At 39.6% G+C, this 72089-nt stretch overlaps 1 protein-coding gene across 1 annotated transcript; it reads right to left on the bottom strand.

Moving 5' to 3' along the window:
• Window positions 1–20424: 20424 nt before the first annotated feature.
• On the bottom strand, window positions 20425–65969 carry LOC124721515 (V-type proton ATPase 21 kDa proteolipid subunit c''-like). The gene is made up of 7 exons (XM_047246531.1): window positions 65820–65969; window positions 65041–65089; window positions 60671–60754; window positions 56527–56674; window positions 44721–44856; window positions 31651–31766; window positions 20425–21369 (listed from the first exon to the last, which is right to left on the bottom strand). Exons 1-7 carry the CDS (start codon window positions 65878–65880, stop codon window positions 21337–21339), a joined length of 627 nt encoding a protein of 208 aa, XP_047102487.1. The 5' UTR covers window positions 65881–65969; the 3' UTR covers window positions 20425–21336.
• Window positions 65970–72089: the final 6120 nt, after the last annotated feature.

Genomic DNA, 72089 nt, shown 5'->3' with positions numbered 1-72089 from the left:
ATAAGTCAGTTGGCAGTTATAAGTCTTTTCATTAATGTCTTTGAATCATGATCAGTCAGTCAGTGGTTCATTGCTGAAATGTAAACTTTATTGTGAATCCATCACTGCCAACATGTATGTACAAGGTCTGTTCAAAAAATTCTGGAAAATTCGTAATTTCATACCAACTGCATGTTGGAAGTTTCATTGTTGTATGTCTGTTAGTTATTGTTCAGTGTTGTATTGAGTAGAACGTTGTGCTGCACAGTTTGCGATTTTCGGGATGCCAGAATTAGAAGAGCAATGTTACTGTGTTAAATGTTCTGTGAAACTCAAGAAAACCTCTACACAAAAACGCTGAATAATGCAAGAAGCCTACAGTTATAGATGACCCTTGTTCAGGACGCCTTGCGACATCTACCGACAGTGCTCGTGTCTGGAACATCAGCAAAATTGGGTGTGCCAATTGAAGACTGACTGTCCAGGAGATTGCAGAAGAATTTAACATTTCAGTTGGATGACATGAAATCCTGACACAGCATTGTGTTTCCGCCAAGTTTGTCCCTGAGCTAAAGAGTCAAGACCAGAAAGACCATTTCACAATCTACGAGGAGCTTTTGGATCATGAAAATAAGAATCTGCCCCCTGAAGGCTTTTTTCTATTTCCAAAGTTGGAAACCCTGTTGAAAATGCAGTTGTAGACAAGATAAAGGAAAAGTCACAGACAGTGCTTTGCATGATCCACCAAGAGGCAGCACAATAAGTAAAAGGTAGGTGTAGAAAAATTTTGTGGACAAAGTTCTGGAATTTTTTGAACAGACCTCGTATCACAGTGTGCCAGTTAGTTTGCATCTAACTATTAAAATGTTAAATGTTTTGTGACCTAGCAATCAAAAATGTACAGACTGCAGCCAGATATATCATTTAAGTATGCTGTCATATAACTGTGTGAAATAGTTTTTGTAAATGTGACCATTTGCATGGTTGATGTGATGAATCTATTACTTTTGACAAAACTGAACATCAGACAATGAATATCAATAATAAATAAACATGAATAAATTGAAAATTTGTTACTTCAGTGAGGTGCACATTATTTGACATGTGTCCACTAGGTCCTTTCATAATGGCAAGATTATCAACATTGATTGCTACTGCAGCTATCAGGTGCAGAATACCAGGTGAACAACAGTTACCTTTAATTGAAAGAACTGGAGGTTCAATTTTATGTCTGAATGGGTTGGTATAGGTTTACCATGATTTCCACAAATCTTTCCTGTTGAAGGTAAGCACCATTTCCTCTAAGGCCTAACCAGTGTTTTGTTTCTCCCATCTTTCTCTCACACATCATCATTGCCTTAACATTATCTTATAACCTATTCCCCTCATTTGACAACTGAACTCGGGTGGAATTATGTCACACAGACACCGTTAAGTGTTTATCAACAGTCAGTCAGCACTAGTAAACTCTGTTTGAAGCATAGTAACACAACAGGAAATATCTCAAACCTGTCTTGGCTTGCCACCACAACAAAGATAACCTCACACTAACTCATGTGCTTATTAAAAATCATACTTTGGAAGTACAGCAAAATAATTGGGCCACTGTAGATAAAACATCAGAAAATTTGGATCATTTGGCAACAGCAGCAGAAAACCAGTCCAGCACATGATGTCAGACAGAGGAAGAGAGTCACTGATACAAGATATGTGACACTCGCCCTTTAACTGCCTATGCCCTGTGTGTAAGAATTGATTACTTGACCTCCTGGAAGAGGGTGTTCCAGAATGCATTCTGGCTACACAACAGATCAGGACCCAACTGAACATTCAAAAAGTGCAGCAACTGGATATCAACATATGTGAGACACAGAGTCTATTGCACTTTTAAGAATGCTGTCTTAAGGGCTCACTTCTACTGCTTAGGCTTAACTGTTTTAAGTTGAAATAACTGAAAATGAAAATCCTATAACACCTACGTGTTTCTTTCTGAGATCACCTGTATTCATCTTTTGCAAACTGAAATTATAGTTTTGCATGTTTTGGAATGCTAATTACTGCCAAAGAATTTCCTTCCATGAGTGTATAGACTCATGTGATCATGTTAATGTCCTCATATGGTCTGGGTAGTGGAGTGGTAATATGAAAATGCATAGTTTTTTCATCATTTCATCAAATACATTCACTAGAAATAAAATGATCATGAAATTTAGAACAAAGCAATGGAATGGCAGGCCTTAATGCAAACAAGCTGCACTGTAGCTGAACCATATTTCTTCTTCAGAAAGTATTGAAAGATGTGATGTCTTATTGGAGAGTGATTTTTAAAAGTAATAACTAATCTTTGATCTCTCTCTCTCTCTCTCTCTCTCTCTCTCCCTCCCTCCCTCCATAGGACACAGTGAATTTTAGCAGCATATCTTCCTCTCGAGACATATTTGTGATCCAATGCTATGGGTGTTGGACAAATTATGTTTTCGGTAGTCAGACTAACGAAAAGTTCTGTTCCTGTGTGCGAGCATGGAGATTCTATAGTAGTTTCCAACTTTTGAAAATTATTGTTGCTATTTAGTATAGAGATATGAGACTAATGGTATGTAATCATATTGCTACAAAGCTGACAGTATATGGGTTGTATTGATTTTTTATCCCATTCTCGAGAGTCAGTGGTGACTGGTGACTGTTGTCTAAATTATTTCATTAATACTCAATTGTTGGAATTTAATCCAGGTCTGCAATAAATTTTTTCAGTAATTGTATAATTGTCTCATGTAGTGATAGTGCACACCTGATTGCAGTGGGATTGTGTTGACACCATTGTGACCACAAGATACAAAAGTAAGAATACATCTACAACACAAATTATGGGTTTCTTCACCATTTAGGAACAATTAAACACAGGAAAGATAACACTAAATGTTTTGTCTGTTCTACTGCCATAATCTCTAAATCACTGATTTAGCATTTTTGACTCTTTAATGTGTTCCAACTACAGCGTCACTAGTCTCAATACCTACTTGTTTGACTTGGAAGTGAGGAGTGTAGCTTGCATCTCAATGATGTGGCTGCTGAGTTGATCCAGGCCTGAAAGACCAAAAGTAGAAGCCAATGACTTTTACTCTTGTATATTATAGTTAGACTTAGGGGTTATATCAAAGATACCAATAATACTGAGATGCAATGAAACTCAATGTAGGTTGGTACCAAAAGAGAGTAGGAAGAAAAGAGTCTTGCTGCTAGGTAGCAGACATGGGAGGGGTGTAGGCCAGATGCTACAGGAGAAATTAGGGACAGGGTACCAGGTCACAAGTAAACCAAGTGCTAGCCTTAGCCACATGACATAAGACATAGGTAATTTGTGCAAAGGTTTAGGCAGGAAGGATCAGTTCTTGCAGTTGGTGGAGCAGTGAACAGCCTGGCTAAGAATAGTAATTACTGCATTAGAGGTGACCTGGATAAAATAGGACTAGCAACAACAGACACAAATGTGAGTTTTGTGGTGGTCCTGCATTGCTATGACCAGCCCTGGTTAACTACTACTGTGAGCCATGTGAACAGTGGGCTGAGCAGGCTGCTGTTGACTTAAATGAAATCTCATATGAGTGCAGTGCCTGTGGGTACATTTGGGAGATGGAGGTATGCCACCATCACACATAGCAAGATCCGTGTGGTTACTCATGTCAGAGGGCCACCATATTTAGGTCAGAATCAGTATTCAGGCACCCTGTTTTGAAAGCAGAGAAATAAGGTAGGTGAGATTTTTGTCTGTTTGGAAAAATTAGAGAACTCTGAAAAGATAGGCGTCCTGTGCCTGCCTGAGTACCAAATACACTATGTGATCAAAAGTATGCGGACACCTGCCTGAAAATGACTTAAAAGTTCGTGGCGCCCTCCATCAGTAATGCTGGAATTCAGCATGGTGTTGGCCCACCCTTAGTCTTGATGACAGCTTCCACTCTCACAGGCATATGTTCAGTCAGGAGCTGGAAGGTTTCTTGGGGGAATGGCAGCCCATTCTTCACGGAGTGCTGCACTGAGGAGAGGTATCAATGTCGGTTGATGACACTTGGCATGAAGTCAGCATTCCAAAACATCCCAAAGGTGTTCTATAGGATTCAGGTCAATCAATTACAGGGATGTTATTGTCATGCACTCACTCCACTACAGGCCGTGCATTATGAACAGGTGTTCGATTGTGTTGAAAGATGCAATCGCCATCCCCGAATTGCTCATCAACAGTGGGAAGTAATAAAGTGCTTAAAACATCCATGTAGGCCTGTGTTGTGATAGTGTCAAAACAACAAGGGGTGCAAGCCCCCTATATGAAAAACACAACCACACCATAACATCACCACCTCCAAATTTTACACACTGGCAGATGACGTTCACAGGGCATTCACCATACCGACACACTGCTATCGGATCACAACATTGTGTACTGTGATTCATCACTCCACACAACGTTTTTCCACTGTTCAATCATCCACTGTTTACACTCCTTACAACAAGCAAGGCATCATTTGGCATTTACCGGCATGATGTGTGGCTTATGAGCAGCCGCTCAACCATGAAATCCATGTTTTCTCACCTCCTGCCTAACTGCCATAGCACTTGCAGTGGATCCTGATGCAGTTTGGAATTCCTGTGTGATGGTCTGGATAGATGTCTGCCTATTACACATTATGACCTCCTTCAACTGTCGGCGGTCTCTGTCAGTCAACAGACGAGGTCAGTATGTACGCTTTTGTGCTGTATGTGTCCCTTCACATTTCCACTTCAACATCACATTAGAAACAGTGGACCTTGGGATGTTTAGGAGTGTGGAAATCTTGTGTACAGATGTATGACCTAAGTGACTCCCAGTCACCTGACCACATTCAAAGTGCGTGAGTTCTGTGGAGCACCCCATTCTGCTCTCTCACGATGTCTAATGACTACTGAGGTCACCTATGTGGAGTACCTGGCAGTAGGTGGCAGCACGACGTAGGGGTGTCCGGACACTTATGATCACATAGTGTAACTACAGGGTTATATAAGTTACATATAAAAGATTACACTATTGTAGGTTACTCATGCGGAAATAACATTGGAAAAGGAGGTGTTCTTACATACATTAAGACAACACAAGTTTGAAAACATTGAGACAAGTAGATTTTGTAGTGATCAGTACATAGAAGTGTGTGCTCGTGAATGAATGCTGAAAAATAGTTCTTTTAATTGTCTCTGTATATAGATACCCTCTGGGAAATTTTGACTTTTTACAGAAGAATCTGGATTCCCTTCTGTGCTATCTGTCAGACAGCAGCAAGCTGTTAATAGTATGTGCTGACTTCAGTGTAGATTTTCTAAAGGATTCTGATAGGAAAAATGATATGGAAACCTTATTTGGATCGTACAATTTGTTCTCAGTAATTAATTTTACAACACAGGTGAATAAAGACAGTAGGGCCCTAATTGATAATGTTTTCTATGGTGTAGCTCAAAGTAAGAAAAAAAAAAGTTTTACCCAGTAACATATGCTCTCTCTAATCATGATGCACAGTTAGGATAAAAAACATTGCACTTGACAGTATGGATACTCCTCAGTGGAAATCAGTTAGAATTATTAATGACTACAGGACAAATGTTTTTAAGCATAGTTTACACAAAGTGACATGGGATGGAATTTATAATGAACCAAATGCTAACATAAAAATTTGATCTTTTCCATGATAAACTCATATCATTATTTGAAAATAGCTTTCTGCATAAGCTAATCAGGAAGGACACTAAACAGCCATGTAAAAAACTGTGAATGTCCTGCAGTAGTGACACACACACACACACACACACACACACACACACACACACACACACACACACACACACACACACACAACTTAAAATTACTAAGAGAGGGTATTACAAATTACGGAACATGCACATAATACCAGAAATCAGCACTTCCAACAACGGAGTTCAAGCAATATGATATGGAATGTAGCAATTGGAGAGACAGGCCAACCAGGCACAGAATAACACAAAAGCACTATCTAACTGAATAGAAGGGCTATAAATGTTGAGTTACAGGTAGCAAATGCATTTAATAATCATTTCTTAAATATAGTAGAAAGCATAGGGTCTAAAGGGTCTAACAGTATGTTAAAAATGTAACTTTCATAAAATTTGATCATATAAATGTATCACCAACTTCTCCATCTGAAATTAAGAAAATTATACTTTTTCTCAAAAATTATAGCTCATCTGGTTTTGATGGTGTTTCCAATAGGGTACTAAAAATTGGTTACCAAGTGATAAGCCCAGTCTTGTCCAAAATATGTAATGCATCACTAACTCAAGATGTATTTCCAGAGAGAAAGGTGATAAGAGAGATGTCAATAATTACTGACCTGTTTTACTACTGACATCATTCTCCAAAATTTTTGAGAAGGTGATGTATTCTAGAAGAATATTTTGCCCTAGTAATAATGGTATCCTTAGCAAATCACAGTTAGGGTTTCAGAAGGGTTGCTCTACTGAGAATGTCATTTACATGTTCACTCAGCAGATTTTACAAGCATTAAATAATAAAATAGCACCGGTTTGTATTTTCTTGACCTCTCTAAGACCTTTGACTGTGTGAATCACAGTATTCTCCTAAATAAACTAAAATTTTATGGGACTGATGGTAGAGCCTACCAATGGATAATGTCATATCTAACCAAAAGAATGCAGACAGTTGTACTTAGTAATTAAAGCAATATAGTCCAGCACACATACACAAACAGAGGAAATGTTAAACAAAGCTGTTAAAAGTATCATTTACTGCTTTTCTGTGAATGGTCTCACCCTCAATTTTAAAAAGACCCAACATATTCACTTCTGGACATCTAGAGGTAGTACACCTACGATAGTGCAATACCTGGAGAGGAAAAAATAAATAGGGTGGAAGCTTCAAAATTCTTAGGGGTCCATGTTGGTGATAATTTAAATTGGAAAAAAAAACATTTTGGATCTCCTGAAACAACTTAGTTCAGCCACATTTGTACTTAAAATCATTGAAAATCTTGAGACAAATCAATACATTCACATATTTTGCATATTTTCATTCAATAATGTCATATGGAATAATGTTCTGGGGTAACTCATCTTTAAGAAAGACAGTCTTCATTGTGCAAAAATGTGCTGTGGGAATAATATGTGGTGCTCACCCACAATCATTTTGTAGACACCTGTTTATGGAGTCGGGCATTCTGACTACTGCTTCACAGTATATTTATTCCCTCATGTAGTTTGTTGCAAATAATCCACTGCAGTTCAAGAGGAACAATGAGGTACATAATTACAATACCAGAAGGAAAAATGACATTCATTACTCCACATTAAGGTTGTCTTTAGCACAAAAAAGGGTGCACAATGCTCCAACAAAAATTTTTTGGTCATTTACCCAGTGATATAAGATGTCTCGCAGAAAGAAAAGTAAAATTTGATAACAAGCTGAGAATGTTTCTCCTTGAGAACTACTACTATTCCATAGAAGAATTTTAGTTATTGTAATGTGTAAAGGGTGGTGGGTAGGAATTACTAACTCAGACCTGCATTTATTTTTCTTTCGAAAAAATAAATAAAATAAAATTAGGAATGTTCAGAATGTAACCGTACGTGCAAAATTAATTTGTGATGTGAATGACTAATGACTTGTTCCACATCATTATGATCTATAGTGCAAAATGATCCATGGAACACGTTACTAACTACTACTGCTACTACTAATACCACTGCTACTACCACTACTACAGAAAGCTGAACATCATAAATCAATAGCTGTTACAATTATTATTGTTTTTCTTTCTTAAGCAAACATCCACAGAGAAATTTCATAAGCCATGGGTAGTATAAAGCCTCAAAAATGTGGGAAGATACAGTGCAGGATAACTGAAAAAATGCTGCAAAGGCATAAAGAAAAGAAAGCAGGCAGTCTAAAAAGGAACACAATACACTAACAATAAAGTCTTTAATACATCATTTGTAAGAAAAACTGGCATTCAGTTCATATTAATCACAGAAAAGACTGCTACATTATGTGTCAATTTGCAAAATTAGCTCATTATTTGATCTCAACCACTGGAGCATTCAGCATATCCCAAAACAGTTATAAAGCCTGCAGATTACTTTATGGGTTTAATAACTCCTTCAAGGTAGCTCTTTTAATGAAAAAAATCAGTTAGACAGCTAGTGCAAAACCAGAAAGACAAGTAGGCATGGAGTCTAGCAATCACTCAGGTGATTTCACCAAGGAAAAATGTGAAAAATTTATTTAGAAATCAAAAATGAAATAGAAACAAACATGCATTGTTTAGTCCCCAGCTACCATCACGCACTGCCATAAGAAATTTCAGCAGAACAGAAAAACAGGTCTAACAAAATAATATGGTTTATTCCAGTTTGATGAGCCTCTTAATGACCATCACTACCATCACTAGTCGTTTACTCTATAAGGCTGCCTTCAATTAATAACACCGTCTTCTTCTGTCCCCATGCACTATGCTTTGAAGAACAAAGCTACCAATCGTGTCAATACCGGAAGTTGCCAGGGTCAAGTCAAGTGCCTCTGGGCTAAATCACGACAGTTGCCATCAGATACTGGTGATGAAATTCAACACCCACACATAGAAACATAACTTACTCCTGTAGTCTTTCTATGCCCAAAATGAGCTTGACCAATACCTGTGGATCCGAAAAGCCAGCTCTGAGAAATTGATATACTATGAGAAATCAAGATGTTCTACTTCCATTTGACCACTAAGACCTCTCTTCTGTCCTTGATGAGGGGCATCAATCAGCTTGTCAATTCTACAAGGTTCTAGCAGTCCCTTGAATATTTTAACATCTATGCATTTTCACTAATCAGCATTGTAGCTACAGTTAGTTTGGCATTTTGCCACACCTGCAGAATTTTGTGATAGTCTAGCCTCTTGTGCCTCTAAAAGCATTATTCTAGTACAGGCTGTGATCTGATCAAATCTCAAGTACCTATATCACAATAAGCATCAGAAAAGTTTTTGTGACATCACAAGACACCCTCACATAAAGTTCAGGACAGCTGATGAAAGTGGGATCCCATCAGTAATGGCTGTATACAAATGGAAGCATACGGCCACTAGCTCTTTAAATTCTCTAAATTTCCCACAGCTCATCCCACTGTTATGAGAAACCATATTCCAACTATGAATCAGAAACTGATTGGAATAAATTACTTTTCTACCAGTTTGTTCCTAAGGCCAATAAATAACTTTTTGCCAATGCCTATTCCCAAAGATAACAAATTGAGGTAGCGAAGGGTTTATGAATAGTTTCCAGTATCACAAGAGAAATTCACAGTCTTGACTATGGGGGTTTGACCCAAAAGCAAGAAAGTGCCCTGTAGTTTCACTTAGGCACCAGATTGCCAATGTGATAAACATTGTCTACTTTTTTCGCTTAGTTCAATGGAGCCAGCAGTTGAAACAACAGTAAACCATTCTAGACTACACAGTTGTCATTTTCTGGTCGCATGTATTAATTAATAGTTTGGTAACATGCCCCAGAGCGAATGCTTTCTCATTGTGGTGATAAATCATATGAAGTGGTTGTAGATTTGTACCTGTATTGCTTCCCATATCAGCTACTCTGGGTGTTTTCCTTTTGCTCTGACAATGAAATAAACATACTGGCTTCCATTCTTCCAACCCCATCATTCTAAAAATATTGAAAATAAGTGGTAGAAAAGCTGTTATGGACAAATAATAGAACTGCATAATTTTAAGTGTTTACTTATTTCAAGTGAAACTGCAGCTAATATCTACACTGAGGTGACTAATGTCACAGGGAACCTCCTAATATTGTGTCGGATCTCCTTTTGCCTGGCATAGTGCAGCAACTCAATGTGGCATGGACTTAACAAGTCACTAGTAGTTTGTTGCAGAGATATTGAGCCATGCTGCCTCTACAGACAATCTATCACTGCAAAAGTGTTGCTAGTGCAGGATTTTATGCACAAACTAACCTCTCAGTTACGTTGCATAATTGTTCAATGGCATTTGTGTCAAGCAATCTGAGTTGCCAAATCATCTGCTCAAATTACCCAGTATGTTTTTCAAACCAGTCGCGAGCAATTGTGGCCTGGTGACATTGTACATTGTCATCCATAAAAATTCCATCATTGTTTCAGACTCAATGGTTGCAAATGATCTCCAAGTAGCTGAACATAACCATGTCCAGTCAATGATTGGTTCAGCTGGACCAGAAGACCCAGTCCATTCTGTGTAAACACAGCCAACACCATTATGGAGCCACCACCAACTTCAGTGCCTTGTCCATAGGTCTGTGGGGTCTGCACCACACTCAAACCCTACCATCAGCTCTTACCAACTGAAATTGGGACTCTGGTTTTCCAGTCGTCTGGGGTCCAACTGATATGATCACAAGCACCGGAGAGTCGCTGCAGGCAATGTCATGCTGTTAGCAAAGACACTGCTGCCACAGCTCATTAATGCCAAATTTTGCTGCACCACGCTGATCTGATGGATACGTTCTTTGTACATCCCACATTGATTTCTGTGGTTATTTCATGCATTGTTGCTTGTATGCTAGCACTGACAACTCTATGCAAATGCCACTATTCTGTCATCAAGTGAAGGCTCTGTGCACTCTTGACACTGGGGATCTCTGAATATTGAATTCCCTGAAGATTTCTGGAACAGAATGTCCCATGAGTCTAGCTTCAACTATTATTCTTCGTTCAAAGTATGTTAACCCTTTCACGCCAGCACCGTGATTGTTGCATCATGCGCTGTGGATGAGCGCCAGTCCCATCCAGCTGTGACCGCTGTATGGTGCATTTTTCACGCTGCCCGTGGTGCTACTCTGCCCTGCTTTCGCACTCTTACGAGTATCGCAATTATTGGACTTTATATTATATATTTATTCAGGAAAATATTTGTACAAATCAAACATGTTTTTGATATTGTGTCATGTCTGTGCACAAATCCATCTGGAGATGTCAATGGAACAGCTGGAGTAGCATGTATACCTGATGCAGAAGCAGCTACAATAGGTGTTTCAAGTTCATCATCAGATTCAGATGATGATTCGCTTTCATCTTCAAAGTCATTATCCAGTATGAGAGAAAGACCTTTCTTCACAATATATTGCTTATCTGCCATATCACTTCTAGTACAAACTAATTGAGGTTAACAACACGTCACTTCAGATTCAATACGAGGCGGGAAATGAGCAGCCAACTCAAGCCAATGCTTTGAAATTGAATGCAACTGCCATCTGGTGACTCCGTTGCTAACTACAGATGTTAAACAAAGTCGCTAGATGATGCATAGGTCAAACTTCCACACAAGTCGAGTGTAGTGAAGCAGATAAATATGATGTGAGGCGGAGCTGCTACAGCAGTTCACTAGTTGGGCGGCACGAGCCACACTCGACTGCTGCAGCAGTCCACCGGCTGAGCAGCACATATGCTCCAGACTTCTACAGAAGTTCACAATAGTGAAAGGGTTAATTCAGGTCATGCAGCCTTAATCATGTGATAAACCTTGTCACGTGAACCCCCTGAGCACAAATGACAGCCCCACAAATGCACTGCCTTTTTATACCTTGTGTAGTCAATACTGCTGCCATCTGTATATTTGCATATCACTATCCTTGGCTTGTGTCACCTCACTGTATATGTACCATTGTTCAGAATTGTAGTAGTTTAGATCACAATTGAGCAGCATCTGGCTGTTGTCCCCATACTTCAGCACCAACTGCCCATTTGCACGATTGTCACATAGTGATACCTCATGCCGTTCTGCACCAGGGCTATGTTGTTGGTCATGACCATGATGTTGAGCTATTACAATAAATCTCAAAGAGGACACCAGTGTCATGTCTTAGAGGTAATCTCATAATGTAGGGGCAAATCAACACAGAAAAACATACAGAAGTACTGCATTTTATTTTGGTACTGAAATATTTAATTAGTGCATCTCCAGTATCATCTAAACCCACTGCTTTACCATTCATTTCAACTTCTTAATGACTTTTCAGGGTTTTCTAGTAATATCAGTTGCAAGATCACTAGTTTCTGTGCTTGTTTGTCATTCTGGTTTTGCTGTATTTGTACAGACCCAAAAACTTTCATCTGAACAAGAGCTACTGTGCAATGGTATCTGGAGAAAAGTGAACATCTCCATGAGCTGCTTAGAGGCTTTTTGACTAGTTTGAGACATGTGCAACACTTCAAGGGTTGGGATTCAACAATTTTGTTTATCTAGCACTGGTGATCCTATTTGCAACATGCCTTCATCAAAGGGATCAGTGGTAATCCTGTCTGCAACATCCCTTTACCAAAGGAATTTAGATATAATGGAGAATTATATTCAAATAACAGAATCTTTTACTGCAACCAGGTTCATAATTGATGAGAAATGACAAGTTGAGGGGGTTGAGATGGGGCATTTGGTGGTGTGATAGTCTGTTACTCTTGTTTATCACCTCCACACTGAGGTGACCATCTGCTTCAGAAGGAATTAAGTCATCTGCAGAAAGATGCATCATAAGGCAATTTCCACAAATAACTAACACATGATTCTGGGTGTAGAAGTTAAATGTTCTTCACACATTTTTCAGCCATCCTTTCACTGGCAGAAATTAAGTGTGGGCTATAATCCACCTTACAACAACTGCTGTTATGGAATGATGATAATTTAGCATAACGAATTAATATCATGTCCATAGTTTCCACACATTCCAACTCGACTCCAATCTGAATCATCCTATTCGTATTTCCTAATGCTGTTGTGAGGCACTGGGTGTAAATACCACTCCAAATTAAAACCTTCCTTTTTTTCATTTAAGGACTTGGTGTCATTGAGCTCTTCGGCAGAGTATGTTTCAAAATATTTTACTAATTACCATTTAATGCAGCAGTCTGTACTAGTAATTACTTCTCAATGACTCTCATATAAATATAATGGCTTTGATGTGTTGTTAACATGAAACCATCAGTCAATAAATTAAGAAAAAACTGGACTGGCTGTAATATTTTGCATTCTAAATACACCCCACATTCAGCTAAAAGAACCTCTTACTGCTATTGCTGGGTCTCTCTGTGACAAACTTAATGCAAGTTGAACTATTTATTCATCAGAATATTTTTGTTTTTATAGGCAAAGCATCAAGCAAGGATTGTTTTGCAATAATTATGGATAGGAGCTACTTTTAGTTCTTGTGATTAATATAGACTACTGTTAGTGTATTGTGTTCCTGTTTAGATTCCCTACTTTGAGTTTTTTTATGACTGTGGTACTCTTTCTTGGTCACCGTGCACTGTTTTATCCCACAGTCCACTTGAATGATTTGAGACTTTAAATTACATGTTACTCATGAGACCTTCCTGTGGGCGTTCACATTTTACACTCAGTACTCTGCTATTGTCTTCTCATTTGTACTCTTCTGTTTTCGGAGGGTAGTACAAATAGCAGCACTTTCAAGAAAACTGTTTTTAAGTCTATAAAGATGTGTTACTCATAGGTAATGCTTACACTGTATTACCCTATAAACAGCACAGGTGCTACAAAAGAGTGGATTGTCTCTGCTGAATGAGTTTTCCAGTTTACAGTATGCTTAAGAAAGTAAAGCAATAATAATTGTGACAGCTATTGATTCATTCTGTTCAGCTTGCATTCGGTGGGTATGCATTACATTCACTCGTGACTCAGAAGTGATGTCAGAATAGAACAATGAACTATGACGAAATCGATATGGCATCTGCAAAGTTGTCAACTGCACACTCAGCTTACTGTACACATTTTGATGTCATTTGACAGCAAGCCATGACTATGTAGTGCATCCCACAGTTGGTGTAACTGAGTATTATTAGTATCTGTGCTGTATCCCATAAGTCTAGTTTCAGAACTAAGGGTTAAAGTAACTGGCTTCTCTTTTGGTATTTTGGTCCTCGGTCAACTTGGCAGCCCCATCTTTGAGATACAAGCTGCACCCCTCACTTCAAACCCTATTCAGGAAACTATTCAGTGTGGCTAATATAATTGACATCACTGCAAAATGTATTTAGCAACCACATGATCAAATTACTTCATTAATATGCTAAATTTACACAATATTTTCTTGTCATTTACATTGAATAATCTGAGTGATTTTTATGTAGAATGTGACAATGGGGTATCAAAAAAGATCGTCCCATGCAGAACATAATACTAATCTCGTCTCGTTAGGGCAGTGATAGACTGTAGATCACAGTAATGGCTCGCTAGTTGAATGGTTAAATAACTGTCTTCTGAAACGATGAGTGTATTAGCTGTAGGTTCCAATTTGGCTCGAGGACAGGTACACTGTGTCAGCATTTTCTTCTTCTTTAAACTGCCAGACCAATATCAGCAAGGAAATCTTAAGAAACCCTTTACATTGTACATCTTATCATAAAACTGATTCAGTACCTCACAGATCTGAAGGTGAAAAAACATATTAAATTCTTGAATTACACACTTAATGCCAGCATTCTTCTGCTTCAGATAAGAAAATAAAAAAAAATTGTGAATACATAATTTAATTAATTATTCAATGACATTGAACAGTTTGTTAAATAGGTACCGTTAGATAACTATCATCTGTTGCAGAGTGAGACCTTGCTGTGGAGGTGACAAACAATAGTTACAGACAAATACCGCACTTCCAGCCTCCCAGCATTGTGTAGTGGGACATAAGCTAATGTTGTGCTCCATGAGTATTGCTCTCTGTTTCAGCTAAACCCTCCGATAACGAAAGGTAGTTGAATGCTTAATGGGAGATAAGCAAAATCATTTGATTTTGACTTATAAGTGTTCAGTATGTCCAAAACCAGTCAAAAAGCTTGGAGGCTATTGTAAAGAGGAATAATGCCTTTGAGGTAAGTCCTGGGAACATCAACCTGTCTCCTGTTGCGACTGCCCATCCATCAGCTCATGCTTTACTGAAAATTTGGGGGTTGCATAAATATAACATGAGGGAACAAAAAATAGATTCTGAGACTAGCAAACCCGTAGCGGGAAGTCAAAATTGCTCAAGCAAAATGCAAATGGCTCCAAGCACTATGGGACTTAACATCTGAGGTTATCAGTCCCCTAGATTTAGAACTACTTAAAGCTAATTAACCTAAGGACATCACACACATCCATGCCTGAGACAGGATTCACACATGTGACCGTAGCAGGTGCGCAGTTCCGGACTGAAGTGCCTAGAACTGCTGGGCCACAGCAGCCAGCTGCTCAAGCAAAGGTCAACAAAATATGACAGTGGAACAGACCAAACATTTAGGCACCAGAATACGTTCATTGTTTGTGTTTTCCTATGTTTAATTGCCTCTAAATGACAAATTTGTAACGTGTGTCACAGATATATTCTTACTTTGGTAGCTCATGGTCGCAATAGCGTCAACGCAGTTGCAGTGCGATAAGGTGTGCAGTTTTGTAAAAGGCAACACTTGTCTATTAACAAAACAGTTTAGACAAGGGTCACCAGCCCCCAGTGACCCTCGAAACAATAACAAAAAATCACTACCACCTATATATTATCAGCTCTGTAGCAATCTGATTACATTCCGTTAACTTAATATTTTCTATCACTGAACCAGAAAGATTCCTCACTACCATGTTCGATTTAACCACCAAATGGAACACTGCAGCACACTATATTGAATTACAAAATTAGCAATTAGTCATCACTACTGCCAGCAGGAAAGCTTGTACCTCTGTACTAAATAACACTTACTTTTGAGAATCTGAAATTGCTATTGAACCCCTATGACAGCACACGAAAATAATTTTTATTTTCTGGAATCTGATTGTAAGATATGCTGCCAAAATTAATCACTGTGAAGTAAAGTTCAGTCCTTTCAAAAATCACTCTCCAAAAATTTATTTCAATGTTTGAATACTTTTCTGAAGTAGGACTCCACATCTTTAATTACTTTCTGATGAACTGTATAGTTTGGAGGGGGGGGGGGGGGGGGGAGGGGAAACTGCATTTTCAGATCACCCCTCTACTACCCAAACCATTACACTATGAGATAATTGACAAGAGTACGACCACACGAGTGTATTTACTCACAGCACGCAAACTTTTAGCATTGATCTGCATTCCAAGATGTGCAAAGTTCTAACTTCAATTTCCAAAAGATGAAGATAGGCAATTTTAGACTGAAGCATGTTGGTATAGTAGGACATTTTATTTATTTCCAATATGGCAGTTAACTCTGAATGAATGGTAGATAGTGACCCTACAAAAAAATTCTTGAAAGTTTTGTAGCCTTCATTTCATATAAGTTGGTATTCCATTGCTATCCCAGTTTTTGAATGTTCAGTCACATCCATAATCTGTCTTGTACGCAGCAGGCATTCTAAAGCATGCTCTTATAGTCAGTCAAGTAAGCAATACTTTCACATGTGACATGCACAGTTAAGAAGTGAGTGTCAGATACCTCTTGTTTCCTGAACCACTGATTCATTTTCTGATGGTATTGCCAAATGGAGGGAATCTTCTTCCGTTTTGTCTACAGTGGCTGAATTTTCTTCCTGTCGGGTGTACTCTAACAGGAGTAGCTTTTATTGCTGTTAATCAAATTGGTACAGATCTTGTGATTTTTTAGAATAATTTGGTGCTGCAAGTTATTCGGACATGACATGTTATCACAGTTTATGATTACCTTTTGCATACTGCCTCTTTCAAGTGTGTGTGTGTGTGTGTGTGTGTGTGTGTGTAACACAACAATCAAACATTACTGTATTTCTTTTGAATCATAGCTGTACTATCAAACAGTCTCCAATTCCTTCAGATGCATGACATATGAACTTTAAGTAATTTCTAGTTACTTTTTTTATTCCTGGAAATCCATATTCACATCTTGCCCTCAATGGAAAACAATCACTTGCTCACTATTTGAATGGCATATTTTTTTCTCCATGCTTCACTAGTCTTAAAGGACTTTTTCTCATTTACATTAATTTCTTAAAAGACTCACATGCCATTTTCCTTTTCAGCCTGGAAATATTCTGAGAATAAAAAATGTGTTTAACTGGAGTGTCTAACTTTGTGACTTTTTAAGTCAAGAATGTGCAGGATCTTGTAAAGAGTTGTTCTTCCTGAAGTACCTTACATCTCAATGCTGCAAGATAGAGAGTATCTTAATTTCAAATACATACAAAAACCAGACAGCTGTTCAGGCAAGCACAGAGCTGAACTATTACAAAGTTTATTATTTTATTCATACATACAGCTTTATGTCGACAATTAAAATCCCTGTACCAACATTTAATATTCACACATACAATGTAAAGTTTTGCAAGGTTTAACAAAATTTGCACATACACAAAAATCAACCATATACACAAACCAACAATAGCATATTGTGGCATAGACTGCACCCTTAAGGTTAGTTATCAGTTCACATGGTACAGAGTTTATTTTTACACAGTTGGAAGACCAATACTGTGAAAACAGCTTTAACATGTATTTGCATGAATGACTAATGCCATAATAAAAAGAAAAGAAAATTTTAAATTCAGGTACATGAGAATGGAATGTTTGAAACGATTTTTCTGGCCACTGTATCTTACATCAGTAGTTTGCTCACCCCTGTAAATATCAGGAATCTGGGAAGGGAGCACCCATAGCATGTATGAACTTCAGAAGCCTATTAAAACAGCTGCCACATCATAAATATTCATTATATTCCACACACACTAATTTTATTTGGGCAGCTTGATTTCAAGTTCCATAGAAACATCTACCACAGAAACAATCATGCTGACTATCACAATGCACAAGTAACAAATACCATGAGAACAATTACAAGCATGGTACAAGTGGTAGGAATGGATTACTCATCTGATCTGTATGTCTACAGATTTCCATAACAGTCAGCTGTGCACTGACAATTTATACTTCATATTATTCAATAGTTTGTGTGTTACTATACGGTCTGCAAGTTGCAACTGTGCGTAAAAGCTGAGAACATTATTACAACAATTATGTACAGCTACCAGGCTACATAAATTCAACCCAGTTTCACTTTGTTGCCAAAATCTTTCATTACTGACCCTGCTGACTTGCATTTATCTACAAGATATGTTTTCTAAACATCAACTACCATTAAATATGTCGGAAAGAAATGACCCTACATACATGTGTACTGAAGTCTATTAATAAACAGAACTATAATTAATTGTTGATGTAATTAATAAACTGCAATTTTTACTGAACAAGTATTTTAAAAACCCACTTTTCTCCCACAGAATGCATAATTTTAATATCTGTTCTGCCAAGACACAGGAAAGTCTACTTATGCCCCACACTATCTACTCAATATCACTAAAATATTGAGTTTCTAATTTGATCCTGGGTGGAATATGAACAAACACTCACAGTACAGTGGAGGAACTGAGCAGTTGATAGGAAACAAGAAGTTTTTAACCTTACTTCAGATTATAAACTTCATAGTTTCAATGTTTAAAATGATGTTTGGATGCACTATCTTGTACAAGTTTTTCATAATATACATTACATACTTTAACAATGAATAGTACTCTCACCTTCGTTATGCTCATACGAAATGCTTGCAGGGTGTATCATGCGAACAGGTCATTAATCTAAAATCATGAATAGGCATCTCATCTGATTATGGGAACAAAATTACGGCTCAAGTCTTCGTCTGATGCCTTTCACAAAGGGCTGTAAGTACATAACCCAGGTGACAATCTCTCTCACCTCTTTTTAGCCAGTTGTACAATCAATGAAATTTAAAACAAAGTAAATGCATTCTTAGAAACTTACTCATGAGGAAAAAAAAGAGGACCATGAATGTGGAAATCGAAACATTCATAAAGTTTAAAGACAATACAGTTTGTACAAATTATTTTCAAACAAAGATTAACTGTGTCCACAGAATCTGTAAGAGATCAGACTACATTTGTATCTTCATTTTCAATTGTAGTGTGATCTGACACGATTTAACTAGGAACAAACGAATAAAAACTTCAAAAAACTAACAGCACAAAAAAACAGTACCCCGTACATTTTCTGATAAAAATCAACTGAAAATTGTGGGGTACTTCATCTTCTCTTGTAATTCGTGATGACTACTGTATATCACCATTCTTCTCTCAAACTATTATTCCATTGTTCTTTTCTCATCTGCAGTAATATGGTTTTTACTTAAAGGATTGTCCACATCTAAAACTGACTGCTGACAAATTATTGTACATCCAGCCAGCTATATTTTACTGGTAATACACTTACAATCTCATGTGACAAATTGTACAAAAATTAATTGGTAGTCATACTAAACATGCTCCCTTTCAAAATTGCAAAACATCATTCCAACAACTTAAATCTGCAGTTCATATATTGAGAGAGGAAGGGGGGGGGGGGGGGGGGGGGAAAGTTAAGATCAAAGAGGGGGGGGGGGTGGAAGGGGGGGTTACAATATATGAAATCCAAAATGTGCACAATTAACACCCGTTTTACCTTTAAATGCCTCTTTTTAATACTGTTATAAGGCAAATATGCACTAAAACAGTACTTCAGACTACTCCACACCCTACATTTTATTTACAGTGTGTGTGCTTTAATTTGCATAAAAAATGTTAGCGTTGTGTCATATGCTACAGTGCAGTCAACACACCGCTAGAATTTTCAGCATCTCCTCCCAAATTACTTCTACATAAAATTCATTCAACAGGTAGTTATCCAACTGCAGCAGAAGGCCTCTGCTCGAAATCTCAATTTTCAAATGACATTTCCTTTGTATCTGGACAGTTCAGTATATGTGGAAAATGTCAAGTTGTACTACTAAAAGTTGCTTTGTGGGTAAGATATGCCATTTATATATCTTTCAATTGTGTCTGTAACACTTGAATGCACTGCTTGATGATGATGATGATGATGATAATAATAAAAGTAACTTGTCACATGAAGCACTTATATCAAATTAGAAACTCATTTACCACATCTTTTCAGATATAATTATTATATTGTTTGTTCAGTGTGGCAGTGCTTTTTTAAATACATCCTTATGGTTTCAGCATTCATGTTTTCAAAAGTGAACTGTCACTAGGTCCTATACTTAAAATTGCACTTCAATTTTTTTCCCCCAAAGCAATTTTCAATTTCAGCATAACTTTTTGGAACACAAGCTGAAGGCAAGAATTTCATTTGCTTCCTGATTATCTTCATCTGAAGCAGCAATCAAGTTACTTAGAAGCCTAAGATTAAACACAAAATTACTAATAGAGGCAAAGCTGTGAGTTAAGCTTGGCAAAAATGGTTATTCTTACAATGTAAGAGACAACATGCAACATCAAATAACAAATTTCATTGATGACAATATTCTGTGGATGGCACCTACATGGTAGTACAGGAAAAAAAGACACACACAATCTTGACACCAAATACTGATATTGTAGTTTGAGAAATACATAATGGACAGTGAATCAGTACAACAAATAGTTCATGTATATGAGCACTATAAATAATATGCAGGCGAAAAAACTTACAAAATAATGAATTCTGTGCAAGATAATATTTAACATCTGAATATGCAAGCAGGATAGAGGAGTGATTTGATAAAATTAATACAGGCGGACATTTGTAATGCCCTCTCATTCTCAACCATGATGGAAATGAACTATATTAATTGTCCATTCCTCTATATCCCTACCACATCATCTTATCAGCACAACGTGTAAAAAAACAATTTCATGTATGTCTTGTTTCCATTTACTTGTTTGCTCTACCAACCAAGAAAGTTACAGTTTGAAGAGCCTGGACAACAGTTTCTGCCTTAATTGTGATCACACTGCAAAATATTTAATACTGAATGATGCTCTAATTACAATGTGTATACTTCAACAATTATTCACACATTAACTATATTTCATTACCAAATCACCCCACATACTTCACAAGTATAAATTACACACACTATTCAGAGCTAGATTCATTAAATTAACATAAATTTATGAAATATTTCTGGTATAAACACTAGGTTCTTCTAAGCATAATTATGTATACAAAGTGAGACAGAGAGACTTCAAATTTGAAAACTATGTACATATGATACAGTTCATATCAGGAGTAACAATCACGCATCTATGTAATTGATTAAAATAATGTAATAACAAATACATTTTCATTACATAATACTTATCTTCTCTACACCCACTTTCTTTTTACAAATATACAAAGCACATTCACACTTCTGTACACCAGCACCACTAATTTATACATGAAGTCTCTGTACAATCCAAAAACAGCCATATTTCTTGTCTGCTGAAATGGATCACTTGTTTACTGCTTGTCCCCCATCTTTACTTTGGCAGTCTGAAATTAAAAATATACATAAATATATATTTTGAAATTCAAATTAGCTTTGAAGTGAGACAGATATACAGGGAGTAGAGCTTCAAAAAGGAATGCATTAAGTGAGACACTCTTCTGCATCTATATTCCAACTTATCTCACAGACTGTGACAACACCTGGCACCAGTATTATCATCATCTTTTCTAGAAACATGTAATTTTTACCCCTCTATTATTGGTGAAGTTGTGCACATGTGAAAATGCTTAAATGAAACACAGATTGGAGCAATATGTTCCTTTCTAATGAAAGTATGCATCAGATTTAGAGTAATCTGCTTCCATGGTTTCACAAGTATTCCTGACATCTGAGCTACCTTAATGTATCAGGAAACTTTTAAGAGAAGATACAGCCACAGCTCAAAGACCATATCCAAAATAAACTACACATTGTGCAATTCTCGCATCACATAGGGAACCAGCCACAACCTCAAACAATACTGATCAGCTAAGCTACCCAGTTTAAATTTTTAATCAATCCCAGGTCTGTGTAACTATTCCTAACAATATTTTTATTCAAAATTAGCAGAAGAGCATCTTTGGAGTAGTAGTAGTATTTGTTGACAAACTGACACCTTTCAGTCAAATGAGATGTGACAAGTATCATGAAAGTACTACAACAATTTTATTCTTATAATCTTGTATGCACCACAAACACTAAGTCCACACAGAAGTTCTGAACAAAGAGAGTGTGGAAAATGAAGACATTCAAGATTTACTTCAAACCTACACTATCATGTATAAGCAAGCAAAAATTTTCTATTATTGCTGGCAGTGTGTGTGTGTGGTGAGCACCTAAATGTTAATGCAACATGATCCTATGGAGTTAATCTTGTTTATACCACTATACAGTGGATTTTAACAGGAGTTGTTTATATTTGAGATCAATGCAACACTTACAGTATCATACTTTTAATGCCCGATTGTTGCAAAAAACTTAAGTCACTGTCCACATCAACTTCCTGAAGAAAATCATTTTCAGCAGTGGTATTCCCCTTCAAATGAATGGCTTCATCAGTTATGAGAAGAAACTCCCAACTGCTACAAAAAAATATTTGCACCTACAGAGGATGGCAATATACTGTAGACTATGGATCAAAAGAGTTACTAAACTCCTATTTAATACAGATAAGTAGTGTGGTCACAAAAGGATGCTGCATCATGTTATGTAAAACTACTGAGGCATTACATGGGAGTTTCCTCAAACTTCCCACAAATCCTTACACCTAACAGTGAGAGCTTTATGGCCTCCTCCTACTTTCATAGGATTACCTGAAAGGGTAATACCGAAACTAAGAAAATTACACGATATTTCCATTGTCAAGTTACCATGAGTTTGTAGTTTCGCACTGGTGGATCTGAAAGAAAAGGGTGCCAGTATGAAGTTTGTTCTAAACTTAGGAAAACCACTACAGAAATGAAGGAAATGTTGACGCAAGATTTTGGAAGACACTTGCCTGGTAAAACCATTTCAGAAACGTGTAAATATCAGCTTCTGATGACAATGCCTCTTGTCTACTTCATCAGGAGAATTGAACATGAGAAGGATTATGGCTCAAGTTTGTGCCACAACTACTTCAAGACAATCTGACGCAGCATTGTATGGAACTCTGCAGGGAACAAACAAGTACAAGACAATCCAAATTTACTTTGAAAGGTTCTAGAGGTGACAAAAGTTTGGTTTATGGCTATAGCCCTGAAACCAAGCAGCAGTCATCGCGAAGGAAGAGTCCTTCGCCATGACCAAAAAAGCTCAACATGTCAAGAGTAACAGAAAGTCCTTGTTGATACACTGATGGGATTGTTCAGACACAGATTGACACTAAAGCTCAAGAGAGTTCAATCATCATATTCTTCCACAAATGGCTTGAAACATGAGAAGTAAAGTCCACAGACATGGAGGACAAATGACTGGTAGGCTTGTATGACAATATAGGACCACAAAGTCTAGCTTACTCAGGAATATTTGACAAAGAAAATCACCAGACTTAGCTCTGTGCGACTTTTTCCACTTCCACAAGATGAAAATTATGTTGAAGGGCTGAAGATTTAATACATTTTAGGAATGTCAAGCAGAGTCACACAGGGCACTAATCATAACAACATAAGCCTTTCAAAAGTGCCAGACTGTGACAAGTAGAACAGGCTATGGACTGCATTAATGTTGTTCATGTTTAGTGTTGCTGCAAGCCCTGGTAACCTATATAAGGAGTGTGAACAGATCAGATGTTGATTGATTACTGTGAAGGACGCAGATGCCATGTATTGTGAGGTACAGTCTTATCAGCACCCATCAGTGTTGGAAAAGGGGGGGGGGGGGGGGCAGCAGCACATCACTGTGAATTTACATTTGCACAGCTGGTCAAATCGTGCAATATCCATGTTTGCAGGCCATTTGGATTTGACAGTGACTCAGTGTTGGACTCCATGTGAATGTGAGGGCATGCATACTCATCTAGGTTCCAGTCAACCACAACCACTGGAAGAGAGGTCACCATATTGTGCACCAAGCACATTGTAACCCCTTCATATTGGCAGCTGCCATCCGAGAACAAGTAATTGACTCCCTGCACCATCCCACACCATTGGTCAGAGACTAGCAGTTGCCAGACTAGGGAATTACCATCTTATGTGTAAGCTGTCATTAACCAACCACAACACAAACAGCCAACACAAACAGCCAACACAAACAGCCAACACAAACAGCCAACACAAACAGCCAACACAAACAGCCAACACAAACAGCCAACACAAACAGCCAACACAAACAGCCAACACAAACAGCCAACACAAACAGCCAACACAAACAGCCAACACAAACAGCCAACACAAACAGCCAACACAAACAGCCAACACAAACAGCCAACACAAACAGCCAACACAAACAGCCAACACAAACAGCCAACACAAACAGCCAACACAAACAGCCAACACAAACAGCCAACACAAACAGCCAACACAAACAGCCAACACAAACAGCCAACACAAACAGCCAGGTTAGGAGTGATGCTGTGACCAGGGAGCATGGAATGCCAACGAGTGGCATTGCACTGTGTTCAGTGATTAATCACAGTTCTGCACTACCCCACATTACCATCATCTGGGAGTATGGCGACAAGCTGGGGAGAGGTCCCAATCTTCCTATGATTTGAAACAGCACAGCATCATTACTCCTGGTGTTGTGTGAGGAGCCATCAGGTATGGCTTTATGTCATGGCAGATACTGTCTGAGTGAACTCTGATGGCACAACAGTACATCACAGACATTTGGCTTCCTCGTGTGTTGCATCTCGTGACAGGGTACAAAGTTTTAAGAGCAGCCTAGAAGAGGTAGAATGGGATGAAGTATACACAGAAAATGATGCTGATGACAAATTCAATTTATTCCACCATAAATTTGTCTCAATATTTGAGGGTCGCTTTCCTGAAATTTTATCCAAAAAAGTCATTACAAAGTCAAGTAAGCCATGGATTACTGAGGGAATTAAGATATCGTGTAAGAGGAAGACAGAAATATATGGACAGACCAGAATAAGTCAGGATCTGACATTACTTGCTTACTACAAAAGATACTGTAATGTTTTAAAGAAAGTCATTAAGAAGTCGAGAAGCTTGTGTGTTCCCACAGAAATTAATAATGCAGGTAAAAGATTAAATCTATATGGAATATTATCAAACGGGAGATGGGGCAGCCTGACAGTACACAGAATACCACAGCAATAAAGCTAAATGACAATGATGTTAGTGATAATTCACAAGTGGCAAGTATTTTTAACAATTACTTTCTGAATGTAGTAGCAAAAATAGGGTTAAAGGGTTCAGTTGAAGAAGCAAAAAATGTTAATGTCATTCCCCAGGATTTTAGGCTTTTAGAAATAGCACCAACATACCCCATTGAAATTAAGAGAATTATAAATATACTGAAAAACAAGAGCTCATGTGGTGGTAATGGAGCCCAACAGAATTTTGAAGTGTTTTTCTAATTCAATAAGGAGTCCTTAGTGATATATGTAATGCTTTGCTGGCAGAGGGAATTTTTCAAGACAGATTGAAATATGCAATTGTCAAACCTTCATAAGAAGGGGGAAAAGAGAGACTTAAATAATTATAGACCAGTCTCATTGCCGACTTCATTTTCTAAAATATTCGAAAAAGTCATGTATTCAAGAGTAGTCTCACATTAAACTGAAAATAGTTTACTCAGCCTGTCAGTTCGGATTCGGGAAGAGTTACTCGACTGAGAATGCTATCTACACATTTAACCATCAAACAGCACAAGCCCTAAATAACAAATTGTCACCGGCTGGTATTTTTTGTGATCTTCCCAAGGCATTTGACTGTGTGGATCATGTCAATCTTAGAAAAACTCAGGTTTAATGGAATTGAAGGCTATACACACAGCTGGTTTGAATCATACTTAACAAACAGAAAGCAAGAAGTTGTGCTGAACAACACAATATTAGAAGGGTGGTAAATTCTAGTGAATGGGGAGTTATCACAAAGGGAGTCCCACAGGGTTCAATTTTGGGTCCTCTGCTGTTCCTTATTCGTGTGAATGACCTCTCACTTAACATTCAGCAAGCAGAACTAATACTTTTTGCAGGTGACACGAGTGTTGTAATAAATCCCATTCCAGAAAAAGCAGCTGAAGATATTGTTAAGGATATCTTTCAAAGAATTATTAAGTGGTTCTCAGAAAATAGACTCTCCTTTAATTTTGAAAAAAACTCACTATATCCAGTTCTGTACACCAAATAGTCATACTGACAATTGATGCAGCATATGAACAGGGCTCAGTTAACAGGGTAGATTTCTCCAAATTTTTGGGTGTTCACATTGACAACTTTAACTGGAAGAAGCATATTACAGAGCTTCTCACACAATTAAGTTCAGCTTCTTTCGCTCTTTGTATAATCGCTAGTCTTTGTAATAAACAGATCAGCCTCCTAACGTACTTTGCATATTTCCACTCAATAATGTCTTATAAGTGGTGAGTTAGCCCAGAAAACTATTCCATAAGGGGAAGGCCTCAGACACGGCCAACCGATTCGGCTCAAATATGGCAGATCGCTTATGTACAACCTAAAACGAAGGAATCTAAGATATTTTGGGTCAATACCCCCGCATTTTTGAGAAAATCACCACTAAAGGTTATGACTAGCAATCGACTCAAAATTGGCGGGATTGATAGATAATTGTAAATAGAGCATTTTCATCATCAGGTATGGGGTCCGCAAATGCAAACTTTTCCAGAAATCGAGGAAAGAAACTTTTACAACTGCCGCTTCTGTACCCCCATGGTAAACGCTTTTCGCAGACAGCAGCGATAGTCACCGGCACAGTAGCTCGGCGTGTTCGGTCAGAGGGTTAGCTGCCCTCTCTAAAAAAAAACTGAGTTAACAGCTCAACACTGAACTTGAACGGGTGTCATGCGACATCCACACCTGCAAAAGTGAATCGAACAAAACAAGAACAATAAACAAAAAAATAGTGCAATGGCCAAGGTAACTGTCTGGGATTCAGAGAACCCGGGTTTGAATCTCTAAGAAACCTAGCGGATGTTGTTCTTTTCATTTGTATTTTTCCATATCTCAGTTGATAGGGACAGGAGGGTCAATAAGATAAGTAAATCAATAAGGAATGATAATATTAAGGTAGGCAAATAAATTTCTCAAACTCCAAGAAACAGAGCTGCCTGCTTCCGGTAGTGCACTGATAATGCATCTGTCTTGCAACACTTTTATAAACCAAAACACAGCGTCGGTAACTTCCCGCTTGCCATCGTCTTTGACAGACTCCCAACTACACATTACAGTGCTAGTCAAAGGGTGTACATCCTCCATTATTCAGATTATGCACCTGAAAGATATGACAACAAACAATAACTGGTTACTACGGCATAAACAGACGAGCTAATTACTACAAACTACATACAGTATTCGTCATATGTTACTTACGGAAGAACACTGTATTCATTCACAAAACTTATTTCATTTGGCGCATTAACGATGGAAAAATCACTACATGTATCCGCAAGGTTCGCGGCAGCCTAATGACGGAAAACAATTCTTTCCGATTGACCTCTATTATGCTCGTGCTGGACACCTTCACTCTTCCAGGTGCCCAACTATGATATGACGAAGAGGCAACCGGGACAACGTAACTCTCCCCGCGTGCATTCTGTCCCGTGCCTAGCTGTAAACAAGCGTCGCGCAGTTGGCTATCTGTCATCCCTCGTGAAGAATTTGCAGCACTCTTACTTGGAGTTGTTTTCATGTGGCGAGGCTTAAAACTTTAATACTTTACTAACTCGTGGCGTTTGGTAAATTAATTTGTCTACCTTATTATCATCATTCCTTATTGATTTACTTACCTTATTAAGCCTCCTATCCCTATCAACTGAGATATGGAAAAAATACAAACGAAAAGAATAACATCCGCTAGGTTTCTTCGAGATTCCAACCCAGGTTTTCCGATTCCCAGCCAGTTACCTCGGCCGCTGCGCTATCGGCACTGTTGGCGAAAAACGTTTACCATGTGGCTACAGAAGCGGCAGTTGTAAAAGTTTCTTTCCTCGATTTCTGGAAAAGTTTGCGTTTGCGGGCCCCATACCTGATGATGAAAAATGCTCTATTTACAATTATCTATCGATCCCTTCAATTTTGAGTCGATTGCTCGTCATAACTTTTAGGGGTGATTTTCTCAAAAACGCGGGGGTATTGACCCAAAATATCTTCGTTTTAGGCTGTACACAAGCGACCTGCCAAATTTGAGCCGAATCGGTTGGCCGTGTCTGAGGCCTCCCCCTTGTTAGACACAAAGTATTGATTGCACAAAAGAGAGCAGGGAGAATAATTAGTGGTGTTCACCCAAGGACATCTTGTAGGCACCTATTCAAGGATTTAGGTATTTTAACTGCACCATCAAAGAACATATATTCACTAATTAATATTATAAATATAAATCTGACTTATTCCACATTATATCGATAAAATAATCGTAAAAATGATATATAAAACTTGACATAACTAAACTAAACAATATTTTGGTGCCATTTTTTAACGAGAATGTTGATCTCCACACAGCTTGTGTCTAATGCAAGAATAAAGTTGGCAGGGATCAACTGTGTGTTATATACTCAACAGATAAGCATTTGTATCAGCAAAGCAACTTTTATTCATACTGAACTTTATAATAGGCTCCCACAACTTATACTCTGATAATCTGTGGACACACCTGCCATTAACTGAAAATTCTACAGTACATATGTACTAAGTTACTGACACTTAATTGCAAACCTACAAATCATCTTACATAAACCAGCCAGTCTCCACTTTACCAAACTGGTGCCTTACTAAGAACTGCAGCCTTTATCATGCCAGTTCAGGACTATTTTAATGAAATAAGAAAACTGTCAATATGGGCTGTTAAAGCACAGAACAATTATTTTGAGAAGAGGTTAATAACTATTAACTCACTAAACAATAAAAAAAGTGAAAACTATCAATGATTTTCATATGAGTGTTTGTGGCAGTATTCATGACTAGCATTTGTGACAACAGACACAAGACAATCAGGAATGTAGATTTTTGTGCAGCAAGTAAAATGAAAACTGCACATTAAGATGTGACATTCACTGTTTGAGATCCTGTCAGGACTTTAAAAACAACAGCGATTTTAAAAGCATATGAAGATTATGACATGGCATATTTCTTAAGATATTGTTTGGGCCCTACATCTACATACAGACTCCAAAAGCCACCATATGGTGTGCATGGGGGAGAGTACCCTGTACCACTACTAGTCGTTTCCTTTCCTGTTCCTCTTGCAAATAGAGCAAGAGAGAGACGACTGTCTATATGCCTCCATATAATCTCATATTCATGGTCCTTACGCAAAATGTATGTTGCCAACAGTAGTTTCAGTCTGCAGTCAGCTTCAAATGCCAGTTCTCTAAATTTTCTCAATAATGTTCCTCAGAAAGAACATCGCCTTCTCTCCAAGGATTTCCATTTGAGTTCCTGAAGCATCTCTGTAATACTGGCATGTTGTTCAAATCTATTGGTAACCTATCTAGCAGACTGCCTCTGTATTGCTTCGATGTGTTCCTTTAGCTCAACCTTGTATGGCTCTCAAAAACTAACAGTACTCAAGAATAGGTGACAAGCATTCTATATTTACAGATGAACCACACTAAACTGAAGTCTACCAATTGCCCTCCCTACCACTGGCCTCACATACTCATTCTATTTCATGTTTCTTTGCAATGTTACGACCAGATATTCAAATGACTTGACTGTGTCAAGCAGGACACTACTAAATGTTGTATCCAAACATTACATATTTGTTTTTCCTACTCATTCACATTCGCTTAAATTTTTCTACATTTAGAGCTAGGTGCCACACACTGCTGCCCACCCTGTCCACCAGATCATACATGTACATAAAAAATAACAGCAGTCTTTTCACACTTCCACAGGATACTCCTGATGATACCCTCGTCTCTGATGAACATTCACCACACCAAGTTCTAAGGGGAGCATTCAGCAAGTAAAGCAACACTTTTTTCTCAGCCAATTTTGATTAAAAAATGGAATTTTTTGTGAGACATTGCAGAATATTCTTGCTTCAGCCCCTATAGTTTCATGAAGTTCTGATAGATGGCAGCACTATATGTAGCCTTCAAAATGTCATCTGTAAGGGAAGTGCGTTCCAAACAGAGAGCAGTAATTTGAGTTTCTTTTTGCAGAAAACCAGAGCATATCAGATATTCATAGACACTTAAAGAGTGTCTATGGAGATATGGCAGTGAACAAAAGCACAGTGAGGCATTGGGCAAGGCATCTCATCACAAGAAGGTTGCATAAACCTGTCCAATGTCCCACGTGCCAAGCAACTGCATGCAGTTGTGACTCCTGCAATGTTGGAACATGTCGACATCCATTCAAGATGACCAACAGATCACAATCAAATGCCTTCCTGTTCCACTGGACAACACTTTATTGATGCACCAAGACGTGGGTTCCAACGTGGGTTCCAACATCAACCAGTAGAGTGGTACCATGCAGGCAATACAGGCCCTCCCCGTTAGGTGGCGTAATGTTGTCAGATTGAACAGAGATTATGCTGAAAATAGAGCTTCGTAGCCTAAAGAATGCAGAATAACGCGGTGATTGGAATCGTGAACAGAACCAACATGCTTTCAGAAAAAAATTTGTTGTTTCACTTATTGAACAGTTCAGAGTTGATCGTTGCACCATGAGGAAGGACATCAAACAGAATAACCCCTTGAAAGTCCTGGTACACCATCGCCATGACTTTACTGGCTTTTCCCTCGGAGAGAAGTGGTGTGGCACCACTCAATGGATAGCAGTAATCACAGCTGTGTGTTGCCTGCTAAATTGTTGCTATTATTACATTTCCTTCACTCCTAACCACCCATGCACAATTTCTTGCACGACTGACGTCTTGTTTGGATACGGTATTTCACAGCAGATACAAGTACTTTGTCAGAATGGTGAAACATTTCAATTCAGGCTGTCAGCTTGAAACAAGGGTATAAACAAGGATGTCAGAATTTTAATTGTACCCAGACATGCACCTATTCGCCCAAAGCAAATCGACTGCCACAAATGTCTTGCTCCAGGACTCCAAAAAACACAGAAACTGAATGCGAAGAGATCAGGACTGTATGGAGGATGTGTACGGGCTCCCCAGCAGAACTTTTGCAGCAAAGTTTAAACAACTTTGGCAACATGTGAGCGCCCATTATCCTGCAACAGAATGCCACTGCCCGTCAACATTCCTGGGCATTTGGATGTAATGGCATGCTTCAGTTTTTGCAAAGAGTGTCCATACAATCCCAATCCCTCCCCATGCAATCTCCACATTTCTGATGCAACCACCAACATCTTTCCACGAAGGTATTGAGCATCTTTTCTCACTGTGGGATAAATGTAGTAATGGTTATGGCGATTACTGTAGATGTGAAAAATGGTTTACTTTTTTTCCATGTCTTATTTTCATTTGACTGTCCCTTATATATTACAAAGTTACCAAAACTTATAAAGAACATTCATGTACAATTACTGGCATAAAATATATGCACAATGTCTGTCCCAGATGAACAACATTAGTACTTGACTGCAAATGTTGGTGAATGGTACTAACAGCAAAACATTTGACAGTTAACAAATCTCAGTTGATTAATACAGCTTTTAGAAAGCAAATTTCAAATTGACTCACCATATAAATTCCAACAATGAGTCCAAAAAGTCCAATAGCACTTCCAAAAATTTCTACGATCAAGATCTTGACAAATAATGCCGAGTTCGCAGCATCTGCTAGGGCCGCACCAGATCCTGTAAAATATTTGACACTCATATAGCAAGTAAACAACAAATGCAATGTGCTGAAAAGGTTTGACTTTGTGATCTTAAAATGGGAAAATCATCATCAAAGTGAAGCTACGAACAAAATTTTGAATTATCTGAAACGTTTAGCACCATTAATCAGAATTTTACACACACTGTTTTATAGTGTTTTAGTTCTTTTCATGACAGTTCTGAAGTTCACGTATACAATGCAACCAAAACTTCATGCAGCTTTATCTGACAAGCAAACATTATAGTAGTGCTCTCAGAGAAACCTGCCTACATTCAGGTGTTATCAGTGAGAAACTTAATCTGAATATGACACCTTATGTGCTAAACAGGTCACAGTTTTTCACAATATTAAAGATATTGGTGTATCACAGACAGAATAGTAAGACCTATTTTTACAATAAATAAGACACTCAAATGAAATCATTCACATCTATTCGTCAATGTCCCCACATTCTGATGGTTGGTTGGTTTAAAGGCGGGAGAAGGGACCAAACTACGAGGTCATCGGTTCCTTCTTCCTAATAAAACAATGCCACAAGTGTGAGAATAAAATGGATGAAACATATAACACAAAACAGAAAGAAAGGAAAAGCCACAAGAACGAAGGGAAAGGCAACGAACACTAAAAGAAACAGAGGACAAGAAAACAATGGAGAGATGCTAGAAATAGAAGAGTAAAACATAAAAGCAGATTACAGTGGCTGGCCAACCACGAGAATAAAAAGGGAAAGCCAGTCACTCTGCAACACATTAAAACCACCACACTAAAAGCACTAGGGTCGATGACACAGAGGGACCAAGGACATGCGCTAAAAACCTACATACAAGTATAAAACTCACTCTCACGGATAAAACGTAAAACTAAAACTGATGTGGAGGCATTGTCGCCCAACACCGAAGGCAGGGTGCTGGGAAAGTGAAAAGTCTGCCGCAGAGCAGCTAAAAGTGGGCAGTCCAGCAAGAGGTGGATGACTGTCATTTGGGAGCCACAGCGATACTGAGGTGGATCCTTGCGATTGAGTAGGTAACCGTGCGTTAGCCACAATTGGCCAATGCAGAGCCAGCAGGAGAAATGACTCACCCGGGCATGACCGGATGTACTCAAGAGCACGAGATATGGCCACCAGCTCTGCAGTAAAAACACTGCAGCCAACTGGCAAGGATTGCTGCTCAATATGTCCTCCATGAACATATGCTAAGCCTATGTGACCATCAGCCATTGAGCTGTCAGTGTAAGCCTCTTCAGAGCCCCGGAACATGTCAAGAATCTAGAGAAAGTGACAGTGGAGAGCTACGTGGTTAACGGAGTCCTCAGGGCCATGCAAAAGGTCCAGTCGAAGCTGTGGCTGAGGCATACACCATGGAGGCGTACGTGAATGGGCCACAAGTAGAGATGGTATGGAGAAAGACTCCAGTTCGGAGAGTAAGGACTGCACGTGAACCGCAATTGTTAGCCCTGACCTGGGCCGCCGATGCGGGAGATGGACTGCTGCGGGCGGGAAAAGGAGACGGTAATTCGGATGTTAAGGGGAACTATGAATGTGTGCTGTGTAACTGACAAGCAGTTGCGCACGTCTGATCTGCAGAGGAGGGAAACCAGCCTCCACCAGTACACTGGTCACCGGACTCTTCCTAAAAGCTCCTGTCACTAATTGAACCCCACAGTGGTAAAGTAAATGCAATGCTGAAGGCACTGCCAAACCATAAACCACACTCCCATAGTCAATTCGGGATTGGACAAGGGCTCTGTAGAGCTGCAACAGTGTACAGAGATCTGGACCCCAACTGGTGTTGCTCAGGCAATAGAGGGCATTGAGGTGCTGCCAGCACTTCTGCTTAAGCTGATGAAGATGAGGGAGCCAAGTCAATCGAGCATCAAAAACCAGTCTTAGGAATTGATATGTCTCCACTACTGTGAGTGGATCGTCATGAAGGTAAAGTGCGGGTTTCGGACGAAGAGTACTACGCCGACAGAAGTGCACGACACACGACTTTGCAGCTGAAAACTGGAAGCCGTGGGCTAGAGCCCATGACTGCGCATTGTGGATGGCTCCCTGGATGTGCTGCTCAGCAACTACAGTACTGGAGCAGCAGTACGAAATGCAGAATTCGTCTGCATACAGAGAAGGTGAGACTGAGCCCAACAACTGCTGCTAGACCATTAATGGCCACTAAAAATAGAGACACACTCAATACAGAGCCCTGTGGGACTCCATTCTCCTGGATATGGATGGAACTATGGGAGTCACCAACTTAGACATGGAAAGTACGGAGCGACTGGAAGTTTTGGATAAAAACCGGGAGTGGTCGCCAGAGACCCCACTCTTACAATGTGGCAAGGATATGATGTCGCCAAGTCATGTCATATGCTTTACGTTAGTCAAAAAATATGGCAATCAAGTGCTGCCATCTGGAAAAGTCTGTTTGGATGGTAGACTCCATGGACCCAAGATTATCAGTGGTAGAGCGACCCTGGCAGACGTTGCCCTGTCATGGGCCCAGCAAGCCGCGTGACTCCAGGACCCAATCCTACCGCCAACATACCACACGTTCCAGCAGCTTACAAAGAATGTTTGTGAGCCTGATGGGCTGTTAGCTGTCCACATCAAGTGGGTTTTTACTGGGTTTGAGCACCAGGATGATGGTGCTCTCCCGCCATTGTGATGGAAAGTTGCCATTGCACCAGATCTGGTTGAAGATGACAAGATGATGGTGCTTGTAGTCAGATGACAGATGTTTAATAATCTGGCTGTGGATGCGATCAGGCCCAGGAGCTGTGTTGGGGCAACGTGCAAGGACACTAAGGAGCTCCCACTCTGTAAATGGGGCATTATAGGACTCACTGCAGCGTGTAGTGAATGAAAGGACGTTCCCTTCCAGCCGCCGTTTGAGTGTGCAAAAGGCTGGGGAGTAATTTTCCAACACAAAGTGCTCGGCAAAGTGCTCGGCAAAGTGCTCGGCAAAGTGCTCGGCAAAGTGCTCGGCAAAGTGCTCGGCAAAGTGCTCGGCAAAGTGCTCGGCAAAGTGCTCGGCAAAGTGCTCGGCAAAGTGCTCGGCAAAGTGCTCGGCAAAGTGCTCGGCAAAGTGCTCGGCAAAGTGCTCGGCAAAGTGCTCGGCAAAGTGCTCGGCAAAGTGCTCGGCAAAGTGCTCGGCAAAGTGCTCGGCAAAGTGCTCGGCAAAGTGCTCGGCAAAGTGCTCGGCAAAGTGCTCGGCAAAGTGCTCGGCAAAGTGCTCGGCAAAGTGCTCGGCAAAGTGCTCGGCAAAGTGCTCGGCAAAGTGCTCGGCAAAGTGCTCGGCAAAGTGCTCGGCAAAGTGCTCGGCAAAGTGCTCGGCAAAGTGCTCGGCAAAGTGCTCGGCAAAGTGCTCGGCAAAGTGCTCGGCAAAGTGCTCGGCAAAGTGCTCGGCAAAGTGCTCGGCAAAGTGCTCGGCAATCATGTTTTCATCGGTACATAGCTTGCCATTTATGGTAACACTGGGGACAGTTGTTGTGGCCTGGTACCCAAAAAGACGTTTCATTTTTGCCCAGACTTGGAAAGGTGACATGTGGCACCCAATGGTGGAGACCTATCTCACTTATGACACTGCAGAGCTCGCCAACACTCCTTAATTGCTTCAGCAGCTTCCGGAGACCACCAAGGGACTGCCTTACGCCTCGGGCACCCTAAAGAGCGAGGGATCACGTTTTCTGCTGCAGAAACAATTGTACTAGTCTCCTGCTCAACCATCACATTGATGTTACCGTGTGGGGGAGATTCAGTGGTGACAGCAGAAGTGAAAGTTTCTCAGTCCACCTTGTTCAAAGCCCATTTGGGCAGGCGTCCGTGTGCCTGACACTGCGGCAGTGACAGGAAGATGGGTAAGTGGTCACTACCACACAGGTCACCATGGCTCTCCAGTGGATAGATGGGAGAAGTCCTGGGCTGCAAATTGATAAATCAATGGCTGAGTTACTACCATGAGCCACACTGAAATGTGTCCAAGCCCCAATATTTAAGAGTCAGAGGTCAAACTGAGACAGTAAAGTTTCGACATCTCTGCCTCGGCCAGTAAGCATGCTCTCCGCAGTTGACACAGATGGGAGGCGGGGCACATGGAGTATTGGGATGTGATGGGCATCCGCAATCTCAGCATGTGACGCTGGAAGTACAGCGGGTAAACATATGGCCGAACTACCAGCACTTGAAGCACTGCATCAGGGGATGGATATAGGGCTTTACATCACAGCAGTACACCATCACCTTGACCTCCTTGGGCAATGTATCTCCCTCAAAGGCCAAGATGAAGGCACGGGTGGCAACCTGATTATCCTTTGGACCCCGGTGGACATGCCGGACGAAATTTACACCTCGCCGCTCTAAATTAGCGCGCAGCTCATCGTTGGACTGCAAAAAAAGGTCTCTGTGAAATAAGATACCCTGGACCATATTTAAGCTCTTATGGGGCGTGATTGTTACAGAAACATCCTCCAGCTTGGCACAAGCGAGTAACTCCCGTGACTGGGCAGAGGATGCTGTTTTGATCAAGACTGACCCAGATCTCATTTTGAACAATCACCCTCCACCTCCCTGAACTTGTCCTCTAAATGCTCAACAAAATACTGAGGCTTCATCATCATGAAAGATTCCCCATCAGCTCTCTAACATACAAGGTACCGGGGCGAATAACATCTGCTGCCATCCTTAGCCTGATGTTCCTCCCATGGTCAGGCCAGGGACGGGAACGATTTGGGGCCATACTTCTGTGCATTGAATTGATCTCGTGATCACTTACAGACTGCTGGTGTTTCACCGCCATCGAGAGATGGACTATGCTTCATCACGTGTCATCCACCCTGATGCCACCCATTCCGAACAAGGGGCCCTCCCCACGGGCACCACCCAGCCGCAGCAAAGGTCACTTGGCAGGATGGCCATTGCCGGGAGTCCTGATGCCCCAGGGGGACTGGCATCTACCCTTTGGCATACGTGGGGAGTTAATGGCGCAGGCATCAGCAGAGTGATCCCTGTGAGGTCAGGGGGCTACAACCAACAGGGTACATGGCGGCCCCACCACAACGGACTGGCTATGGTGCTGGATATCAAGTGCATCAAATAAAGACCGAAACGTGTGAAGCTCCTTTTAGTCGCCTCATATGACAGGCAGGAATATCTCGGGCCTATTCTAACCCCTGGACCCGCAGGGGGGGTCCCCACATTCTGATGATGAGATAGGACTACTATGAAGTGTTACAGTAACTGATTGACAGCTAATTCCACTAGAAGATGATAATTGATGGTTTTAATGCAAAAATGGGATAACTAAACAATAATTCTTTGGTAGGAGGCTTGAGATATAACAACAAATGACAAAGGCATTACTTTGATATAATCTGCAAAGAAGAATAGCTAAATGTTTGATTCATTCTTCCAGACAAAACTACAAAATGGACACGGAAAGAACCAAATGGAATTAACCACATTTGTGCCATCACACAGCTGCCACATGTTAAAACCTGGGGCATTGCATGGTATACATGATCAAACAGCTCAGTGGCGGCACTGTGCCATATGACACAGCTGCCTCTGAGTGAACCTTCACAGAACAGCTAGCAGTACGAGGTTTGTGGTTTTGGATGGTGAGCGAGTATCTGTCAGGGCCAGAGCTCAGCAGTGGAAGCGGCCACTAGATTTAACTGCATGCCATGGTGGACGATAACAAGGAAGGAGGTGTTGGCCGATACTTGTGATATGGCAAGACTGGGAGAAGTATACTTCTTCAGAGCTATCTGGCAGGCTGTTACCAAAGCAGAACCTGGAGACAGCAGAATTGAATGTGTGAGTATGTTATTGGACAGGGCTGTTCTCTCGTGTTGGAGGTCTGCAGATGTTATTACATGGTGTGCGCTGTGGTGTGTACCGACTGAATTCAGCTCAATAAGCACACATTATTAAACCAGTACTTTTCTTCGAAGCTGTGCATCTCTGTCAATTCTTGATTCCCTTTTTTCAGATGTGTATTCTTTTGGCCACTGAATTTGATGTCACTTGATTTTGTTCAATGCAATCATCCTGCTCCTTATTTAACTGTCACGTTGCAGGTGATGCTTATTTGGATTTTTTTAATGATAAAAATTCTATTAAAGATTTGAAGTAGAATTTGCTCCTTGAGTAATGGTTTGGAGTGTAATTTAATATGTATGTATTTTAAATCAATTTTTTATTACGAAGCAGCACTGATGCTTCATGTGTGTTCACTGCAGTGGAATTTCATACGGTTACATGAGCATTTTGGTGTTGAGTAAATTCTTGTTGAGTAGCTACACAGTTGATTTGTTTGCCCATATTGTGACAGTTTTGGTCTGAAAAAGTAATTATCTTTTAAATTTCTAAATTTTCTATTTTTATGACAAAATAAATATTCAGAACTTGTTTAAATAAAATAAAAATTACTTTAGCAAGGAGCAAGAACCACTCACAGTTCAACCCAGTCCTACCATTCCCCTTAGCAGTGTAACATTTTATTAAATAATAAAGAGATTATACAGGATGTGTCAGTGCTGATATACTTTCTAACATATACTTAAGAAACAGGGTGGAAAATGGGGAGGGGTGGAGGTTGTAGAAAGAGAAAGGAGATACACGGAGATAGAAATCACATAGAATCAAAGTAGAAGTTGGCAATGCAGAAGATGATGATTATTTAGGAATGGAGAGATGAGTCACATGAAATTAAGCAAGGTATTACAGAACTAAAGATGTCAAGGCAGTTATTAATGAAGAAGCAAAAATCCCACACAAGCAATAATACAAGCATGACACAGTATGTTAAGTTTAAAAAACTATTCAAAAATGTCTTCAAGAGTACAATGAACATATGGTGAAAGCAACAACTGATAACAAGGGAAGTATGAAGAAAACAAAACAGAATCTTATAATGGGCAGACACCACATTTCATCAGTTAAGAGGGCATATAGGGCACACATCTGGAGATGGTGTTTCAATAGAATTTATGAAAGCTTGAGGGAAAGTAATACAAATGGAATTTTTAAAACAACTTACAGAATTTTTTTGAAATCTTATTTACCTCACAAGAAAGAAGAAATTGAACTATATGCATACCGGTCTCTTACTGTAATTTAAAATATATTTACAAAAATATCACCAATTATACTGAAAAAACATTAGTTGTAATCGAGCAGAAGGTCAAGCTGGTATCATATGTACATATTTTACAGGCAAGATGCTCCACATCAAGGAAGCTTTTCTCTACAGTCCTACAGGTAGTTTTTAGATGCTTAAACAGTGAAAAGGAAAATATCTGAACCACCTTCATTTTGCACACAACACTGAACTTTGTGTCAGTTCAGCAGATAACTTCAACAAAGAATGCAAGATCTTAATAGAATAAGAGTGGCAACACACTCAAAAATTAATTGTATGACTAAAATGACATACTATGAACTCCTAGAAACAAAAATAGTACAAATTTATCAAGTTCCAGTCCCAATATTTTTTGCCATCAATGCATTTGATTTGCTTGGTTCAGAAATTCAAGACAATATGCATACTATCGATAATCAGTTTTCCCATGCTAGCATTCAAAAACTGTGAGAAAAATAAGGACGTTCACTCAATGGTTCACTGGGGCTTCAAAAGAATTTTGAAGCATACATTATACTCAACAAACCAAAAGTTTTACAGTGTACATCCAGTAGCTCATCTTATTCACAATGAAGTTGCTTCTGAACTCTACAGACTGGAACAAATCTGTGTTTGGAAACCCAATTCACTATGACTGGGTATCTCTAACACAAGAAAATTGGACAGGGAAGTCAGACTTCATGCAGATTTTAAGGCCATAGTTAGCACTCAAGACAGTTATTGATTCTTTCTTGCTTCGCTGCATCATGGAGCTTACAAACTGCATACAGGTGGACGATCCTTTTCCAAAATTTATTTAGCTAAAGCTTGCTCTCAGCTCCCCTCGGGTGATAGAACATAAAAGATTAGTGGTGGTCAATCTGTGTGTCTACTTGTATCAAACTAACATCTTCCCTTCGGATGCACATCTGCCCTCACATTGTTTCAACACGTTCTCCAACACGTGACATCCAAAGTTCCATGTGTTCCTAATTATTTGAATGACATCTTTGTGTTTGCCCAAACACCAAACAGCCTCTCCAAAATTTAAACACTTTTTCAAGTTTTAACTGATGTGACTGAAGCAAAATTTGCAAACAAAAATTCATTTTTCAATAATAAAACTGAATATTTGGGTCATTTCAATGACGCTCATGTCACTCATCCCTCAACTAAGAATTTAAAGGCTATTCTAAGAACACTCTCACCTAAACATGTACAGGAACTACAGGCAGTTTGCGGAAAACAAACCACATTAAATTCATTCGAAACCCAGCACACACTGCAACTCCTCTTCATCGCCTCAGGCATAAAAACATTAGTTTCCAATGGAATGGAGAATGTGAACAATCATTTCATAGGTTGAAAAATGCACTATTTAGCCACTTAGGTCTTCTTCACTACAATCTGCATAAACAGGTAGTGTTTGCAGTTGATACATGATCACACGTAATAGGCGGAGTTTTATCACACAACATTGGAAACACTGAACACTCCACAGTTTTCATGTCTATGATGTTGAACAAGGCCCAAATCAACTACCGTCAGCTGTAAAAGGAAGCCTTAGCCATCATATATGACATCACAAAATTTCATCAGTGTCTGCAAGACAGAAAATTCTCTTATGACGGATCACAAGCTTTTGACTGCTCTTTTTTATCCGACAAAGGATTCGACTGATTGTACAGTACAGAACCAAAAAATTGGTCTTTAGTTCTTTCAATTTACCAGTATGAAATATATTGCTCTATGGTGCAGCATGCAAACGCAGACAAAATGTCACACTTGCCTATGGGAAGTGACCTATGGGAAGTGATCCAAATTCAAGACATCAGAAATCTATCTTCAAACCTATCAATCTAACTGACAAGGGAACCTCCCCATCGCACCCCCCTCAGACTTAGTTATAAGGTGGCACAGTGGATAGGCCTTGAAAAACTGAAAACAGATCAATCGAGAAAACAGGAAGAAGTTGTGTGGAACTATGAAAAAAAATAAGCAAAATATACAAACTGAGTAGTCCATGCTCAACATATATAGTACTACCGTAGTAGTGCTGTGGTCCTGTGGTTAGCGTGAGCAGCTGTGGAATCAGAGGACCTGGGTTCGAATCTTCCCCCAAGTGAAAATTTTAATTTTTTATTTTCAGACAATTATCAAAGTTCAGGCGCACACACACACACAATCAACTTCGCTCTCCAAAATTCCAGGACATGTTCAGATTTGCCTGCACATATGCAGGATTTGACAGTCTACACACGGAAAAATTTGAAAACGTTAAAAACATGTATTTTGACATAGCACAGGGTAAACTGTGCGACTGTTGCAGTCATTTGTTGCAGTTTATGTGACAAACTCTTATGTTTTCATCATTTTTTTGGGAGTGATTATCACATCCACAAGAAAACCTAAATCGGGCAAGGTAGAAGAATCTTTTTACCCATTCGCCAAGTGTACAAGTTAGGTGGGTCGACAACATATTCCTGTCATGTGACGCACATGCCGTCACCAGTGTCGTATAGAATATATCAGACGTGTTTTCCTGTGGAGGAATCGGTTGACCTATGACCTTGCGAACAAATGTTTTCGGTTCCCTTTAGAGAGGCACGTCCTTTTGTCTACTAATCGCACGGTTTTGCGGTGCGGTCGCAAAACACAGACACTAAACATATTACAGTGAACAAAGACGTCAATGAACGAACGGACAGATCATAACTGCGAAAATAAAGAAATAAAAATTTTCACTCGAGGGAGGATTTGAACCAAGGATCTCGCGTTCCACTGCTGCTCACGCTGACCACAGGACCACGGCGCCCCTGATTTCTCACTCTCCTTGATGTTGCATATGTTGCACATAGACTACTCCGTTTGTATATTTTGCTTATTTTTTTTCATAGTTCCACACAACTTCTTCCTGTTTTCTTGATTGATCTGTGTTCAGTTTTTCAAGGCCTATCCACTGTGCCAACTTATAACTAAATCTGAGGGGGGGGTGCGATGGGGAGGTTCCCCCGTGAGAACTGCTGCAGGCTTTTCCCATTGTCAGCAGGTCGCACAAGTTATTTAACAGGATCAATCACTACAAGTGTTCCAGTATTACATCTACATGGGCTGGCATCTTAATTCGAAATCTATTTCAGAAGCAGTAGCATACAAATATTATGCTCATTGCAACAGCCTCTCTTCGGAATGGTGTAATTTTATTGCATATTCCTAATGAACAAAGATGGGTCATGATTCCCACATCACTGCAGCAATGCGTTTTAGAACTTTTACCTAGAGGACAGAGGACATTGGGGAATCACTGAAGCTAAGCACCTAGCACATCAGCATTGTACATGGTTCTGTCTTGATAAGCAGACTGAACAAATGATTGCCCAATCCGATGCATGTGTGGGCAACCAGGCAGCTCCACATCAAGAATTTTTCTCTTGGCCTCGATCTGATGCTCCTCAGCAATGCACCCACATTGACTTTTCTGGCACACATGGTGGCTGATCATCATTGGTGAAATCAGTAGATACCCATTTGTCATTTCAATGAATTCTACAACTAGCATTAGTATTATCAACACACTTGCTTCTGTCTTTAGTTTAGGAAGCTTGCCACTATCATTTCCTTTGAAATTGCAACACTTGTCAACAAAATGGGATTCAACATATCCAAATAATTCTGTTCTCTCTACAATCTGAGGGTGAAACCAAAAGTTTAATACACACTTTCAAGGCTCACATGTCCAACCTTCATGCTTCACACTCTAAGGAAAGTTTCTCAACAGTTATCACACTCTGCCTTTGCATGATGTTTTTATGGCAGAATTATCACACAATGGTCTTCACCACAGTTTCTTGCATTTCTTCCACCCTTGACAATCTGCTTCAGATGCAAACTTCACAATGAAATTCTGCGCAAGTGGGACCAAAACCAACTTTATTTTCGTGATTATTGTGATCCTGCCATAGACTTTTCAGAAAAGGTGCCTGCAACCTCCAGACCACTGCCCTTTAACAGTCTTTGCCACCGGAGCCTGACATTCGGAAACATGGATCAACAGAAGACTGTCATGCAGGTTGACCCTTTCCATTTACACAGCCATGATCATGGTCATGGTCACAGGCACCACATCAATTGCCATTCACAGTAACATCCATCATGGACACCAAGCCTGCATCAATCTCACCATCTATGGCACCCTCAGCAGTACAAAAATGTTGCACCCATTTTTGCTGTTAGATGGACATCCTACCTCAAGTTTTCTGGCAGTTAATAAGGTGACGGTCAGGACACGGGTTGATTAGTGCTGCCTGCTACATCCAACTCCATCAGCTGCACCATGGCAAACACCTTCCCCACAGTATCAATCATACCCACACTATGTGAAGATAGTGCATTCCTTCCTCCCCAAAATTGCACTATCAGTGGTGTCTTTTTCAACCACACAGGATGTACTACATGCCACTCACATCTCCATGGAAGAAACGCATAAACAGGAACCAAGAGCATCACCGCAATCCAAGCTCTCTCCAGGACTTTTAACCTTCCAATGGATGCCATCAGAGGTTGCCGTCTTTGCCTCAATTCACTGCATGTAAATTTAACCCTCCACATATCTTTTTTAAGATGCTGCACACACCAAGCTCTGCCCCAGCTGTCTGAACACTCACAGTGAAAACAGAAGGACATAGCATGACACTACTAATATTGTAATGGCTACAAAGTGCTCAAATTAGACACATTGCTGGAACAGAGAGTTAAATGATCCAATGATATGTATTTCATTCTTTACTCTATAAATAGTGTAAATAAATGTTTTATTCACTTATTCACTTTTTAGTTTTCTACACCACCTTTTACAACTACAGACAAGTGTGACAGAATCAACCACCACATGAATTCTACAAACGATGGCAGTGAAAGTCTGAATGATTTTACTGCCAATTTGTTGCTCTGCGAAAGACAAAGAAAGTAGAAAATTGCCTGCAGGGCTTTTGACAAACTAAACAGAGTTTTCAAATGAAATTTCTGACTCGCGTGCAAAGGAAAGTTCACAATCACTGTGTATAACCAGTTTTGACCTAATGACAGTAGGGAACAATCTTTCAATTCAAAAACCATTCAAAAACTGAGGGTTGTTCAGAGAGCAACAGCGAGGTGCACAATGGTAATTACTAAGAGAGAAAAATAAATGGGTCACGTAACAGACTGGGGCAGAAGGCTATTATGACCACTATGAAATTCAAATGTATATGGCAGGACATTCAGCCAGGTAAAGGGGTAATAGAAGGGCTGCATAAGTGTACTTGATTTCAGGAGATAAGGAAAGACCAAGAATGTGACCTACATGAAGAAGGGAAGACAACATTCGAAAACATGTAGAAACAACATTGATTACATATTAGCTGAAGACCCTAATACACAGTATCCTAGTACAGTTATAATTTTCAGGCTATTCTGTGAAAATATCTAACATGCCCAACTAGCCATATCTTAAGTGCAAGGTCACACTGTCTCCATAGAACAGAACTACTGGAGTACTGGTTATTCTTCATGATTTTCTGTTAACATACATCATTCAACTGAACACCACACTGGACTAATTTGGGAACACTTTATTTAATGGGCACAAAAGCTTTCACTTAAAAAAAATTCCCTTGAAAGGGAAACAAACTAACATTTTCCTTTGAAATGGGGAGTTGCTCGACTTCATCTGAATACCAAAGAAACAAAATTGCAAATATCTACCGAAATACCAGAAAAAATTTTGTGTGTGTGTGTCAAACATTTTAGTACATGGTTCTGTTCAGTGCTTACCCACAATTCCAACTGCAATTCCACAGAAAAGGTTAACCAAACCAACACTTAATCCAGCACCAAACATTATGTAGCCAGAAAGCCAATTCTGGCTCTTCAGATCAATATTACTTTGAACGGCATCCCAACTGAAACTCTGAAACAAATTAGTTGTAATTAGTTATAAATAGTACTAAATCTGCACAAGCACATGATCTGTATGGTCAAAGTAAGTGTGTGTAATATTTCACATTCAAGTTAAATATATTAGGGCCAGTCAAGAAGGGATTTAAACATTTTAAAAGAAATTAATTTCCTGAAAATACATACTGCTGCCACTACTCGAATTATTGATTCTGATCAACATAATTGTGTCAGGCCCAAAACAACTTTTCATTCATTCCCAGTAACAAGAATCAGTTCTTGATTGCAAACAGTAAGGGTTCCTTCCGATGCTTCAAATCATCCTTGAAACTGCTGATATTCTTTGGACACTACAAATATGATGGGAGTGATGTTGGACCTTTCCCTTTTTTGCAAAATTCTGAAGTGTGTAGTGCCTCATGGTTTTGTGTACTGTAATAAGAATAGCTTAGACAGTGAGATGTCTGGTTCAGTAGTGTTTATAATGGTACATTATTTTTTAAGGTGATGCTGGAATGAAAGATGAAGCTGCCTGGTAGAATTTTGCACAGAGAATAACTTAATCATAGCTAACACTTGTTTACGAATCTTTAAAGAAGGCTGTACATGCGGAAGAGACCTGCAGACACTGGAAGGTTTCAGACAGATTTCAGAACCAGATTTTAAATTTTAAGACATTTCCAGGGCAGATGCAGACTCTGGCCACAATTTGTTGGTTATCCCAATAGACTAAAACTGAAGAAATTACAAAAGGTAGGAATTTAGGGAGATGGGTATTGGATAAACTGAAAGAACCAGAGGTCGTAGATAGTTTCAGAGGGAGCATTAGGGAACAATTGACAAGAACAGGGGAAAGAAATACAGTAGTATACGAAGAATAGGTAGCTTTGGGAGATAAAATAGTGAATACAGCAGAGGATCAAGTAGGTAAAAAGACATGGGCTTGTAGAAATCTTTGGGCAACAGAAGAGATATTGAATTTAATTGATGAAAGGAGAAAATATAAAAATGCAGTGAACAAAGCAGGTAAGAAGGAATACAAACGTCTAAAATATGAGTGACAGGAAGTGCAAAATGGCTAAGCAGGGATGGCTAGAGTACAGATGTAAGGATGTAGAGGCATATATCACTATGAGTAAGATAGATACTTCCTACAGAAAAATTAGAGAGACCTTTGGAGAAGAGAGAACCACCTGTGTGAATTTCACGAGCTCAGATGCAAAACCAGTTCTAAGCAAAGAAGGGAAGGCAGAAAGGGGGAAGGAGTATATTGTGGGCCTATACAAGGCCAATGTACTTTAGTGCAGTATTATTGAAATGGAAGACGATGTAGATCAAGAAGAGATGGGAGATATGATACTGTGTGAAAAATTTGACAGACCACTGAAAGACCCAAGTCGAAACAAGGCCCTGGGAGTAAACAACATTCCATTAGAAATACTGATGCCTTGGGAGAGCCAGCCCTGACAAAACTCTACCATCTGGTGAGCAAGATGTATGAGACAGGCGAAATACCCTCCAACATCAAGAAGAATATAATAATTCCAGTCCCAAAGAAAGCATATGTTAACAGGTGTGAAAATTACCAGACTATCAGTTTAATAAGTCACGGCTGCAAAATACTAACATGAGTTCTTTACAGACGAATGGAAAAACTTGTAGACGCCGATCTTGGGGAAGATCAGTTTGGATTCCGTAAAAATGTTGGAACACATAGGCACGAGTCAAATACAGGGAGCAAAAGGCTATTTATGATTTGTACAGAAACCAGATGGCAGAATCTAGGGGCATGAAAGGGAAGCTGTTGTTGAGAAGGGAGTGAGACAGGGTTGTAACCTATCCCTAGTTTTATTCAATCTGTATTTTAAGGAAACAGAAGAAAAATTTGGAGTAGGAATTAAAATCCATGGAGAAGAAATAAAAAATTTGACATTGTAATTCTGATTGTAATTCTGTCAGAGACAGCAAAGGACCTAGAAGAGCAGTTGAACGGAATGGACAGTGTCTTGAAAGAAGGATCCGAGATGATCAACAAAAGCAAAACGAGGATAATGGAATGTAGCTGAATTAAATCAGGTGATGCTGAGGGAATTAGATTAGAAAATGAGACATTTAAAGTAGTAGATGAGTTTTGCTACTTTGAGAGCAAAATAACTGCTGATGGTCGAAGTAGAGAGGATATAAAATGTAGACTGGCAACGGCAAGGAAGGCGTTTCTGAAGAAGAGAAATTTGTTAACATCGAGTATTTATTTAAGTGTCAGGAAGTCTTTTCTGAATGTATTTGTATGGGGTGTAGCCATGTATGAAAGTGAAACATGGGCGATAAACAGTGTAGACAAGAAGAGAATAGAAGCTTTAGAAATGTGGTGCTAGAGATGAATGCTGAAGATTAGATGGGTAGATCACATACCTAATGAGGAGGTACTTAATAGAATTAGGGAGAAGAGGAATTTGTGGCACAACTTGACTAGAAGAAGGGATCGGATGGTAGGACATTCTGAGGCATCAAGGGTTCATCAATTTAGTACTGGAGGGAAGCACAGAGGGTAAAGATCGTAGAGGTAGACCAAGCCAAACACACTAAACATATTCATAAGGATGTAGTTTGTAGTAGTTACTCAGAGATGAAGCTTGCACATGATAGAGTAGCATGCAGAGTTGCATCAAACCAGTCTCTGGATTGAGAACAACATGCATAATGTGATACTCTGCAAATTTCTTCCATGCCAGTTGTTACAGAAGTTGATCTTTCTACCTTTTTACTGCCTATATTGCACTTATGTTAAAAGCTCAATTCGAAACACTATAATTCGAAACACTATACAAGACTGCTGCATTGTTTCTGTATTGCAGTCACATACAGATGACTTCAAGACGGGGAAAAAATGAACAGAATCTTTATTTTCCACTTATCTAATATTTATTTATAAATAAATTTATTTATTTGCAGAATATAATGACATTCATCCATCAAGTGGTTGTAATATCTTTGTAAATAATGCGATAGAATCATAATGCTGATTTAAATTATCTCAATGAAACTGAAGATGAGAATAGAAACTTGTGGAAGTGTATAGCGGACAGTACAGATTATGTGATACAAAAATGAAGCACTGAATGTGAAGCTTTCAAAAACTTAATGAATTTTAGTGCGTGAGAAACTGAAAGCTCCTTTCAAAAATAACATCCATCAGTTTTTCAAAATAATTTTTTTAGGAACCACCTGACATACCATACAAAAATAAAAATACTCGTATAAATCAATTCTGAAGACTTTTCTAATACTGGATGTAGAAAAATTTAAGTTAATGTGGATTAGTAAGAAAAACAAACCAGTAATATTCAGATACTGCATTAGTACCGTCCTGCTTCACACAGTCATGTCATTTAAATACCTGGGCATAACGTTGCAAAGCAATACAAAATGGAATGAGCATGTGAGGATTGTAATAGGAATGGTGAATGGTCAACTTGGGTCCACTGGGAGAATTTTAGGAAAGTGTGGTTCATCTGTAAAGGAGACAACAAATAGGACACTAGAGCAACCTGTTCTTGAGTACTGCTCGAGTGCTTGGTATCCGTACCAGGTTGGATTAAAGGAAGACATCGAAGCAATTCAGAGACAGGCTGCTGGATTTGTTACTGGTAGGTTCAAAAAATACCCAAGTGTAATGGAGATGCTTCGTGAGCTGAAATGGGAATCGCTGAAGGGAAGGTGACATTGTTTTTGAGGAACACTGTTGAGAAAATTTAGAGAACCGGCATTTGAAGCCAATTGCAGAATGACTCTACTGCCGCCAACATAGGACCACAAAGATAAGATACGAGAAATTAGGACTCGTATGGTGCAAATACACAGTAGGTTTTCCCTCATTCTATTTGCCTGTGGAACAGGAAAGAAAATGACTAGTATTGGTATGAGGTACCCTCTGTCACGTGCCATGAGGTGGATTGCGGAGTGCACATGTAGACGTAGATGTAACTGTAGCTTTCAGCAAACTCTACACTAAAGGAACAACAGTAAAAGCAAAATTCATCAGCATAGAAGAAGGGTGATACTAAAGACGCTACAGCTGTTGCTAGATCATTTATGACCACTAAACAGAGAGGGACACTTAATTAATACAAAGCCCTGCCAGACCCCATCCTCTTGGATGTAGGGGATACTGTGGAAGCACCTACTCCAACATGGGAAGTATGGTGCTACACGAAGTTCTGCACGAAAGTCTTAAGTGGGTCCAGAGACCCCACTAATATAAGGTAATGTGGATGTAGTGTTGTCATGTGGTGATATAAGCCTTTTGTAGGTCAAAGAAGGCAGCAATAAGGTGTTCACATCAGTTAAAAACCCGTCTGGGTGGCAGACTCCAGGTGAACGAAATTATCAGCAGTGGAATGGCCTTGGCAGAGACTAGCTGGGCAAACAGCTGTCAATCTCTAGGGGATACTTGCCCAGTTTCACTAACAGTACGATGATGCTCTCTCACCATTGAGATGGGAGTTCACCCTCAGTTCACATATGGTTGAAGATGGTAAGGCGACGATGCTGACAACCCACTGATACATGTTCGAGCATTGGTTGTGGATGTGGTATAGTCCTAGAGCTGTATCAGGGCAAAGGCCTAAGGTACTGAAGAATTCTCACTCACTGAATGGAGCAGTATAGGGCTCCAGGTAGTGTGTAGTGAAAAATAAGTGCAACTGCTCAATCCACTGTTTAAAGCCATGAAAGGCAGATTGCTAGTTCTCAGATGCACATGCTAGAGCATTATGCAGAGCAAAATGTTCAGCTACGGTGACTAGGCCAGTGAAAACAGCATCATTCAAGGAAATACCAAGTGCACATGCAGAGGACTGGTATACATAGAGGCGCCTGACCTTCACCCAAACCTGCGAAGGACATGCATGTGGTCCAACGGTAGAAACATAACGTTGTCATCATTCTTGCTTCTGTCACTTTTTTAAGTGGCAGACCTGGACATGGAGCCATTTAAAGGCAATGATGTGCCCTCTATTGATGTATGCTGCTTATGGCATTGGAGAGCTCGTCTATGGTCTCTAATGGACTTGGCAACTTCTGAGGTCTACCCAGGTACTGTCTTCCCACAGGAGGATCCTGAAGAATAGGGAATTGCTAAGTCGGCTACTGACAGAATGGCTGCTGTTGAATTATGGAAAGTCTCGTCGCTGCTTCGATTTGGTGGGGAGCTCAGAATGACAACGGCCTGATGAAGGGCATACAGCTCCATGGTAAAAATGTAGCACTGGTCAAGAAACAGATACTGAAAAGGATCATCGCCAAGTACAAAGGCAAACCCGACATCACAGTAGTCTTGGAACTGTCGGTGTAGATGAAAACACTGTCTGCAAGCCACTTGCAAAGAGCGAGAAACTCGATGCAATGCACCAGACCAGAAGTAGTGTCCTTAGGGAGCAAATGGAGTCTGAAATGAACCCATACGTCGGCATGAAGCCAGAGCAGTGAAGAGCTTGCACTCATGGGGAACATGGCAGGGAGTGTACAGCACAGCTGTCTAAGCAGCAAACAAAAGTGAACTCCAGAAGGCAACAGAAGACAGGTGCAGCCCATACTTGCGGTCAATGGGATCTTCAAAAGAAAGGGAGCATAGGATGTGTGACCTGGCACAGAAGACAGATGGCTGCTGCAACAACTGAGAATGTCCCACCAGTAGAACAATGGTAAGTCAGCAACCTCAGCATAAAGACTCAACAGGACTAGTATAGAAGGCACCAGTGGCTAAACATATCATGCAATGGTGGACTGTGTTGAGACTACTTAAGACAGACGGACATGCGGATGAATATACGATACTTTCATAGTCCAGTTTTGAATGGACAAAGGACCAGTACAAACAGAGGAGGATGGTCCAATCTGCTCCCCACGAGGTGCTGCATAGGACACACAGAACATTGAGGCAGTGAGTACAAAGAGCTGCCAGGTAGGACATGGGAAGATCAACTAAGTTTCCTATCAAATGTGAGTCCCAAGAATTTAATCATGTCAATGAACAGAAAAAGGAATGGGTCAAGACATAAGGACAGGGGAAGAAACTCCTGGCACCACCAGAAGTTCATACAGACAGTCTGGTCAGCAGAAAAGTGGAAGCCGTTGTTCATGCTGTACACAAAGAGCATAAAGACATAGCTGAAGACGCTGCTCAAGTAGACAGGTTCATTGAGAGATGTAATAGTATCTGGCAGGAGACAATCCATAATAGGGCACATAAGATGATGCTGAGCACAGAACTGTGAAGCACCCAGTTCTCTTGAATAAGTGTCCAAAAGAGCCAAGCCTCCATGTAACTTAAAAACATTGTCTTAAAAATTCTTGGATAAAAAGGGGAAAAGGCGCAGGCAACCCCAGAAGCCATGCTCTTACATACTACAGAGAATACCCATCCTCCAGCAGGTGTCATACACCTTCTCCAAATCAAAAAATATGGCCACCGTTTTGCACTTCCACAAAAAATTGTTTATAATATGAGTTGACAAGGTGACGAGATCAATAGCAGAGTGGTGCCTACTGAATCTGTGCTGGCGTAAGCTGTTGCCAGTACACCAGTCAGCAAAGAGGTTGCAAGATCAATAACAGGCACTGAATCAAGTGTGCTTATCAGAAGACAGGCCAATGACAGACACAAAAGCAATGTACCGCCAGTATTTAGATAACCACCACGGATTGGAGGGCTCAGTCAGTCACAGTTCCAGGCAGTTGGTGTCACAGTCTCTAGCTCAGAGTGACCAGAGTAGTGTTTATAGAGAGACTTTTACGTGGACTATTACGGAAAAGCTTGTACAACAACTAGTTTAAAGATACTGGCCACCAAAAAACACCCTCTCCCTCAATTAGCCTCGTACAAGACTCGACAGTTTCATCAACGACAAAAGAATCCACACTGGGCGTTAGTGAGGAGATTCCGAGACTAGCCACCACAACAGCCAACCATTAATCATATGTTCCATCACTTTATAGATGCTACTGATGAGAGAAACTGTATGGTAGCTGGAAGGAAGGTGTTTGTCCTTACCAGGTTTAGGTACAGAAATGACAATGGTCTCACACCAGGGGCTGGAAAATGTGGCATCTATTTAAATGCAGTAATATGTACGGAGAAGAAAGTATAAACCTTCAGGAGAGAGGTGTTGCAACATCAGAATGTACATGACATCCATTCCTGGAGCGGATGAGCCAGATAAAAAGAGTGCATGTTTAAGCTCCCTGACAGTAAAAGCAGTATTGCAACAATCACAATTCTGGGAGGATAAGGATGATATCCTTGCCTCCACTGCCTGTTGCAGAGGGAGGAAGGTAGGATGGTAGTGGATGAAACTAAGTGCCTGCAAAATATCAGTCCAAGGTGTTTGAGATACCAAGAGGTCTACAATGACACTGTTCGCCATAGACCAGGAACTGTGGAATGAACTGTGGTTCATGAAAGCTAACAGATTACGCCAAACAGAAGATGGAGTAAAACAGAGCTTTGAAAAGAAAACCAACTAGTTTTTGCTATCCCTGAAAACACAGCAGCACTGCACACATAGCTATTTAAAATGGATACAGTTTGAAATAGTGGGACAACATTTAAAACCACAGGGAACTCTTATCAGCACACAGATTGCACTGCGGCATGTCTCAATCCACCAGGGAACAGGGGCGGGTCACTGCAAGGAAGAGGTGCGAGGTAAGGAAAATTCTGCAGCATTAAGGATAGCATGTGTAAGGAATTCTACATGGTCATCAATGCAGGGGAAATGGTGTTCATCGAAAGAGGCCAGTGAGGAGTAGAATGCCAGTAAGCTTTGTAAAGCTGTCAGTTGGTTGGATTCACAGATGGGATAGAGGTATGCAAACTAATGATACAGATAGAATGGTCGCTGAGTGTGTGTCATAGAGAATGGACCACTCGAGACAACAAACAAGCTGAGCAGTACAAATCGAAAGGTCCAAGTGGGAAAAGGAGTGTATGGAATCAAAGAAATGTGGGTGTACCCATGTTCAAACAGTTTAGATTGAGCTGGTTGAAGATACCTACTAAGAGAGAGCCTCTCAGACAGAGGAGTGGAGAGCCGTGAAGGGGATGGTGGGCACTGAAGTAGGCAAGCAGCAAGAGAGGAGGAAGTTGAGCAATACACTGAAATGTCTGCCTTGGTGACAGCAGAAGACAAGGGTGAGTAGACATTTCAAAGAGAGAAAGTCAAACCAGAAAGGGAAAGACTGAAAGCAACAGCTTGATGATGATGATGAGTGTTTTTTTTTGGGGGGGGGGGGGGGGGGGGGGGGGGGAGCGGGGGAAGGAGGGATTCAACTACGCAGTCATCAGCACCTGTACAAATTCCCAATTTTTACACAGTCCAATTTTTTTTTCACAGTCTAGTCTAGCCACTGTCACGAATGATGATGATGACACAAACACCCAGTCCTTGGGCAGAGAAAATCCCCACATCAACTGGGAATTGAACCCGGGACCCCATGATCCAGAAGCAGTAACGCTAGCCACCAGACCACAAGCTATGGACACAACAGCTTGAAGCTGGGTGTGCAAGAAAATGGTGAGACTATGAGCCAGAGTCCCCACCTCAGGTGGGAAAGTTAAAACGGACTGAGGTGAAGTGTGGGAGATGATAAGTCGTCCTAAGGGCATAATTTTGTTCCTGGGGGTAGAAAACAACAGTATGATCACAAGAAGAGCTGTAATTCAACCCTATTGGATCTGATGCCACAAATGTTCCACTGGAAAATAGCCACATCTGATGAGAGAGAGGAGATAGGAAAAACGAGGGGACAGTCACCTCAGTGGCTCTCAAGTGCCAGGAAGAAGAAAAGGAAGAGACTTCAAACGCCAAAGCAGAGGATGGGTAAGAACAGGATGGACGGGGGACAGGACGAACTCATACACAGTTTTACCAAGAAATGTGTTTTCCGAAGAAAGTATGACTCAGTCTTCAAGGGACAGGAAAAGAATAGCAGAAGGATACACATGCCGCACTGAAAGGGAAGCAGCACTGCAAGGCTGGGCCCCATGTAGCCAAGCATATACTCACCAAATAGTAGTAAGCCCCTCAGGGCAGGGGGTGGAGGGGGGGGGGGGAGTGGGGGGGTGGAGGAGGTTGAGGCAAGTGAGACACACACAAACGCACTGCACAAAATATTTTTTCAAATGTGGTACAACAAAAACACATGAAACTTTACAAAACAAAGATAAGTTACAGGATGAAGTGATAAATGGGAATAGGAAAATGAAAAGAAAGGGAAAGATGGGAAAGGAAATGGGAAAAGAAAGGGAAAGGAGATAGAAAATGAAGGAATTAACGAGACTGTGGGAATAGTTCATACGTGTATGGGCAAAAACTTATCTTTGTCTGGACCCACATTACAGAGTGAAGCTCTGAAGGTCACTGAAGAGCTTAGGAAACTGTATGGCTGAACAATTTCAAAGCTAGACACAACATTGTGTGGAATGAAGTGTGTGGGGAAGCTAAGAATGTGCAGGAAAATGTAACTGAATGGAAGACAATATTGCACAATCTAATTGCAAATTATGATCCAAAAGAGACATTCAGTGCCGGTTAAACAGGACCTTTTATGACACACTGCCTTAGTCTCTAGCAATTCAAAGTGAAAAGTACACTAGTGGAAAAATGCTCAACAAAAGATTCACAATACTGCTGTGTGGAAACATGTTAGGTGAAATGGAGAAGCCACTAGTGATTGAACAGGTGGCAAATCCTTGTTGTTTCAGAAACATGAACATCAGTAAGCTTCCAGTCACATGGCAAAGTGATAAAAAGGCGCGGATGGTGAGTGGTCTTAGATAAAAGCAGCTAGGCTCTTTAAATGCCAAAATAAAAAAAGGAAAATCACAAAGTCCTCCATTTCCTACATAATGCAACCTGCCACCCAACGTCAAGTTATCTAATGTGAAACTGGCTTCATTCCAGCCAGGTTCAACCAACCTCACACAACCAATGGCCAAGGGACTTACTTCCACATTTAAATCCTGTCATAGGCAGTTATTGATGTAGTCTCATTTTTAGGAAGTTGAAAATACACTTGCACATTCAGTTTCTGTTCTGGATGCAGTAAATTGAATTTGTTTGGCAGTATGAGAAACAAAGCCCGAAACTGCCACCAAGTGCTTCAACAAAGTAAGGTTTGGAGGTTATGAACAACATACTTCAGTACTCGTCAAAGCTCTCAAAAATGCAGCAGCAAATTGCTGAATCAATTCAAATGCAGAACATTTTATATAGTCAAGACGACTACATTCAAATTAATGACTATCAACTCACTCTAGTTTTACTTTGGCAACAGATATAAAAGAAATTCTTAACACAGAAGACGATGATGAGGAAATAGTGGTAGATGAAGAGGAACAAAATGAGCTCTTGAAAAATAAATATTCCTGAAGAAGCTACTGAATATATAAATGATGTTATTCAGCACACTCAGTCTCTCAAGCTGTTGGAACTATAGTATAGCCCAAAAAATTGTACAATTTTGAACAGGAAATTGAAACAGGTTTCCCTCCCTGATATGTGGCAAAAATTGAACTGCAAAGCACATGAATACCCAAATGATATTGCGTGTACAACAATAAAATTACAGTAAAACTACAGACACGCCATATTACGTATCAGTGCATGTAAACTTTTTACACTGTAGCACAGTGGTATAGAAGTAGTCAAGACAATCAAATTGATATATGACATTTGTGCTCTATCAAGTCAGGAAACTACCTCAAATTGGCGTACAAGAACCACCCAAGCTACAGTGCATGCACATTGTGCAAGATTTCCAATATTCACCCACTCTCTACATGCAAACTATTAGTCCTACAGAAAAAGGGACTAGGACCTTTTTTTGCAGGAAATGTAATGTAGTGAAATTTTGTACTGGGACACATTTTCACCAGACACCACAGTTTGAGTTATTCAATGAAAACATACGAAAGTGACCTTCAAACGAACCGCCGCCCTATATTCAACCACCATTCCTTCCTACCACTATAAAAGATTGTGTACATGAATTATTTCCCACCTTTGACCTCCTTTGGTCTTCACTCACCTTAATTACTATTTCATTAACATCATTAATTTGGACTTCCCCGTAAGGGTAACGAAACACTTTCAAATGTTATGGACAAATTAATTATATTTACAATTCGATTCAAACTTAACAAGGACAGTAGTTTCTTGGTAATAAGGCCAAACAAACAAAATTGTGAATTTTAACAGCATAAAATAATAAAGTTTTGAGGTAAAACTGACACAAATGTCACTTTTACAATTTGTAAGTGCACGACTACACCAGTGCCATAACACACCAATTAACATAGACCGAAAAACATTGAATACAGGAAACAATTCATGTAGTCACAAATTTTTGAACAACTGTAGGAGGGAGTGCTACAAACATATTACAAGTCCTGACTGGTCGATACACGTGCACGCTGTAGCTTAGGTGGTTTTTGCAAGCCAATTTGACAGGTTTCCAACCTGATAGATGGCATGTGTTCTATATCAAACTGTTCATCTATACTTCCTCTACATCACTACAGTTTATACCCTGTACACATAAATACATAAAAGCTCAAAGACCACCACCTGGTCCAACAAGACAAGCTGACAAAAATATTGAACAAAAGCTGTTGTGTAATTACCTCTATCAGCCCAGAAAGAACAATTGCAGTAATGAGACCATAGATTGCAACCGCTTCACAGAAAATGACTGATATCAAGTTCTTTGTTTTTATTCGGGGTGCTTTTACACCCCCACCAATAATACTGACTCCTGTTGTATGAATGCCTCTGTAAGGAAAAAGAAAAATAAAGCTGAATCACTGTATTACAATAAAAACCACAGTATCTAGAAAAATCTTGTGCACAACTATGACTAATATATATCAATATGAACAGTGCAGCACCTAGTAAAGACTCTACGAAGCATCATCAGAATGCCAAACTCATGTGGCCCAGTAAAGTGTCTTGTGCATAAGTTTAATTAACTTACTCACAATGACAGCAAAACTGTTTGCACACAGTAAAACACACAGTAAAACACACAGTTAAATATCTACACTACTTCACTAATAGTGAGTTGTGTTTCACAATTACAGCTATTTTATTGTCAAATTATACAAAAGTTGGACAAATATACTGAAACACAAGAAATGCATGCTTGAACATAAATGCATATGTTGGATTTGATCATGAACGGCATGTGTGCAATTCCCTCAATACATTGCAAGCGTCATTCGTGGTTGGAACCGTGTTCTGTGGAGTTGTGTGTGCATTACTGAGAGGTAAGTGACTTTGAATGTAGGGAAATTGTTGCTGCTCATATTGTGGGTGCTTCCATAACCAAGGTAGCCAAAGTGTGTGGCATTTCACAATACAACATATCAAAAATTTACCCCACATATAGGATAAGCAGAAAAATATCACCCATTGCATCTCAACATGACAAAAGTTTGTGTTGAGTGATGATAGACTCATTGAAGAGGATTATGACAAAAAATAAAATGACAGCCGCAAAAAATGCTGCAGAGCTGAATGTCATGCTCACAAATCCTGTCAGCATTTAAACAACATGGATAGAACTCCATAAGTAGCAAATTGCAGGGTGACCTGGAATTCCAAAACCACCCATCAGGGATGCAAATGCCCGTAACAGGAAAATGTCATGTCAAAGCCATAAATCTGAACTAGAGAACAATGGAAGAAAGTCATTTGGTTGTGCAAGTCTTTTTACACACTGTCTCCAACTCCTAGCCATGTTTACATCCCAAGAGTGAACAATGACGAGGGTTCAGTAATGATAAGGGCAGCTGTATTTTGGTATTCCTTGGACCCTATGGTCATTCTGTATGGTTGTTTTACTATCAGCATTGTGTGACCATTTTGGCTGACCAGGTCCTTCTCATGGTACAATGGTTCCCAATGATGATGCTGTGTTCCAAGATGACAGGGTCCGTGTTCACACAGCCCACATCACACAGGAGTGGTTTTGTGAGCAAGAATATGAACTGTTGCATTCTCCTGACCACTAAAGTCACCAGGTCTCAATATTATTGAGCCTTTGTGGTCTACTTTAGAGAGAAGGATGCATGGTCACTATCCACCTCTATCATTAGCTAAACTTTCCATTATTCAGCAGGAAGAATGGTGTAAAATACCCTCGAAAAACCATACAGGACATGTATTTATCCATTCCAAGACAGCTGGAAGCTGTTTTCAATGTAAATGGTTTTCCTACACCGAATTAGGCATGATAATGGGTTGTGACTGCAGTGTTTCCTCTGAAAATTCACATACACCAATTTATTATGCCTAACTATAAAGATGTCAACCCCAAAGAAAAATAGTTACAATTCACAAGTTGTATTGATGACATTATAATTCAGAAGACAAAGGCTCATGTCTGTGGAAATTTCAGGCAGAAGTTATATTGGCAGCAATGGAGAAATGTACAAAATTGAGAGAAACCAAGTCAACAATACATACCAACCAATACCACAAAATCCTACAGTTCCCCAGCATGCAAATTAACCACTATAATCAGAAATAGATCACACAAGACCTACACTAAAAAGCCAAAGAAACTCTTACACCTGCATAACATCATGTAGAGTCCCCACGATCATGCAGAAGTGCCACAACACAATGTGGCACCGACTCTACTAATGTCTGGAGTCCTGCAGGGCTGTCCATAAATCTGTAAGAGTATGGGGGGTGGAGATCTCTGAAAAGCACATTGGAAGGCATCAAAGATATGCTCAATAATCCAGAATGAGATTTCCACTCTGCAGGGAATAATGTTTGTGTCTGGGGAGTTTGGTGGCCATTGAAAGTGTTTAAACTCAGACGAGTTCCTGGAGCCACTCTGTAGCAGTACTGGATGTGGGGTCTCTCATTGTCCCACTGGAATTGCCCAAGTGCGTCAGAATGCACAATGGACATGAATGGATGCAGGTAATCAGGCAGAATGCTTATGTATGTGTCACCTGTCATAGTTGTATCTAGACATATCAGGAGTCAGTCCCATATCACTCCAATTGCACATGCCCCACATTACTGCAGAGCCTTCACCACCTTGAACAGTCCCCTGCTGACATGCAAGGTCCATGGATTCATGAGGTTGTCTCCATACCCGTACACATTCATCTGCTTGTTACAATTTGAAGAGATTCTCGTCTGACCAGGTAGCATGTTTCTAGTCATCAACAGTCCAATGTGGGTGTTGATGTGCCCTGGCAACACTTAAGGCCTTGGGTTGTACAGTCGTCAAGGATACACAGGTGGGCCTCCGTCTCAGAAAGCCCATATCACTGATGATTCGTTGAATGGTTCACACGTTGACAGTCTGATGGCTCAGCACTGCAATTTGCAGCAATCTGCAGAAGGGTTGCAGTTCTGTCACACTGAACGATTCTGTTCAGTCATCGTCAGTCCCGTTCTTGCAGGATATTTTTCCAGACGCAGCAGTGTTTGAGACTTGATGTTTTACTGGATTCCTGATATTCATGGTACACTCTTGAAATAGTTGTATGGGAAAAATCCCCACTTCATTGCTACCTCAAAGATGCTGTGTCCCATCACTCATCTGCCGACATTGAAGTTCACTTAAATCGTGGTAACCTGCCATTGTAGCAGCAGTGACCGATCTAATAACTGCACCAGACACTATGTTTTATAAAGGCATTGCCAATCGCAGTGCCATATTCTGTCTGTTTACATGTCTCTGTATTTGAATACACATGCTTATCATGCTTATACTAGTTTATTTGGCACTTCAGTATATAATATACTGAGTGGCCACTGTGCTGATAAAACCTGCAACTTTACAATGAAAGAAACAATAACAAGAGCTTTGGAAGAAAATAAGGGGAGTGGGGGGGGGGGGGGGAGATCCAAGTTGGATTACTTAGTAATTCCCAGAGCTTCCATGCAGCGAAAGTTCTTTCAGGTGCTTATGATGGTCTGTTAGAAGAGAGGGGCAGGATTAATGTATGATAAATAGTCCAGGAGGCATATGTGAAGTGAACATCATGGTGGTGGTGGTGAAAACAACAAAAATTCAGGGCACAGGGAAAAAGATATTGTTTGGGTTGACTATGCAGTAGTATACCATTTGTGGACACAGGTAGGTAGGTTAACAAGGGAAGATAGTCCTCATACCAAAGGTCTCAAAGATTTTCATCATATGAAGTTGTCTTTGTGGTTTAGTATACAGAACTGGTATACTGTACACTTACGGATGTATACTTTACAGTATTACACAAATTAACAATGTTAGGAACAATAAGTTTACATGTAGATAGAAAAATTAAGTAGAAAGTAATATTTGTTCTTGTATCGTTCAAAAGACAGAACAACAGTTCAGTTTCATAGTTGTTTCAGTTATTCACTGAGTAATGTCTACAACAGTGCTTTAATTTTATGAACTAAATCAAAATACTTTAAAACTTTTTTTGCATACACATACTATTTTATGGAAATTATAGTATATCACAAACAATAGCTCATGAATTTTCTGTGAAGAACGACTTTTTCATCATTATGTCAGAACCATTACTATGCCATAACTACTACACTGATATGAACTGCACTCTTTAACAATGAACTAATAAAGAATAAACAGTTACAAGTATTGTTATCCATTTACTTTTGATTATGGACAAAATAATTTCAGCTTTCTAAAAGAATGTTGGCATGTATATGTGCCATCTTTCTCCAAGAGTCTCATTCTAAATTGTTGAGATACTAGAATTTATAATCATTTGTAAGACAAGAGGTTCCACTCACAGTGCAGCTCCAACCACAGACAGAGAAACAGCCAATCCAACACCAACTGTTGCCCACATGTATGGGCTAGTCTCCGTTAGGAACCTGCAAAGGAAAGTTTTTCCAACCAAGGTGCACAAAGTAGCAGTTGTGCAACAAAAATCAACTGAAATATCCTAATGAAAACATTTAGCAGTGTTAACAACTGAAACTAGTCTGACCATGGAAGAGAGAGAAACCTTTACACATGTCGAATAGGAGGATAAATTAAAGTCTACATATACAGAAAAAATTCGACACATGCAATTTACTCTAATGTGAATGAAGTATCAGGCTCTCAGAGGGGTTAAAAAGGAACCAAACATTCACTGAATATATATGTGGAAAAGGATCACCTTTGAGAACTATTTCTCTCGCTTGTTCTTCTATGCTTGCTTGGTTCAAATGGCTCTGAGCACTATGGGACTTAACATCTATGGTCATCAGTCCCCTAGAACTTAGAACTACTTAAACCTAACTAACCTAAGGACATCACACAACACCCAGTCATCACGAGGCACAGAAAATCACTGACCCAGCTGGGAATCGAACCCGGGAACCCGGGCATGGGAAGCGAGAACACTACCGCACGACCACGAGTTGCGGACTGTTCTATGGGTCATGCGACTAGACTATTCGAAGCTTATTATTTTATACTTGAATGGTTAACAGCCAACACTAATGACAGTAGTAATGAGTATTTTGAGTGGTCAACAGCACAGTTATTGATGAAATCTTCTCGGGTTTCCATCCGGGTAGCTGTGTCAAAAATCCACGACATTTCGATGAGTGTCATTCGTATCTTTACTTTGCCAGAAGATAATGAGAATGACACTCATCAAAACATTGTGGATTTTCGATACAGCTACTTGTAGTCCGAGAAGATTTCATCAGCAGTATATACCATGAGAGCCTACATTCACATACGAAGCACAATTTCGTCCTTTTTCAGTATTCTCGAGCACATATGCAGGAAAAGTTCTCCAACGAACAGTCCCATTGTCGTGCCAGACACACACAATCCTGCCATTCCTTCAGCACAGTCATTAGTGCTCTAACTAAAACACCAGCACAAAAGGTGGCCTTAATATTTTAAAGCCAACTGTTCTAGAACAACAACTTATTTAAAATAGGGCTCATTCCCAGTGACACAAATTTTCATATATTTATTCACTCTCAAATAAACATAAGTAAAACTTTATAACTTTAAGAATATAATGATAGAAAAACACACACTCTCCAATTGATTAATATTTCGTTATAAAATGACAGGGAGATCTCCATAACTATGATTATCAAAAATCTGGGTAGGTACTCAGTAAACATTCTTACACCCAAAATTGGAAAGTACTTGTTCCCATTAACAATTTTACAAGTACTCCCAACATACATCATCATTCGTCTCAGTCTACATCAAATCATCCAACGTGCCTTAACATAATTAACGGAAGTTCTATGGATCCTGTTGTTGCAAACAAAATTTTACAAATAATTTTCCAAATTCCTAAGAAGTAATTTATGATTTCATGTTATGACCAATTACTACACTGAATGGAAATCTTACAACCCCATTAATAAAAGGAAGTGAAGTGTGTGTAGCAAGAACTGTAAGAAACAACTACACTTTCTCACACAAACCCTGTGTGAATGCTATATGAAAGGGAATCACATCTACAGCAAAAATACAATAATCACATAAAGAGAAAAATGTGACTGTATCACAGGTCTTGAAATTTTGAAAATATAAAATTTCAGTCAACATTATTCTTTCAACCACACCCTTTGAATTGCACCGACAGTTTCAACTGTAGTATGACAGAACTGGTTTAAGGCAAACAATGACAACTGCTTGTTATCACATTAACCATTTTATTCTGGTCATTGTTTCCATATACATTTACTAACGTACACCAGAGATCTTACCAATTCAGTTTAAAGTGTCACTCTTAGACCTTATTTCCTTTGACACTTGAGCAAAGGATCTTACTTTCAAAAGCCTAAAATCAATGTTATCCTTAAATTATTCCCATTGATACACTATGTTCCCAACATTTAGCAATCTCTATTCCTCTTTAAACTTTTAGATGGCAATTCGAGCGATTTCCGCAAATCAAGAACAAGAAAATGCTATGTACAAAGCAACCATTGAAAGGAAATCACTATCCAACACAGAAATCTCAGAAATGTTTATTTTAGAAACTCAAGAGGTACAGCCAAGAATCATTTTCATAATACTCTGAAAACTACAACTTCCCCATCATCTTCAGTGCATTCCTTTATTCACACTAAAAAGCACATACCGCAAGTGCAAAACCATTGTTGCTTTTATGAAAAGCAATGAAAAGCAAGTACATTTCTGCTGAAGGGACATGCTACCAATTGCACAATAGAACCACACGAAAATAGTTTTCTTAGTAAATTCCACTGCGATGCTTCATCTGAGAAAATCAGAGTACAGATTAGGTGCCCTTATTTTGTTCTTGGGTCAAACAAAAAGGTTCAGATATAAAAACTTTGGAAAAAAATTGTGTATGTCTAATTATAGTCCAATTACAACTATTTGCTAGGTGGTGTCTAAAACATGCTACTACAACATGGCCCTGACAGCTTTCTACTGCCTTTCACTTAGCACATGGTCAAATCCAGTGGCTGCTACAGATAAAATGTACTGCTGCTGTTGATGAAAGTTAAACAGATTGTGGCTTGCATGTGCCAGCTATTTTAACACTGCAAGTGAACTGATACTTTACTATTGCATATTAGCAACAGCAGGGAGTATACAACTACATGCCTAGTCTGCAAGCCACCACATGGTTCAGAGCAGGCGGGTAACGTGTACCACAACTAGTCATTCCCTTCCCTTTTCCATTTCCAAATGGCAGGAAGGTAAAAGTCTGGTGTGCATATGTGCGAACATATGAGCCCCAACTTCCCTCGTCTTGTGTTCACATCCCTTGCACGAAACATGTCCAAGAGGGGGGGGGGGGGGGGGGGGGAGTGTAGAATCTCTCTGCAGTCAACAGTAATTTTCTCAATAGCATTCCGTGAAAAGAATGTCATCCCTCTCCACCAGGATCCCCATTTGATTTCACAGAGCATTTCCGTAATACTCTTGTTATGTACAACATTTTCAGCTCTGACTGGAGAGCCTGAGTTTCAGTAAATGACATGTTAACTAAAAAGTAATTTTAATTACTCTACACACAGTACAGTATACGTACAGTCATTACACAACAATTTTCAGACACAGCTTAAACAGTAACATTTTAATAATGAGCTAAATTCACACACACTGAGGAGAAAAGATTTGTGTAAAGCAATAACAAGCAATTGAAAAAACTGCAACAGCTGTGATTCTGTTCATCACATACAGGCAGTCAAAATACAGATTTGGTTCTTTCCACATGGTACTTAAATTTTCATTAATATTTGTAGATCTACAACATCGTTAAATTATGCAGCACAGCAATTTAAGTTGTTGAAAGTTGAATCCACCAGATCAATGCATATTCCAACTTATGTAAATAACCTGTTCATCTATGGCTACAGTATGATGAGTAATTCTTATGCTCTTTTGCCCCTGTGCACCATATGACACCCATGCACTACAATCTTAACTTTTGTACCATCTGCTGTTTTTATAAATTTCATTAACCATCATTTATTTAAGTAGGGCATATTTTTACAGGAAGACTTATTTAAAAATTTACAGCACACCATTTGCTGCAGGATCCCTTTTTTCCAGTTACATGCTACAAGGAAACATTGATGCACTACCATGTACAGGTCAAGATAAGTCACCCAAGAACCAAGAATGTGTGTCATAAGAACAATTACAATGGCCCAAGATGCAAGGTCAGTATCAGTCATAATGTCATCTGTGTTCTTTATTGCAAATCTAGATTTCAACTGACAGTGCAGCTATCATCAGTGCATTATAAGTAGTCCTGTAGACTCAATGTAGTTATAACACACATTTCAATCCAACTTATGCATATACAAGCATTAGTCCAACTAATTCGTTATAATTACATCGAGTCTACTTGGATAATGGCTACACATAACACACTGACGACAGCTGCGCTGTAAGTTGAAATTTAGATTTTTAAGAACTCGCCAGGTGACATTACAACCAGCGCTGCCATATCAGTCATGGGGCACAATCATTCCAATGGAATCTAGCATGCTGAATTACAATGACCACAGCAAAACTAATGTTTTGTATGTATCACAGTTTCCTTCAGTGAAAGTGACACCTACACACATCAACTTAAGTTACATCTGAAGTGCTGCTTTTAAGTTTTATGAGACTTAACTGAATTTACAGAACATAATTTAATATTTCAACTTACCAGCCAAAACTAATCCTCTCTCCTTTCCCAGTAAGTACATAATACAGCACTGAAACAGAAAAAAATAATTACTGGAAAAAAAACCACAGTGACTGAACTCAAAATGTTATGAGTTGGCAATAAAATAATTAAATTTGTTAAGTGACCAGTACTAAACCTATAACAGCAATTCAAACTAATTATGAGACAAAAGAAACCTTGGGATTAGTGTAGCTTGGTTAGCTGCACATATAGTCTGTGTGTGTTCATGGACAGTGAATATAACTTTTAATGGTTACTTGTTATACGCACTAGTAAGAAAATAATTTGAAGCTTACGTAAGGCAAAGTCCTGGTTTTTAAATAGCACATTTCTGCTATGTATTTTCTGTTCTAATAAGGTCGCTTAATAGTTTACACCAGTAAACACTGTACAGGGACATGGATGCTGACATGAACGAAACTTATTGATATAAATATTCGCAGTCCACAAAGCTTATGTAATTTCCTCTAGGCCAGCATACGAACTTCTAGCAATGTCCATACATACAAATCACAAACGTCGAAGGCTCTCTCTTCATTACATTTTGTACCCCTACAAAGAGAGCTCCAACACCTACCAAAGTGACAACACAGTACGCATCTGTCGGGTGTACATTTTTTGTAACTTGTGTCCTACCGTACACGCATCAACGCCTGTTTCTTACTGAAAATAAATACCGTAGCTAAACATACACCGTGCACTACATACACATAAAATACAAAACGGCAGCAAAATATAATACCACTGTTAATACTTACCTATTATAGTCACCGCAGACGAAAGCGTCGCTAAAAAAGTATATCCCAGCCCGTACCTCATTTTCAGGAAAAAAAATAGCCACCTCCCCGTTGGAATTCTCACCTAACCAACACCCCTAACTTGTCAGCTGATCGATGAATATCATGTGACACGGGCAACAAAGAGTATCAAAACAAGATAAAGCAGTTCGTTCCAATGGCATAGTATATGAAACAAGAACCTTTGGCCCTTTCGATAAATCGAATTCTTAAATGTAGCAAAGTTGTAAAATACAGTGTTATTTAAAACGTTTGGAGAGCCTGTGACTAGTACCTACGTTAAGCCTAGCTTTGGCGGGATGTACGAATGTCAGTGATTTACGTGGCGTGCAACAGTAAGGTAGTCCTACTGTACTACCATAGCCTGTAAAGCGAGCTGTACTACTACACTGTATTGTCATTAAAAAACTATGTAAACAAACTGTAACAAAACAATAGTAGCTCATCAATCAGGCCTAAAGGAAAATTAGGTATAAACTGCATTTTCGGATTGCAGAAAAAAGCAATCAGATGCGTACAATGATAGGGTCCCAGAGAATCCTCTAAGAAACACTTCAGTCACCTCTATATGACACTCCCAAGTCTTTATACGCATAACTGCTTAATACACGGCAAAGAAAATATACAGAAATTTTCCCCGAGAATGAACGTACATATTCACAGTACCAGAAATAACGGCATGCTAGACATGTGGTATTCAAGGCTATCCACTGATACATAATAGCCACAAATACCTAAGTCTGAAGATGTATAATAAACTGTCACAATCAGTAAATATCCTCATTCTAAGTAAATTTAAGATAATATTAGAGGTATAGTTTTAAAATGTGACAAATTATTCAGTGGAAAAATACCTTCAAAGTAATCTGAAGGACACATATAATGAGGGAAAAACCCTGATTTCTAGTAAATAAAGGCCAGTTCACACTAGACGTTGTGTTACATCAGTTGCGTAACGTCAAAACATTCCGCAATGCATTTCAAATGGCGGGATCCATACTGGCTCTCACGTTACGTCACGTTACACCACGCCACCACCAAAGTTTCATGGGAAGAAAGTTTTGACGGCTGACGTCATCATCAGTTGTCAGTCACGTGAACCTGAATCTCCTCTATTTACCGTTAGTCACATATGCCGTCCTGGGGCTCGAATTCCAAACTGCACTGATTAGTTGATGATATTAAGTTCCTAGGAATATATCTGCAGGGTGATCTCAAGTGGAATACACACATTAAAGCTCTTACAACCAAGCTATCGTCAATCTGTTACATGCTACAGATACTAAGCACAAGCTGAAATAGAGAAACAGTAATACAGACATATCACGCACATTTCCAGTCAGCAATCCGATATAGAATAATGTTTTGGGGGAGTGCACCCTGTAGTCAATGTGTTTTCAAAACACAGAAACGAGGTAACAAATGGTTCAAATGGCTCTGAGCACTATGCGACTTAACTTCTGAGGTCATCAGTCGCCTAGAACTTAGAACTAATTAAACCTAACTAACTTAAAGACATCACACACATCCGTGCCCGAGGCAGGATTCGAACCTGCGACCGTAGCGGTCGCTCGGTTCCAGACTGTAGTGCCTAGAACCGCACAGCCACTCTGGCCGGCAACGAGCTATCACAATCATCTGCAGCATAAAGAGGCAAGGTTCATGTCGCTCTCTTTTTCCTACTCTAAAGATACTGAACCTTCTGTGCCTATATATATTTGAAACAATAGTCTTTGTAAGAGAATATTTAAGAACCTCCAATGCCTATCAGCTGAACAGCTCTGTGCACAATTACACAACATGAAATGGCAATAACATTCATGTCTCATATGCCAGGACATCAGCCTACCAGAAGAGTGTCCTTCATAGAGGCACACAATTATATAACTACCTTCCTAACAACATCAAGTTGGTAAAGCAAGACAGCTTGTTCAAAAAAAGCTGAAGTCATTTCTGATGGACCGCAGTTTCTCCTCTGTAAATGAATACCTCTCAGAATGAAAAAGAATTTTATATTAAACAATTTATGGCAATTATTTGTTTATTAATGTGTACTAGTTGTGCATCTAACGTTGTATTAATGTATATATTTGTAGTCCACAGCATATATATATATATATATATATATATATATATATATATATATATATAGTGTAATTTTTAACTTTCTGTATCATTTAATGACCTGTTCTATATCTGTACAAGATCTCACAGGACCAAAACTAAATAAATAAATAAAGCTGAAGAGTTGCAAGTTGCACAGTTTCAGCAGACAGAATGCACACAAGGTGACGTGATCGTGGTTTCCACACTATATTCTAAATAATATGAAACTAAAATAGAAAACGCTTGATGATACTGTTTATAACTGACTTTGTATTTTTCAAGAATCTTGTTTCGGCGACTATCCATTTTCTCACGAACTTCAGTCATCGATTCAGTGTTATAATCTGACGGAACATCAATTCCTTCATTCTGATCTTTCAACAAAGACGTCGCCATTCTATTGCTCTCTGTTGGGTCAGGGCTTGAGAATGGGATGGACTGGGTAGCTCTTGCCTTGTTCGCTGTAAACAGTCTCTGTCGTTGAATGATTTTTCTCTTGTGGCATGTGCAGTGTCAGTTTTCGTTCCATTTTACACTCGAAACGACATATGAGCACGAATACCTGCATATGATAGTTTTGTAGTCAGAACACATCAGTCTGCAGCTGCATTCCACCTTATTGTCTTTGATCAAATAAATTTCCATGACAGTTGAGTCAGATGCACTTTCGAATCACTATCTTCCCCTATATTGTGGTCCTTCCTTACTTCTGCACTCGAATTATGCCTGTGACAAATACCTTTCATCTTGCTGATGAGCTTTCCTTTCATCATCACCATTATCTGGTCTCATAATTTATTTTTGAAAAAAGATGTTAGTACAAAAAGAGCATTATCAAGACACCTAACATGCTTTTCCTCCAGATAGATGTATATCAAAGTGCCATGCATTCTTTCGATATGAATATTCATGTTCAGTCTGGCATATAGTCTGTGGCAATACACCCAGTAGTGCATGTTGCAGACATAGTTCACCAGAAAGTAGGTTCCATATTCTGCTTTATTAGAATGATACTCTAAGTTTGCTACTACAGCAGGTAGCATAATTTCAAATGCAGCAATATCTCTGTCCTGTAACATCGTCCTCAGAATCTCATACACCTCCTCTTGTTTTTCTTGGCCCCTTAATTTAATGTTTATGTTTTTCCTCCAGGCCTTGTCTACGTGCCACATGCAATAGTGTCTCCTCTTTGGAGCTTCCACCCATTAAAGAAAGTTTCTGCCATGTCTGACATGATAATTTTTGGTAAAATGACTCCAACCGCAGATTCTGTGTTCTCGAAGAATACGGACAGTGTTTGTTGATTGCTTCTGTTTGATGTGAGGAGGACACATGGGAATCATATCCTCAAAATCACAATTACTGCACATTTTTCATTGTAATTAACAGAAATCTGTGCTTTTCAGCTTTGGGTGTGACTCCTTAATTGAGTCCTGCAGTTTATAAAATAATTCACACAGGCTTTGCCCTTCATTAACTTTATGCGCCACAAATCTACGCTGGTAGCATTATTATGATGCCTAGCCATTGCAGAGCACACAGGTTGTAGTAATGCTCAGTGTTACATAAGGCTTGCCTCGTTAACAGGTGAATTCTTTCAAGTTGGGGGTCAGAAACCGAGTCTCAAACTTTATTTGGTATAGTGCGGAAAGGGACTTTACATTTACTCTACATCTACATCTACATTTATACTCCGCAAGCCACCCAACGGTGTGTGGCGGAGGGCACTTTACGTGCCACTGTCATTACCTCCCTTTCCTGTTCCAGTCGCGTATGGTTCGCGGGAAGAACGACTGTCTGAAAGCCTCCGTGCGCGCTCTGATCTCTCTAATTTTACATTCGTGATCTCCTCGGGAGGTATAAGTAGGGGGAAGCAATACATTCGATAGCTCATCCAGAAACGCACCCTCTCGAAACCTGACGAGCAAGCTACACCGTGATGCAGAGCGCCTCTCTTGCAGAGTCTGCCACTTGAGTTTTTTAAACATCTGTGTAACGCTATCACGGTTACCAAATAACCCTGTGACGAAACGCGCCGCTCTTCTTTGGATCTTCTCTATCTCCTCCGTCAACCCTTTTGTGATATCCACAGTTACACTTTTCTTTTCAGTTTCAGTCAATCGCAAGTGATTTTATTTGTGTGTGTGGTCAACGTTAGTAGACACAAATTTGACATGGCATGATTTACCTATGACCCGAGTGACTTTATTTTTGCAGAACTTTCACAAATTTTATGGCTGCCTTGTAAATTGAGCAGTCTGATGCCTTTGCTCAACACAAAATTCTGTGAGCGATAACATGCATAATATGTCATACTGTTGTCAGCGGGAGAATGTGAGCAAGATATTTTACAAACATCACTTGTGCAGACTTCTCAGTTCAAATGGCTCTGAGCACATCTATGGTCATCAGTCCCCTAGAACTTAGAACTAATTAAACCTAACTAACCTAACGACATCACACAACACCCAGTCATCATGAGGAGACTTCTCAGTTTCCACTTTCCGTTCAAATGATGAAAATGTAGTTCTTCAGACTTTATACTCGTACATCATGTGCCAATCCTGAGTGTTCAAAATAATGATGCTCTGTAAGAACTTCATAATTACATATTCTAGACTTCACTGATCTTGTCTCACAAGGAACTCCTTGAGTGTGAGTTCGCAAAAGGCCAATGATGTTTACAGCATTCGATGCCCCATATATTGTCTACCAAGCAATCACAATTTTGGCTGCTAATGGCAACAAGGGGCGGGATTGGAGGTATCCAATGGTGAGTACAAAAAATGGTTCAGATGGCTCTAAGCACTATGTTACTTAACATCTGAGGTCATCAGTCTTCGAGACTTAGAACTACTTAAACCTCAATAACCTAACTCATCCATGCCTGAGACAGGATTCGAACCAGCAATCGTAGCAGCAGGGCAGTTCCGAACTGAAGCGTCTAGAACCGCTCGGTCACAGCAGCCGGCTAGTGAGTACAGTATGAAGCTATAGAGTGTAGTTGAATTGCTTAGTTGTCGAGTAATTGACAACAGTGCTACAGTGCTAATGGTGTCGATACAAAGCAGAGCAATGGAAACGATAAAAAAAGCAAACATTGCATTATATCTACAATAACAGTTGCCAAAGTTGAAATTTCGTCAGAAAGGGACCCAAGGAATTTCGAAGAGTGAGAAAGAAGCGGTAGATGAAATAATAGCGTTTCTGCAAGCTGAGTTAGTGGAATGAGTGGCGTTGTATATGCTCGACTGTGTGAACTACATACATGAGGAGTGCAATGATGACAATATGTGCTTAATAAGTGAAAGTGATATTGAAATAGGTGTTGAGTGATGTAGTTCATCATCCTTGTCAAACAGGGAGCCACAAATCCCATCTCCAGTGAAACACAGTAAAGGACAATCATTATCCAAGGAGCAAATACTAAATACAATTACGCATATGGAAGATCATCTGCAGCACAGTAAAAAAAAGTGATGAACAGAATTCGAATAAGTCCGCAGCAATACGACCATGTAGTTCATAAGAAAAGCTACGGATATTCAAGGGAGGACAATGCTGACTTGGTATAAAAACTGGTGTTTGTGTGTTTCAAGGATGGTCGATACAATTTACAGGATGTGCATGATAGTGACCTACTATGTTATGCACATAAAATTGCGTTCAACATAGATTATAGTTATTTCAAGGGAAGCAGTGGATGCTTGCATAACTTCAAACAGTGCTACACAATTAAAAGACATAAGATAACGAAATTTCATACAAAGCATCAACTTGAAAACGCACAGAAAACTTGTGAAATCAGCCTGAAAATTTGTAGGTAAGACAACCAAATTGATCCTATCGCTCAGTTTTGTTTTCAACTCCAACCAGTAGAAATATGAAGAAGAAATGCATATGAAAGGAATCCTGAAAATTAGGGGTACCTAGAGAGTTAAATAACGTTAACGCCTTAAAACATTCGTAAACCATTACGCTGACTGTTAATCTGGATGGTAAATTGGCTTGAAAATTATTTATTGTGCTGCAAGAAATTGTAGGTGCTCTGTCCACTACAATTCTTTCTCATATGTGTGATCTTGAAGAGGCAGTAGGTAATATTTATGTTACAGAGTGGGAAAA

The sequence above is a fragment of the Schistocerca piceifrons genome, chromosome X (genome assembly GCF_021461385.2).
Source record: "Schistocerca piceifrons isolate TAMUIC-IGC-003096 chromosome X, iqSchPice1.1, whole genome shotgun sequence".
Lineage (NCBI taxonomy): Eukaryota > Metazoa > Arthropoda > Insecta > Orthoptera > Acrididae > Schistocerca > Schistocerca piceifrons.
This window is presented reverse-complemented; position numbering and strand designations above follow the sequence as displayed.

What these genes read in the sequence shown, in the direction of transcription:
- LOC124721515 (XM_047246531.1), bottom strand. Translation starts at nt 65,880, where the DNA reads ATGAGGTACGGGCTGGGATATACTTTTTTAGCGACGCTTTCGTCTGCG. An exon ending in GAGAGGATTAGTTTTGGCTG is followed by an intron (nt 60,755 to 65,040) that starts GTAAGTTGAAAT and finishes TTTCCTTTGCAG; the next exon opens with GTTCCTAACGGAGACTAGCC. An exon ending in TTCTTTCTGGGCTGATAGAG is followed by an intron (nt 44,857 to 56,526) that starts GTAATTACACAA and finishes AATTTGTTTCAG; the next exon opens with AGTTTCAGTTGGGATGCCGT.